The 72,089-nt window shown below is 32.4% G+C and overlaps 1 protein-coding gene and 2 non-coding genes across 3 annotated transcripts; 2 read left to right on the top strand and 1 right to left on the bottom strand.

The window, feature by feature from the left end:
• The first annotated feature begins 24,596 nt into the window (after positions 1 to 24,596).
• Positions 24,597 to 24,669, top strand: Trnar-ucu (transfer RNA arginine (anticodon UCU)). Its single transcript has one exon. It is a non-coding gene; the product is annotated as a tRNA-Arg (tRNA).
• Positions 24,670 to 25,207: 538 nt separating this feature from the next.
• Positions 25,208 to 25,280, top strand: Trnar-ucu (transfer RNA arginine (anticodon UCU)). The gene has a single exon. It is a non-coding gene; the product is annotated as a tRNA-Arg (tRNA).
• A 21,159-nt stretch (positions 25,281 to 46,439) lies between these two features.
• Positions 46,440 to 52,431, bottom strand: LOC133179149 (homeobox protein EMX2-like). The gene is made up of 3 exons (XM_061313909.1): positions 51,753 to 52,431; positions 48,809 to 48,975; positions 46,440 to 46,943 (listed from the first exon to the last, which is right to left on the bottom strand). Exons 1-3 carry the CDS (start codon positions 52,309 to 52,311, stop codon positions 46,704 to 46,706), a joined length of 966 nt encoding a protein of 321 aa, XP_061169893.1. The 5' UTR covers positions 52,312 to 52,431; the 3' UTR covers positions 46,440 to 46,703.
• Between the last annotated feature and the right edge of the window lie 19,658 nt (positions 52,432 to 72,089).

Raw genomic sequence — 72,089 nt, 5'->3', positions numbered from 1 at the left:
AAGCAGTCAAATAATTTGTTTTTTTAAAATAACAATTTGCAGAAAATTAAATACTAGTATGAACTAGAACTAGTGTTGAATACTCGTACAGATCACTTTGCTGCCCGTACTATTCTGATGGGTTTTCATACTCAAGCATTTTGTGATTCAATTGCATTGGTTCATGAAAATTTCAACTATTTTAGTTGCGCCTTATCAATGTTGTTTTTGAATATTATATTTAATGTAAGTAGGAGCGCATCTAGTGTATCAAAATTGGTACGGTAGAAGATTTAAATGTAAATAATGATTGTTTCCAAAACAAAAATGAACACATATGTATGAAAACATTGAGTACATATTTGAGGCAATTCTAAATGCCCTATCTCTTAAATACTAATTTGTGGCTAATCTAGATAAGGCTGCGACTCGTAGTCAATGCGGATAACATTATGAAGAAATATTACAGTATTTTTGGGCTAATTTTCAAGTATTTTCCCTTAATTGAGTCAGAGGTCTCCACATGGCCTATAACTTATCCTCATAATTTGATAATATACGAACTTGGCTGACTTCCTCAGTTCAGGTACAAATGCATTATAAATTAAATTCTTTTAGGATAATACAGATGAAGATGGTGGTATTTTCTCTGATAAAAAAGATATATCATTCATTACTCTGATACATATTTGTCGCCTACCGAATATAAAGAACTTTTCTTGTTAGCTAGGAAAATTTACCTTTTCATTTCATTTTTTGCGGCAACCTTTATGCAACGGTGTTGGAAATGTACTACACATACTCTACAATAAACATTGTTTAAGAAAAACGGAAATTAATTATGGAATAAGTAGGGTTGATTGGACTCATTCTATGTTTTGTCAATTGTCCTCAGTAATAAACGGTAGCATTATTTTTTAGATATCAACAAAGCTTGATGTTCGTTTAAGAGAAGCATATTCATTAAGCAAATAATGTTCTTTTGTTAGTTAAGAGCCATTTAGACCCGCTGTGTTTGCTCTAGTGTTTTTGAATCTGATGGTTTGGATTTATGCTCAATTAACAGTAAATAAAGATTGGGAATTTCAGATGAGGGAAGGTTCTCCTTTTGTCCTAACTGGTAAAAGGTATTGATATTATCGATTGTCACACGATAGCATCATGATTTATTTTATACTCGACGGAAGTATCAGCTAAAAGCATTTTTATCTCACCATTTGAACTGTATTCTAAATTTGCGTAATTATTTTGAATATTTCCAATTCTTGTCAATGTTTTTTTTTTATTGAAGAAAATTTAAATACTTAGATACACGTAATTCACTCGAATCATATTCATTTATCAAAATGTGACAATCCTAAATAGATAAATATTAAAATTCATTTATAAAACAATCTGGGACAATATCATAAGTTAGCTGTAAAGTAAACTGTCGAGGAAAATATGAACATATTGTAAGTTTTAACTAACGTACAAAAGATTTTGAAGAAAAATAGTCAATATCTATTTACATGAATTTTTCTGAGTAATGATTTAGCTTTCATTAAAATATTTTAGTTAAAATGCATAAACATAATCTTTAAGGATTCAGTTTGAAAACGTTTATGTTTAAATAAATTTGCTTACTGATGATTAAAGGTCGATTCAAATCAAGACAGGATTTGTAAACTGCTTAAAAAGTGATAATATTACATGTACAAACATTAGCATTTCGCAGACTTCTCAAACCGATACAAGTCATTTAATTACTTATCACTGTCATGTTATTTACCGATTCTTTGGCAAACTCAAAAGAGTTGGAAACATACTGCATGTATGTATTCTTTAGTCAAAATCAATTGTTTCTATTTTGTTTCTTTGTTGTTTAACGTCCCTCTCGAGAATTTTTCACTCATGTGGAGACGCCACCACTTGCCGATGGAGGGCTGCAAATTTAGACCTATACTCGGCACTCAGGGCCTTTGAGCAGTGAGGGATCTTTTTTCGTGCCAGCACCTACTGCGACATGGGACTTCAGTTTATACGGTATCCTCTGAAGGACCGGTATATGAAATAAATCAGCGTCGAAATTGGGAACATGCTGGTACATCAAACCTTAAGAAAATTAAAAATTAAAAAGAAAAATTGAAAGAATAAGAATTCTTTAAAACTTTCATATGTTAGATGGTGACGTAGTTTTGATGTTTTGTTATAACAATAATCGTTTAAATAATGTTATCTTTTGAAATATGAAACACTTTGAAAAATATAAAAATGCACTAATAATGCTTAAATACCATTGTTATTATTTGAACGAAGGCTCTAAAAATACTGCAAAATATTGACTACACAAATTCTTGTCAACTTTGTTCAGCAAACGCTTCCATCATGTGCAATTTTTGCAAGACAAACAGTTCTAGAATTACAAGTGAAAGGATGTCGAATTAGCCTTAAAAGAAATGTATGATTTACAATGATACCAAACTTCAAAGTTGACATAGTGATAGATAAGGATTCCAAATTAGGATTAAAACATTCACTTAACGTGTCAGTGTTAGAATTTTTTTTTATAATTCTACTTAAAAGCATATCGAATTGCCACATTCTATAGCCGTTCTCTCTAATGTGTTATAATTATCTTTTAGTTCTGCACAACCCTGCATAGAAAACGTTTTCAAGTTAGCTGTGTAAGCATGCATTGACAGATGACATTTTGTCATTCGAGACAAGAAGAGTTGGTGGAAAAGTTCCCCATATCGGCACTCTAATTAACAGAATCGTATCCTACTGTATCAAATTAAAATCGTTAATTTGTCTTCATTTTACACAATAAAAATCGGCAGCACTTGATCCCTCTATTCATTTATTACAGCAAAGTGCAATCAATCACGGTTGCATTAACTGCTTTGCATTGTTGTTGGAAACACAAAATATCTTTACAAAACTGCGCAGTGCATAATGAAATATCAGATACAAATTTGTGACTAAGTGAACAGCCTTAAATTGGTGTAACTGTTGCAATTTTTCATACATAAGTATCATTTGAGACCGAAATGGTCAACTTGTGCAGGGCTTTTTTTTTCTCAAAACAATGCATTCATAGAATGAAGACAAATAAAAATAAATAAACCACAATGGTATATAACATTGATTTATAACCTGTTTTTAACTTAATTTGTTTTAACAGCGTGATTCAAGATTCATTAGTTTAATTAACTTCATTAGATTTTTTTTCATCCCTCGACACGCAAATTTACAACTATCAAATAATACTATGTAGTCTCCATGATCCATTATAATGAAAGATAAGGTTTATGCATCTGTTTGGTACAGTAGATTTTATTCAGTAAGACGTAAATTAATAAATGATAATGGACTTAAGATAGGGCTTACGATGAATAAATTTTTAGAACAAAAAAGAATCATTTAATGAAATGAAGAAATTAAAATCTTTATTTTTTGTGGGAGGAAATGAAATATTGTTAAATAACAAAACGAATAAATTTGCATCAATTCATAAAGTGGACACATTTCAAAAAGCATCAAGCACATTTAAAAAAAGAAATAGAAAAGTTCAAGTGTAAGCTTTATTAATAATTTAAAATGTAATAGAATCCTTTCTCAATATTAATATTTTTATAATAGGAAATATATTTGCATTATAAGCTATATTTAAAATTATCTTGAGATATCACTATGAAAATAGGTACTGAACTTTAAAAACAAATTTCCCACAACGCGCTCCATAGATTCATCATCTAAATTTAAAGTGTACTTACAGTCTAATCATAAGAAATATTGTAATTACCAGAAAATTGAATTTTTTTTTATCCCCCTCAATAATATTTAGAATTGATTATCAAAAGTTATGAGCCCGCGTGGCGCAGTTGTTAGAGAGTCTGCTCTAGAGTCGCGAAGTAAGGAGTTGATCCTCACGTCGCGGGTTCGAATCCCACTGTGGAACGTGGAGACCGGTCCTTCAGATGAGACCGTATAAACCGAGGTCCCGTGTCGCAGTAGGTGCTGGCACGAAAAACATCCCTCACTGCTCAATGGCCGTAAGTGCCGAGTATACGACAAAATTTGCAGCTCTCCACCGGCAAGTGGTGGCGTCTCCATATGAGTGAAAAATTCTCGAGAGGGACGTTAAACAACATACAAACAAAACAAACAAACAAACAAAAGTTATGATCTATCAATTTAGTATGGCTATCTTAAAAGAAAATTTTTGTAGTACACTCTAAAGATGTTAGGATGTTTATAAGAAATATAACTCTTTAATATCCCTAAAATCAACCATTTTGAAAATGGAAGTCACACAATCTGATTACATATCTGACGATTTTTTTCAGAAAATGTTTGTAGAAGTTCTCCGGGCTGTAAATTTAAACAAAATTAAACATTTTTTATCACTTAATGAGTTAAAATATATTTATGAAATTATAAAATTTGAAGTTGTCATCGATTCTTTAGCATATGAAGTTGTGTTTTTGCGTGCATGTGTGTGTGTGTCAACTGGTAGACCTTAAGGTTAATTGCTAGATGAATTTCTGAGAAACACGTTGTTCTAGAATATGAAAATACGAATTTTCTCAAATTGTCATAAATTAACAAGGGTGTTGGTGTTGTTTAAGAGTACCCTATCACAGTTTTTATAACGAAATTTGGATGCAAATATAATTTGTAGATAAGCATAACTGCGCAGCAGTGACGGAAAAATTTCATTAGTACTGTGCATCAACATATCCGAGAATTGGTCTTAATCAATTGTGGAAACTAAATAACTCTAAAGAACTTTTAGAAAATTTGAAATCAATTTTTTTTCCCAAAATCAATAAGATTTAAAATGTATGACTTTTTCAACACTGTATATAACCATCCCTCACGATAAATTAAAGAGTAGTCATTTGACATAATAGACAACTGCTTCTTCAATAAAAATGGAACTCGTAAATTGGCATAACATGTCACTGGTCCTGTGCAGACTTATTTTGGTAAAAAAAATCTGATTCTACACACTACTCCGAGGTTGATATTAAAAAGATGCTTGAGTTACTCAGTGACATCTATGCAGTTTTTGGAGACCAGGTCTTCCATCAATCTGTTTGAATTTTCAAGAGTACTAACTGTGCCGCCCTGTTATGAACAGACTCCAAGGAACTTTTAGATAAATTTAAAATCACATTCTTTTTCTTCAAAAGTTAGAAACATCAGAGCGTGTGACTTCTCTACACTTTATACAACAATTCCTCGCGATAAAAAAAATGGCTTTTTGATATCGTATACAACTGATTCTTCAATTAAAAAAAAATCATATCTTGTGATCGGTCATCTACATTAAGTGTACTGTATGGGTTTAATTTGTTTATGATGTACACGTTACTTACTTCCTTTTTTTTTTTTTAATTTTCAGTGCTAGTCAACTTCGATTACTGTTAAATGCAACACCATTTTTCAATTAGTACTACAGGAATTCCAACAGATTGAGGTCTTCAAACAATCTGTTGGAATTCCTGTAGTACTAACCGTGCTTCTAATCAACCTTCATTTCGAATTCTTAACAATAATTTAAATGTTTTTTCCTGCAATATGAATGAGCTTTGAAAAATAGTGTTGCATTTAATAGTAATCGAAGTTGATTAGCACTGAAAATTAAAAAAATGAAGTCAGTTACATGTACATCATAAAGAAATTAAACCCATACAGTACACTTAATACATGTCACAGGCAAAGAGAATAAGTAAATTCGTCTTTTTGTGATTTTTTCCTCATTTTTCCTCATTTGTTCTCTCCAAATGCTGCTCTTCATACATTTTTTAAATAATTTGAACATTGTTCAGCTCGAAAAATCCAAAAATTGAGTTTGATGATTTGGACACCTGTCAAAACCTTATCAAGTGATTTACTCTCAGACTTGGAAGGGAATCTTAGAAACCATTATCTCTAAAAATGGTTGGTACCCTACCTATCCCCCTCGTGCCTGGTGGCACAGAAACATTGCTCAGAAACATTGTTTAATGTTAATAGTTCTTCAGGGCATTATAACTACGTGAAAACTATACATTAAGAAATGTTATACTTTTGGGAAAGTAAGATAAAGTATATTTTATATTATTAAATAGTAAGACCTCATAATTTTAACGTATAATTATAGACAAAATAGAAAGTACTTTGAGTAGAGATTACAGTAAAAATGTAAAATGTTATCACTGATCTGCAGGCATGTTCACAAAACTATCTTAAGACTACGATGTCTCCTAAGAACGTCTTAGGCATTGTCTTAGTCTTAAGTCAGTTTCTCGAAGTTTTTCTAAATTTAGGACCTCGCCATACGTTCTTCCTAACTTTAGGACAACAAATCTTCTAAGATCATCCCAAGTTTGTTGTGATGCTTATATTTTTGAACATTGCAAGCATAAGCGACGGCAACTTCTTGTTCCTTAGCAGTCCGTGTATGAGCTGAAGATTTACACAAATCATTTTTTTTCCACAAGCGTTACCTGAAGGCCTCTTCTTTGCAACATTATTACAATGTTCGATAATTTACAGAAGATGATATGTAATTTTCCACCTCATCAAGGAGCACCTGAATTTCGCACTTGAACATTTCGAGTTTCTTTTCTTATTCATAATGCAGGCGCGTAACACCCTTTTTCAAACTGGGGAAGGGGAAAACTAATTATTTTTAAGGGTAAGGGGACAGAAAATGTAATTGACTAGCCAGAAAACAAAACTTCCGGAAAAACTTTGACATAAAAATATAAAAGCGTCCACTTACAAAAACCTATAAAATGTGTGTATGGGGGGGGGGGTCTGTCCATACTTCAACAGAAAGTGAAGGTTAGGGTGGACCAGCCTTTCATTAAAGGGCCTTAGACACAGATTTTAAGTTAACATTTTCTAAAATTTTCAGAATAAGATCATGACTATATGTTGCTAGAGCATTTCAAACCGAAATATAATAAAAGCGTATTTAGAAACTTCTTTTATCTGGAAATTATTAAAACTACGAATTTCGGGAAGCGTTTGATTGATACAAAGACACATATCCTTGCACTTTCACGAAGTAAACTTTATCCATAATACTAAAGAAAGGTAGAAATTTTGTTGTGTATTAAGAAAAAATATTAAAACCATAATCCAGAAAATTCATAGTAGAAGTGTGAGAAAGCAAAACGCATTCACCAGTATTGTCAGTCCGAGCTCAGTGAAAATAAACACAATGTATTAAATGTAAACACTAACATTAACAGAGCTCATGCCCCGTTTACAAACACAAATGTCGACGTGGTGTTGACATAAGTAAATATGGACATATTCTTTTTATTTAAATCAAATAAATATTTAAATATTTAAACCATTGAGAATTCCAATACTCTGGGATAATATATTGCCTTTAAATATTGATTTCTCTGTTTGAATAGATGGTTTCGAGTCCTGCAAAATTCAAATTTTTTATCAGCTTATTTTTCAAAAAATGATACAGACTTTTATAATACATCATATCGTTATCTTCATCAAGGTAGATCACTGAATTTAAGATTAAAAAAAATTAAATCTTTTCACCTTGGTAGAAAAAATTCACTTGTTCCGATGCGATTTACATGCGGCATTAAATATTTTATAATTTAAAAGATGCAAACATTAAAATATACTGCACTCCCATATACATGTAAATGAATTTTTTTATGTTATTTAAAAGGTTTTTTGGCTACAAATGTCTCCAAAATTTTACATGTATAGATAAAAGTGTTCACTGTATGTTAGGATGTCTTAAGATGTTCCTAAGTTACCGTCGAGCTACATCTTATGACATATCCTAAGTTGTTCTTAGGATGTTCCTAACTTTATTCTTAAGTTATACCTTAGGAATAATCTTAGGACATTCTTAGGAAAGTTTCGTGAACATGCCTGCTGGCTTCCAAAAGCGAACAGTTTCATTAAAAGATAACTAAATTCTTTTCTTTTCTATTTAGAACCTTGAAATTTTTGCAACATGCAGTCAACATGCATGGTAAAACATCGCATCAATTACAGTTACCAACAGTGACATTACACATAACAAATGCCTTGTCAGCAGTTGTGACAATGTGTCTCCAGCAGAAACCTCTTCCTTTTGTAATTACGGCTTCATGTTAAAAAAAAAGCTTCCAATATAGTTCAATTTGTTCATTTAAAATCAAAATATCTGTCCATGAAAGTTCATGTGTCAATGTTCAGTTTTCTGCTAAAAAGTCTACAGATAAGCCTGTAGTATCATCAAAGATAAATCGAAACAAGATTCTCACAGTGTTTTTAATGATAAACGTAAACTTTCATTCTGAAGACAGTGCTAGGCCTTGAAGTTGTCAGAAATGTAGGTTTCGTTGCAAGGAACCTCTCACAAAGTTACATGTAATTGTTTATAAAGCAATATGTACTTCTCAATTTTCTTCCACACGAAGTGTATGTATTTTTTGCCTGAATCCGTGTAACAGGGAAAGATGCTTTTTCTATTCGGATGATCGGTGTGCAAGAGGAACGTCTACAATGTCTTTAAGGACTACTTTTACACACAACGATAAAGATGTTCGATACTCAGCTTTTGAACGGATGTTTCTTTGTACCTCTAGTATGAAAATTCTGCAATATGTTTTATGTTATTATGCCAATTAAATAATATTCAATTACAACTCCAATATTAAAATCCATAAAATAGAGAATTGAGTGATCACTATATTTTGTGGAGGAAGGAAGGTTTTCTAGAAGGAAATGGTAAATTTTCTGTTTCAAAATATTTATAGTACTGTTAAGGTTTCAAGATAAAGTACACTTAAAATAATTTTGTGCAGTGAGATATATTTTCTGAAAAATGGCATTTTATGAGTGCAGAAAGGTCACATGATTGATTATGCAAAAAAAGAGATTTTTTTCTTTGTCACAATTATCAGTGTTTTTTTTTTTTTTGTTCTTTTGTTTTTTTTAAACACAAAATAAGACTGTATTTAATTTGGTGCCATGGTTTATTTAGGTAAAAATTAGAAGAAAAGTTATGCGTAATTACAGTGCAATAAAGGCAATATTAAATGCACTTTGGTGCCGAAAGATGCCTATTGTTACCCTTTTTTCTTTTGATTTTTATTGAAGCTATGTGTGTAGTCATTTAAAATTATATTTACAAAAAAATGTTTAAGGCTTTCGATTGCAGGATCCAACCTCATTCAAATAATTTAACATTCACTATTTGAACCATGAACTTCTGAATTTTGAATTCATTGCATTATCTGCAGCACAACACCGATGCACATAGTATGACGAAAGATTCCACAATAGAGCGAGTGATCAGTTTCTTGGTTGAAATGATAATTACCAGATGACTACACAGCAGATAATGTTATAACATGCCAAGTCAAAGTTTATTGATATATATTTCTCACATTTGAGAAAGTAGTTTTTAAGATGTTTAAAAACAAACCCCATATATTTATAGATGTCCTGCATTAAAAACACGGAAAACAGAATAAAGCAAGGGGTAAACAAACAAACAAACAAACAAAAATGAATTGTTCACACATAAATTTTCCTCATCAGAGTAGCATCAGCTGTCTCTGATGGAGAGTTTTTCCACTGTACTTTGTTAATTGCAAGCTAATAAAGATTAGCAAATTAAGATAAATAGGCTTAATATATATGGCTTGGATTTATTTACTTCTCCTCATATAATTCGAATGACCAATGTTCAATGATGCAATGTTAGTGCGAGTTCGATTAGGGATATGACTCTTCAGAGTTAGTGATTATTATGATTACATAGGATGTTATACACATGCTCATACATATATCAGTTTTCTTTGTAAAAGGGAGATCCATTTGGAGAATGCTAATTACATCTCATTGTAAATAAGAGTACAAAAATTAGAGGACAAAATGGTGTAGAGTACAGTCTTTTTACCCCTGAAATTTATTTGTGAGTAATCGTAATAACATTTTCTCTTGTTTTAATCTTACGTATTTAAACACTTAATTTCACATTGATAAAATTTAAAAAAAATGTATAATCGTAAATATTTGTATTGACTGCATAGTTTGTTTTTATTGGTTTAATCAAAATGAGAAGAAAAAACATCGACGCTAACCACTAAAATGAAAAAATGCATCTCTCTTTGTGGAAACTTTTTCCCCATCAAAAGACAAAAATTAAGTTGTTAGTTATATTCAGTGGTTCTATTCACTTTGATATTAGCTGCAAATAGAAGTGAAGAGATCCAACTACTTACATGTATATCTCAAAAGTAGAAGTGGAAAGACTCAGAAATTCATATAGCAGACTTAGAAATGAAAAACCTCAGTTACTCACTTCTCAGATGCAGAAGTGAAAAACTCATATATTTATATCTCAGAGGTAGAAATGAAAAACTCGTAAGAAAATATCTCCAACGTAGAAATGAAAAACTCATATATCAATATTTCAGACGCAGAAATGAAAGGACTCAGATACTTACATCTCAGACGGTATATTTCATCGTCGGAGTGATATACTTTCTGGAAAAATTGTAACAATGAACTAAATACTATCATTCGTAAAATAATTCGTAAAAAACTATTTCCGACATTTTTGATGTTAAAATTATTTTTAAAAAAATAATTTGGTTTCTACTTTCTGCTAAATATATTTTTGACGACAATGATCACGAAAACAAATTAAAGTTGGCCTTTTTGTTTTAAAAGTTAAAAGTTTACACCATCAGATTTAAGCAGATAACTCAAAAGTTGCTTAAAATTTCCATAATTAAATGATACGTGAAATGTCATATTCTTCTACACTATTTATCATCGTTAACTAGGTGTATTTATGTAAGAGCTCGTAGTTATGGAAACCTTTTCGATTGTTACAATAGTTGTTGACTTAATGAATTAATATATTTTGTGCTGTATTTTTTTTTTCACACTCTCTTCAAGAAAACTAAAATTATTATAGATAAGGGACCAAATTTATTAGAAATACAAAGTATTTAATAACATGAACATATCCTGAACACAAAGATGTTTTGGAAAACATGATTTTCTGCATAATGATTTTGGATGCATATGTTTAAATTCCTTTATTATTTTTTTTAAAAGATATTTTTCAGTTTTTCAAGAACTTTAAATATATGATGTATCTTTCTGGCATCAGTATCAATAAAATATCTGCAAAATTTCCTTGGTTGAAGGATCTATAAAAATATCTTTCAAAACCAAAAACTTTACAAAAGATATTAACATTGAATTTAAATTAACTGACAATCAACATATATTCTCAGCTGTTTAACGTAAAACACCCTATGGCATCTAAAGAGCACATCGACCTATTATCTAACTAAATTTGTGGGTTATACCATAGCTTGCAAATACTCATTTTTGAGAAGACTATAAACAAAATAAAATAAATCGAGCAATTTAGAATTGCAGTCACATCACAGTTGTCCTTAAATAGAAGTTTTCGGGGTTATATAAGAAGTCTTCTAAATCATTTCATACATGTTAATTTATATGATTCTAAAGACATTAATGAATTTTACGATCAACTCAATTTCATAATTATATTTCAATGTTTAAAAAGAATCTATAGATGTATTAGGTACATAATTCATTAACTGAATAATTTTTTACTCTAATTGAAAAACATCATTTTATTTATATAATTGTTTCCAAAGTACAAGACCTTTGATTCAAGGGTTTAGTTTCAAAATACAGACTACATTCAAATAAGTTCAGTCAATAAACACTAAAATATTAATGCATTTAAAATCAAAGGTGATATATTATTGCTAAAAATTTGAATATAACGAATAGTAATCAAGCTCAAACATCCAATTTACCATTAAAATATTTAGAACAAGGCAAGGTAGCATGGACCCTTAAAAACAGAAGAGGTGGGGTCAGGTGCCATGTAGGAGTAAGAAAACCCTGTCGACGGTCACACACGCCATAAGTCCTTTGTCTTTATCGGGTATACGGAGTAATATGTAGACAAATTCGAACGAAAATAATGACCTAACAGTCGGTATTAGAAACGTCAGTCAACATTTGACCTGAATGTATTTGCAAACATGATCATTGTTACGAATTTTCAAAATGCTGACATTAGAAGAGATTTTTATAACCATGTAGCATCAACTTATTTGTCTGTAGTCTATCTCGGTTGGAAATTACACAGAACATATGTTATATTGCTACACAAATAAGTGAAAATGGCAGGTAGAAAAGTTGAAGCCATCACGTCTATGAAAAAGATTAGTTGTAATTTTGCCTTCAATGCTTTTCACTAGTAAAATATTCATATATGAAACAGATGTGTCCGACTCCAAGGTGTCCTCCATTTCGAGTTCCTGAGACATATCGAATTTTTTGTACAAATGAAATTGAGTTTTATTAGTTGTATTTGATTATTTTAATTGTATTGTAGAAGAGTTGGGATTCTGCAAATGGTAATTTGACTTATACCCATAGATCCCTTTCTAATGAGGAAATTCTTCAAAATCATATGTCAGTTTTAAATATTTTTAATATTCCCACCAATCAAATTGAATTTGAATTACCATACCTATACTGGATTCCTTAACTACATAAAAATCCTTACAAACAAAGATACATAGCGGGTTCCAGTAAATGTTCTACCAAGCCTCTTTCTTTTCTTCTCTCTAAAATATTAACAGCAGTGAAGGAGAAACTTCAGGAGTACTGTACAACAGTAAATCAGATGTGGGTACTTAAAAACTCCAAGGAAATTCTAGAAAATTTAAAATGACAAAAATTTTAACAAAATCAATAACATCAAACGTACGACTTTTCAACACTTTATACAACAATTCCCCACGATAAATTAAAGTCCAGGATTTTTGACATCACAGACAGCTGCTTTATCAATAAAAATGGAACTCGTAAATTTACTTACCTTGTCATTGGTCAATTGCAAAATATTTTAAGGAACATTCTGATTGTACACACAAGTACTACAAAATTGACATTAAAAAGATGCTTGAGTTTCTGATTGAAAACATTTATGTAGTTTTTGGAGAGAGATGAAGTCTTCCAACAATCTGATGGAATTTCTATGGGTACCAACTGCGCCCCTTTCTTAGCAGACCTATTTTATATTCATATGAAGCAGAATTTATTCAAAAATTTCTACATGAGAAGAAAAGACTTGCTGTGACATTCAACTCGACATTTATTTATATCGACGACATATTATCAATTATCATTAGTTACGTCCATTCATATGTCGACTCGATATATCTCAGTGAACGTGAAATAAAGGACACCACAGAGTATGACACATCTGTTTCATATTATGATATTTTACTAGGAAAAGACGTTAATAGTAACAAAACTGTATGATAAACGTGACGATTTCAACTTTTCCATCGTTAACTTCCCTTATTGATGTGTCAATATACCTTTATCACCTGCATATGGAGTTTATGTCTCCCAGTTGATTCGGTATGCAAGAACATGTTCTACGTACGAACAATTTCTAAAACGAGGCAAGCTATTGACAAACAAATTATCAAGTAAGTTGACAAACAAGGATATCAACAGTCTCATTGAAATCAACATTTCGAAAGTTCCATGGCACCTGATCCCACCTCTGATGTTTTAAGAGGTCCGTGTTTGCTCTGCTCCAGATCTGTATTGTTTCTATGGACTTTTAAGCTTGATTACTGTTCGTTATCTCCATATTTCATTAATAAAACATTGTCAATTTAAGTAAATGTCGAATTGAATTCCACAGCAAGAAACATCCTTCTTTTAATGTAGCAGTTATGTAATATCATTTTTTAAAATCCATGAAGCATCTCCCACAGACATATTTCATAAAGCGCGTTAATGTTTTTTTATGTCACAGAAAAGCTGCGATAGTTTGGCATACTGCAATTTGTTTACTTCTATTGTGCTTTTAAGATAGCAGTAGTCAATCAAGTAATTATGAAATGTTCTGTGGATTAATATTGACTCTGGACTTCCTATGATTATTTTTAATTTCGCTTTTAAGGTCAAGATCTAATAAATGACTTGAGACTGTCTTTTTGGTGCTAGATCCATTATGACGATATAAACTTACTTTTTCCCATACTTTACAAGATTAGCAGAATTATGTAGAAAATGAGGCATTTTCTTGGAATTCAATTTGAAATCATGTCAAAAGGAACCCCATACCTATATTCTATTTAATATAATTTTAAAAAAGAGGTCAAGAAAATATGAAAAGTTGTTTTCTGTGAGACTGTAGGCAATATTGAGAAATTTTCTTTGCCTGAGATGGAGAAAACTCCCATTTTTATACATGATTTTCTTCATTTTTCATTGAAAAGGGCAGTTTAAAATATGTTTTTAGTTGATTTCATCTAAAAATTATCCCTGATCACCATAATTTATTAAGCTACATGTATAATTGTAATTTAATATTACAGGAATTTGTTTCTCAAATTTGAAAAATCTGTAGGCACTCTTTGTTTACTAGATCTTAACCTTAAAGATTTACTATCTCCGCGTGTAAAAAACAAACTGTATTCAAAAGAAAATTAAGGTACTACATATTTAATAAATTAAATACAAATTATATAATTATATCATAAATAAAAAGATGCAATTAAGACCTTAAAAATCATGATAGGAAGGTAAACTAAAAAAAATAACCTTTATTTCTGATCTAGCATTCATTCAATCTTAATTTGTAACCAATTTTAAGGAGTTCTCTGTTATGGAATCGGTTCTACTATAATTTGGTACAACGAAGAATTTTATTGCATAACTTCAGCATTTCAAATAAAATATCAATCAGAATCCATTTCAGCGAAAAGATACATGGAAAGCGTCACAAGAATATCGTAATTTTGATTTTCAATCACCAGTATACATGTATGCTTATAATCTTAGTATATTTATACATTTAATTAAATTGGTCACCTATATTATATTCCTGTGCATTGATTTTAATCTTTTATTTTAAAGAAATAATGACTAGAGAGATAGTTGCAAGTACCAATAATCCAAATTTTTTTCTCATTGCTTATTAAGCCTTTCAGTTTTAAGAATTACCAGGATTTATATTTAAGAATCCTGTAAATGTACTTTTTCCATCGGGTCATAATTCCACGGAATCCAAATTTACGTTCAATCCGCGGGTAGAAAGTTAGGTGGATTTCTTGGAATGCATTATATGTCTTAAATGCACTTTAGGTACCCTGTGACAACTTTCTTCTGAAAATCTGTGACCATGTACATAGCGTAAATTAATCTTGTGTGGAAATAAGGACGTCTACAGTATTAATCTTTTATGGTGTAATATGATGTGAAATGAATAAGAAACATGAATCGGGTCTGTAAAAATACTTCTTAAAAAAATCCTAATTTCGACGTATACATTCAGATGTGTACATTCATAAGTACATGTATGTCCAGAAAGGTGTGTTATCCCAGACGTGTAATTCATGTATACAAAAATGTCGAGAAAGGTGAGTTACCCCACTTAGTTGCTGAAGAAAGATTTTGTAAATTCACACGTGACACAAATGCTGTAGGAACACACATTGTGACTTTTCATATCTGAGTGAATTTCTGTTTACAATGTTGTCCTTATACTCACACATTTTGCTTGACATATGGTTAGGGCTTACGAGGTCAGCAAAATTTATTATACCCGCATTCTTTCTAAAGAAAGTTCGGGTATATTGTTGTTACTCATGTCTGTCCGTCCGTCCGTCCGTCCGTCCGTCTGTCACACTCTTATTTCTCAAACTCCTCTTACATTTTACACAGTAGCCGAATCATCTTTTGGGAGATGTTTGGTGGTGTCATGTAGATGTGCAGTAAAGTTTCGGAATTTTCATTTTCACCCTGGGGGTCAAATGGGGGTCGAAAAATGACGTTTTTTATGCAAAAAGCCCCTGGTTCCCTGAACTCCTCTTACATTTTACACAGTAGCCTAATCATCTTTTGGGAGATGGTTGGTGGTGTCATGTAGATGTGCAGTAAGGTTTCGGAATTTTCATTTTCACCCTGGGGGTCAAATGGGGGTCAAAAAATGATGTTTTTTATGCAAAAAGCCCCTGGTCCCCTGAACTCCTCTTACATTTTACACAGTAGCCTAATCATCTTTTGGGAGATGTTTGGTGGTGTCATGTAGATGTGCAGTAAGGTTTCTGAATTTTCATTTTCACCCTGGGGGTCAAATGGGGGTCGAAAAATGACGTTTTTTATGCAAAAAGCCCCTGGTTCCCTGAACTCCTCTTACATTTTACACAGTAGCCTAATCATCTTTTGGGAGATGTTTGGTGGTGTCATGTAGATGTGCAGTAAGGTTTCGGAATTTTCATTTTCACCCTGGGGGTCAAATGGGGGTCGAAAAATGACGTTTTTTATGCAAAAAGCCCCTGGTTCCCTGAACTCCTCTTACATTTTACACAGTAGCCTAATCATCTTTTGGGAGATGGTTGGTGGTGTCATGTAGATGTGCAGTAAGGTTTCGGAATTTTCATTTTCACCCTGGGGGTCAAATGGGGGTCGAAAAATGACGTTTTTTATGCAAAAAGCCCCTGGTTCTCTGAACTCCTCTTACATTTTACACAGTAGCCTAATCATCTTTTGGGGGATGGTTAGTGGTGTCCTGCAGATGTGCAGTAAGGTTTTGCAATTTTCATTTTCACCCTGGGGGTCAAAGGGGGGTCGAAAAATGACGTTTTTTATGCAAAAAGCCCCTGGTTCCCTGAACTCCTCTTACATTTTACACAGTAGCCGAATCATCTTTTGGGGGATGGTTAGTGGTGTCCTGCAGATGTGCAGTAAGGTTTTGCAATTTTCATTTTCACCCTGAGGGTCAAAGGGGGGTCGAAAAATGACGTTTTTTATGCAAAAAGCCCCTGGTTCCCAGAACTCCTCTTACATTTTACACAGTAGCCTAATTGTCTTTTGGGAGATGGTTGGTGGTGTCATGTTGATGTGCAGTAAGGTTTCGGAATTTTCATTTTCACCCTGGGGGTCAAATGGGGGTCAAAAATGACGTTTTTTTTTGCAAAAAGCCCCTGGTTCCCAGAACTCCTCTTACATTTTACAAAGTAGCCTAATTGTCTTTTGGGAGATGGTTGGTGGTGTCATGTAGATGTGCAGTAAGGTTTCGGAATTTTCATTTTCACGATAGGGTCAAATGGGGGTCGAAAAATAACATTTTTTATGCAAAAAGCCCCTGGTTCCCTGAACTCCATTTTACATTTTACACAGTAGCCTAATCATCTTTTGGGAGATGGTTGGTGGTGTCCTATAGACGTGCAGTAAGGTTTCGGAATTCTTATTTTCCCCCTGGGGGTCAAATTTTTTAAAAAAAATATTTAACATGTTTAAACATCCTGGTTCCCAGAACTTCTCTTATATTTTATGCACTAGCCTTAAATCATGATCATTTGGAAGATGATTGATTTTGTCCTGTGGATGTGTAAAATGGTTTTAAAATTTGCATTTCCATGTGGATAGCAAATAGGGGCAGGAAAAAAATGGCCCCTCCCTAACCCATGGGGTCATGATTTGTACAAACTTGAATCTACACTTCTTGAGAATGTTTCCATATTAATCATGCTTTTGTTGTTCTTAAAAAGAAGAATTTTGAAGATATTTTTCCCTTTTAAATCTCTATAAAACTTTGATCCCTTATTGTGGCCTGACCCTATCCTCGGAGATCATGATTTGAAAACTAGAAATATGTCCATAGGACATAAATGCCCTGCCGAATGTATATTACTAATGCAACATGAAAATTTGTATGAGTGTATGAAGTTTGATGAGAATATCTTGAACAGTTTCTTTAAAATTGAAACTAAAATCTAAAAAAAAATGGATATAGATGATAAATTCTCACAAAATTTTGTATAAGTGCATGCTTACATAAAAATATCTTAGACTGTTTCTTTAAAACTAAGCAAAATACAAATTAAAGAGAAGGGAGGTCAAGGTCACAGAAAAGTGCAAGGTGAAAAGTTTTTGATGCAGTTGAATAGCTCTCACTAATACATATCAGCATATTAGGTCTGATAAAAATATCTTGAATGATTTATTTAAAACTGAGCTTAACACCTATTTGAAAAACGAGAGGTCAAGGTCAAAGGAAAGGTTGAGGTCAAAATGCTGATGCAGTTGAAAAGCTTATATCAGTATGTATTTACTATTGGCATAGAAGTTCAATAAAAATATCAGAAATGGTTTATTAAAATGTAGATAAACACTAATTTAAAAAAGTGAGGTCAAGGTCAAAGGAAAAGTCAATGCCAAAAAAGTTGATGCAATTGATATCTCTCAGCAGTATATATCAGCATATGAAGTTTGATAAATATATCTTGAATTGTTTATTCAAAACTGCTCTAGACACTAATTTAAGAAAAGTAAGGTCAAGGTCAAAGGAAAAGTCAAGGTCAAAAATTTTGATGCAGTTGAAAAGCTTACATCAGTATGTATCAGCATATGATGTTTTATTGAAGTCGGACATGACAAACACTATATGCCTCGGCCATATTCATGGCAGGGCATAAAAAACTTGAATCTACACTATATGAGGATGTTTCCATATCAAAATGACTAACAAGCAAATTCAAAGAATTGTGGTCCCCTCCTTTCCATGTTCTAGTGGGTGGAATGCCATTATTTATGACATATTGTTTCAAATATGCAGGCCTTATCATATGTCATTCAAAAGTAATCACCAAAGTTAAAATTTTTGAAAATTAGGTAAAACATCAAGGTCAAGTGGTAAAAAAATCATAGCATGCTTGGAAACATCTTGTTACAGGTAATGTACATGTCAAATATAAAAGTCCTATCTCTTCTCAATCAAAAGTTATAAGGAAATATAACATTTTTGAAAAGTAGGTTAAACTTCAAGGTCAATGTCACAGAGTCAAAAGTCATGATATATTTAGAAAGGTCTTGTCACAGGTAATATACATGTATAATATGATTGAACGCCCTATCTTTTCTCTTTCAAAATGATCATTTAAAATAATGTTAAATTTTTTTAAAAGTAGGTCAAACTTCAAGGTCAAGGTCATGGGTTCAAAAATCATGGTATGTTAAGAAAGTTCTTGTAGGTAATGTACATGTGAAATATGAAAGCCCTATCTCTTATTATTCAGAAGTTATGACCAAGGTTAAATTTATTGTGACAGACGGACAGACTGACAAACGGACAGACTGACAGACAAATGAGATTTAATGTCCCCTAGGTCCCTTTTGTGAAAATGGACGACAATAATGCCCTTGCTGTTCATGAGAAGAAGACTTATAATGGAAAAAATCCCCTGCATTTTTCTATGTAAATCATTGGATCCCCATATGTGGCCCCACCCTACCGCAGTGGGTCATAATTTTAACAAATTTGAAGCTACACTAAGTCTATGTAAAGAAAGTTTCAACTTTTTGGGCCCAGTCAGTGGTTCTTGATAAGACTTTTTTAAAATGATACCACCAAATTTTCACTAATTCTTGATTATCCCCCCTTGAAAGAGGGTGTGACCCTTCACTTGAACAAACTTGAATCCCCTTTACCCGAAGATGCTTTGTGGCAGGGTTGGTTGAAATTGGCCCAGCGGTTCTAGTGAAGAAGACAAAAATGTGAAAAGTTTACAGGCGGACACATGGATGACAAACAAAATGTGATCAGAAAACCAGGAAAACTCAAGTGAGCTAAAAACTGATGATCACAAGTACTTGGAAAGAGTTCCAGTATTTGAAAAGCAGGTTTTTTTTCATGCATTGTTTTCAGAAGCTGAAAAGGTATGACTTGTATCCATGTTGAAAAAACTTCACATTTCAGAAAACAGTATGATTAAAAATAGTTAATCAAGGTGCTTTGAGTAGCAAAATAAGCTAAACTGGTATAGCTAATTCAACCACAGAGCTTAGTGAATTTTAAAATGCACAACCTTTTCAACTCTTAATCATTCTTAAAATATTTATATCATCATTTCTGATTCAAGGGAGAACTAGAGATATGATCAGAAGTATATCCGTTGACTAATAAACATGTACATGTATATTGTGTTTTTTAAGTCATTAATGTTTGTTTGTTATTAAATGTCCCTCTTGGGAATTTTTCACTCATATGGAGACACCACCACTTAAAAATAATGAAGACGTACAATGAAGTCGGATTTGAGGTTAACATTCATTTTAGGAATTTTCAACAATTAAGACATAAAGAGATAACTCCTTCCCCTTGCCCCTTCCCAGACCCCTGTTTGTTCATGTATGCAAACTAGTCTAATACTTTGGTTTGAGATAAAAAAAAAAATGTGAATATAATATACAAATAGTTTAATGGTCCATCCCTTTGAATGATTTTCATTCCTAATTCTAGGAGGGTACATGGGTTGACCCAAATTCATGAATGAAATGTCAAGTAATCTTATCATTGATGCACTTTTATTTAATTTGATGTAGTCATATTATGAACATTTCCAGTTCATTAAGAGAGTGGGGATGACCTCCAGGGGTTCATAACCTTAAATCATTAGATGTACATAACATAATAACACAAGAAACAAAATTATGTATAGTCAAATGGAAAAGTTTTCTACTATTTAGGAGTCACATGATCATTTGTCATTACAGGGACAGGGAGCGGCTAGGGAGATTGGACCCCCCCCCCTCCCCCCCCCCCCTGGAATTTGCAGAGTTATTTAAATAGGATTATATACTGATTTACAGAAGCAAATAAAAAATGACTTTGGATGCCCTCCCCCTTTAAAAACATGGACCCCACCATCACTGTTTTTATTTTGTTTGTTTGTTTTTTTTTTTTTGCTCCTCAGGAAATTCTGGGCTGGAATTTTTTTGGACCGAGGTGTGGACCCCCCCTCCCCCCCCCCCCCCCCGAAAAAAATTCCCGGATCTGTGCCTGTAACTGAATGTAATGTCGACATTTTCTTTAAAAAATTGTTTTTAAATTAATATATTAAGCATTCTTCAATAGATTAAAAAGTCATAAATTTTAAATGAATTAGGCAATAATGGACATCTCTGACAAATGAACGCATTAAATGATTTGCTTTGTAATGTAATTCACTTTTATCAGACTATATGTGTCCGCGTATCGCAGCGGATAGCGCGCTGGACGTTAAACTATTTGTCTTGTTGATTCGATACTTCCAACTATACGTAATTAGAAATAAATTATACGTAATTAGAAATAAAATTTGTTTTACATTTGGATATTATACACTAAATAAAGGCATTACTGCCAAACTAAGAACTAAACTTTATGATAATGAAAACGGTGAAGATAACAAACAGTGATCGTTCTCAAAAAATCTAAAACAATACAAATCTGTGAACAGGGCATAGAACACGAATCCCCAGAAATTACAGAGGTGGGATCAGGTGCCAAGGAGGAGTAAGCGTTCCTTGTCACACCCGCCGTGAGCCCTATGTATTGATCAGGTAGACGGAATATTCAGTAGTTAATTCTAGTATAAAAAGCAAAGGCCTTACAATTGATAACAAACCATAGATAATTGTTTGCAGTATCAACAAAATTTTCCTAATGACGGATCTAAATTCATGGTAGAATGTCTTACTTTTAACAGGAAAGCGATTTCTTTCTCTCGTCAAATAGACTAGAATTATATTGTTTTTCATTATTTACACTTTTTGGCATGATTTGTGAAATGAAATAAGGAAAGAACGAATTTCTTAAATATAGTTGTGTATATTTTCCTTGATTTTCATCATTAGAAACCTTAAAAAATCAGAAGAAAAGATTTAAGCGGTCTGATTTCTGAAAAGAAAAGGTTTCATCACATGGGAATAAGAAAATGTTGCAATCATACTTTTTGTTTCTTCATTTGTTTCTTCAATAAAAATGGAACTCGTAAATTTAATATCATGCAATTGGTCATCTACAAAAAAAACCCTTCTAATTCTAGATACAGGTACTCTAAAAATGATATTAAAGATATCACAATGTGTATTGTCGAAAAGGATACCTTTTGAATTAAGCAATTGTAGAATCCACGCTGATTTAAATGATTTTAATTTGCATTCTATATCGACTTTAGATAATCCACTTCGTGATATGTCACCAATCAGTGTGTTTCATTTAAATTCTTTGTTTTTTCCCAAAGAAAATTAAAAATTAGGCTTTGTATTTTTAAACATAATTACTATCTGAAAGACATAAAATCGACGATGTATGTATTAGCTTAGAGATAGCAAACGTCTGAATAGTAAAAGATTAACCAAAAATAGTTAATCCTCTTTGTTTCCAAGATTTAAAAGTTTTTCTATCTCATGATAGATTTTATTGTAGCAGTCCTCTTTTTCGTGACCTAAATAAATGCCTAAACATTTAATTGCCTTATTGGTAACTTTAATCCCACAAAGCTCGTTAAACTCATTTTTTTATATTCCCAAGCAAAATACATTCTGTTTTATTAACACTTATTTTAGAACCAGAACATCACAAATCGCCTTTACTACATCTAATATATTCTTCATTGATATTTCGTGATTTAGAGCTACCGTTAAGTCACCTGCATGATGGATTTTTTAAATTTTATTTTTTATTTATTGAAATACTATTTATATTCCGATGAATTTTTATTGTAATTCTAGTATTTCGGCTACAAAAGGACATGGAGTGCAGATAAGGGATATCCTGTCCAATTCCTCTTGTCATTGAACACACTTTGGAAAGCCTTTCATTTTTTTCATTTTTGTATAAAAAAATGTTGGCCAATTTAATGAAATTATTACCCTTGTTGAAATTCTTTCGTACTTTGAAAAGAAAGTTCCACTCAACAGAATGAAAAGCTTTTTTTTGAAATCTTAAAATGATAAAATTCCTCCTAAATTCTCTGATTCACAATATTCAAAGATGTCCAGTATTAGCCCGACATTTTCCCAATGTATCGTCCTTTTATGTACGCAGTTTGGATTTCATTAATTAAGCTAGCCAGATAAATTTTTTGTAATATTTTGGTAAATATGCAAACGCTATAATTTTGTTATGAGGGTTTGTCCGACTTATTGGCCGATAATTTTTCAATACTTTTTCTCCTCTTTTTGAAAAAAATAATGATACTATTGATTGCTGTTGTGTCTTTCAGAGCATCATAGAAATAAGGATAATTTGCGTCCAAAAAAATTGGTAAAATTTACTTGGTAAGCCATCGAGACCAGGCCCCAGTGTATTGAAACAGTCTCAGACTTAAGTAAAAATTTCAGCTATTCATAAAATGAATATTTATTGTAACATGACACTTGAAAATTAAAATTTAGAACATATAATGAAAACAATTTTCTATAACATTTCAAATTTTATGTTTTTTTCCTATTATAAAAGTTAAAGACAATGTACAAATTCTGACTTAAGTTTAAGAATGCTACGTTGATTTATCGTTGATTAAATCAGTTTCATGCTGTAAACAACTCCTCTAAAGTCGGAAATCTTTCATTGATATTCTTATTTTCGTCACTCAGTATTGGTACGTCTATCTCATATCAATAGTAATCTATCAATTCATTATCAATGTTTTACTCGTATACAAGTTTTGATAAAGGTTAAACACTTCTGTTAAGATCTCAATTGTTTCATTGTTGGAAGTCAAAATTTCTGGTGTAGCATTTGAGGGTTGAAGCGGTTTTTAATTTAAAAAAAAAATACGCAGTGTTCTTCTCTTCCTTCTCAATCCCTCCTTTAGATTTTTTATCCTAGGTACTCTCTAATTCTGTCTCTAAAGACTTTAGCTTTCTGTGATTATATTTTTCGGTTTTACCTGTTTCTCTATCTTCATTTCCATTTTCAATTGCCATAATTCTTTTCTTAAGTGATTTTTGTTGAAATTGAGAAAAACTGAACGAGGAATCTTTTATATTACCAAATGTCTGACGGGTTTAAAGAATTATCTAAGTTATCAATAATATTTTGTATTCCCTCATTAAATTTTTCATTTTAATGTTAAGACACGTTTATTTTCACGTATCCTGTGCCCCTCAAAATGAAACTTTAAAAACTTATGGTCAGATATTCGAATCCCTTTCCAGGAAATGCCGGAAATTTTCCTGATTCTTAAGCCATCAAAACTAATTAAAACAAAATCTATCCGACTTTTTGGGTTATTTTCAGCATCACATCATGTTAGATCATTTAGGCCGGAGTATTTTCTTTTCCAAAAATTGATTAAATTAAAATTGTTCATAATATTTTTCATGATATATTTCAAAGTATGTATACTTTCATCACATTCATTGCTTAGTTGACAGTCTCCACAAAGAAAAATGTTGTCATTTAAACAATTTTTTTTGCAATAAAACTTGTTTGAAAAAATAATTGTTTGCTTAACATATTTAGAACATAAATATTTATGACTGAAAATATTTGGCCATTTATCTCAACATTTAATAGAAATTTACTCCCGTCATATTCAACAGAGTTTTATTTTAGAAGACTTTTAAAAATAGCTTTTCCGATGTATAACAAAGTATTTCTTTTTTTAAGATAAGAAAAAGGTAAGAAAGATATGAGAAAAGAAGGAAAAAATAAGACATTACTTCTGTTTTGTTGTTTGTTTTGTTTAAATAAAGTATATTCAGGCATATGTAATTTATGTAATCCTATATAATGCTTCATAAGCGTCCGCGTAGCGCAGCGGATAGCGCGCTGGACTTCTAATCCAGAGGTCGTGGGTTCGAATCCCACCGTGGATGCATTTTTGAAACCAATTGGATTATTTTCAGCATCACATCATGTAAGATCATTTAGGCCGGAGTATTTTTCTTTTCCAAAAATTGATTAAATTAAAATTGTTCATAATATTTTTCATGATATATTTCAAAGTATGTATACTTTCATCACATTCATTGCTTAGTTGACAGTCTCCACAAAGAAAAATGTTGTCATTTAAACAATTTTTTTGCAATAAAACTTGTTTGAAAAAATAATTGTTTGCTTAACATATTTAGAACATAAATATTTATGACTGAAAATATTTGGCCATTTATCTCAACATTTAATAGAAATTTACTCCCGTCATATTCAACAGAGTTTTATTTTAGAAGACTTTTAAAAATAGCTTTTCCGATGTATAACAAAGTATTTCTTTTTTTAAGATAAGAAAAAGGTAAGAAAGATATGAGAAAAGAAGGAAAAAATAAGACATTACTTCTGTTTTGTTGTTTGTTTTGTTTAAATAAAGTATATTCAGGCATATGTAATTTATGTAATCCTATATAATGCTTCATAAGCGTCCGCGTAGCGCAGCGGATAGCGCGCTGGACTTCTAATCCAGAGGTCGTGGGTTCGAATCCCACCGTGGATGCATTTTTGAAACCAATTGTCAACTGGACCTTCCTCACTCCTACCAATATCACCAAATCAACAGGTAAACAAGTGTCAGTAACAAATAAATTGAATTTTTAAAGAAAAAGGGGTAAGAGGCCGATGCAGAAGCTAAATATCGTTCTCATCTATTGAACCAAAAACGGTAAGAGCAGAACTCTAATCATTTCCGATTTTTGAAGAATATGATTAAGACAAAAAAATTCTGATAATGTAATGAAATATATGGTGATAACGAACAGTATTCAAGCTCAAAAGTCCATAAAACAATAAAAAATAGGAGCAGAGCAAACACGGACCTCCAAACATCAGAGGTGGGATCAGGTGCCATGGAGGAGTGAGCATCCCCTGCCGACCGGTCACACCCGCCGTGTGCTCCATGTCGTGATCGGGAAATAACGGAAAAATCCGTCGACAATTCAGTGTGTAAATAATGGCTTAACAATTAGTATGAAAAACGTCAGTCAGCATTTGACTCAATGATAAGTTGTATTTGCTGACAAGGTCATTGTATCGACCATAGAACTTACGAAATGATGACTTTAAACGAGACAGCTGATATTCTTGTCTCATCAACTTATTTGTCAATAATTTACCTCGTTTTAGAATTTGTACATACGTAGAGCATGCTCTTGCGTATCGAATCAGCTGAGAGATATATACCCCGTATGCAGGTGACGAAGGTATGTTGCTGCATAAGTAAGGGAAGTTGACGATTGAAAAGTTAAAGTCATCACGTTTATCATAAAGCTTGGTTGTTAGATTACCATTAACGTCTTTTTCAAGTAAAATATCCAAATATGAAACAGATGTGTCAGACTCTGTGGTATCTTTTATCTCAAGTTCACCAGGATATATCGTATCGACATAAGAATGGAAATAGCCATTGTTTATTGACAATACGTCATCGATATATCTAAATGTCGAGTTGAAGGCCACAGCAAGTGTTTTCTTCTTTTCACGTACAAGATTTACTAAATATTTACTAATTGGAGAATGCCTTATAATTATTCAAAGTTACATGTTTTTTAAAGAAACTTTAAAATATACCTTGCTCAATGTATTTTAAGTTTAGAAAAATAAATGATTGGTGGAAAAAGTGAGAAAGTACTATTTAAAAATATTTAAAAACTTTTCAAAAATAGTTTATTCATATATATGTATATGAAAACATTGTTCAATTAAATATATATATATATGTATATAAACACATTGTTTAATCAACAACATAAAAATTTACGACTTTTCAACTTCATATACAACCATTTCCCGCTATAAATTAAAGTCCAGGCTTTTTGATATCATTGACAGCTGCTTTTTCAATAAAAATGAAACTCGTACATTTACTTACCTTGTCATTGGTAATCTGCAAAATTATTTTGGTAAAAAGCGTTTTGATTGTATCCACAAGTACTCTGAAGTTGATATTAAAAAGATGCTCGAGTTTCTGATTGACAATATCTATGTGGTTTTTGGAGACCAGGTCTTCCAACAATCTATTGGAATCTATTGGAATATATTTCCATGGGAATCAATTGTGCCCCTTTATTAGCAGACCTATTTTTGTATTCATATGAAGCAGAATTTGTTCCAAGATGTTATAAGCGAAAAGAAGAAAACACTTGCTGTAGCCTTCAACTCAACATTTAGATATTACGACGACGTATTGTTAATTAACAATGGTTTTTCCATTTTTATGTCGATACGATATATCCCGGTGAGCTTGAAATAAAAGATACCACAGAGTCTGACACATCTGTTTCATATTTGGATTGATTGATTGATTGTATTTTCTTTAACGTCCCTCTCGAGAATTTTTCACTCATGTGGAGACGCCACCACTTGCCGGTGGAGAGCTGCAAATTTTGTCCTATACTCGGCACTTACGGCCATTGAGCAGTGAGGGATCTTTTTCGTGCCAGCACATACTGCGACACGGGACCTGGGTTTATACGGTCTCATCAAAAGGACCGGTCTCCACGTCCCACAGTGGGATTCGAACCCGCGACGTAAGGATCAACTCCTTACTTCGCGACTCTAGAGCAGACGCTCAACCACTGCGCCACGCGGGCGACTTATTTGGATGTTTTACTAGAAAAAGACGTTAATGGTAATTTAACAACCAAGCTTTATTATAAACGTGGTGACTTTAACTTTTCAATCATCAACTTCCCTTACTTATGCAGCAAAATACCTTCATCACCTGTATACGGGGTTTATATCTCTCAGTTGATTCAATAAGCAAGAGCATGCATGCTCTACGTATGAACAATTTCTAAATCGAGGTAAGTTATTGATAAACAAGTTGATTAAAAAGAATATGTTCTATGGTAGATATAATGACCTTCTCAGCAAATACAATTTATCATTAAATCAAATGCTGATTGACGTTTTTCATAGAAATTGTTAGGCCATTATTTACACACTGAATTGTCCACGAATTTTTCCATTACATGTATTTCCCGATCATGACAAGGAGCACACGGCGGGAGTGACCGGTCGGCAGGGGATGCTAACTCCTCCATGGCACCTGATCCCACCTCTGATATTTTAGAGGTCCGTGTTTGCTCTGCTTCAAAATTTGTATTGTTTAATGGACTTGAATTATGTTCCTTATCTTCATATATTTCATGTATATCTCCCTTTATATTATCCCATGTAATTTCGTGTAAGCGTCCGCGTAGCGCAGCGGACTTTTAATCCAGATGTCGTGGGTTCGAATGCCACTGTATTTTTTTAAAAACACAGGCAACGGAGCTTTCTCACTCTTCATATGTTATTTTAATTTATGCTATGTGATCAATCCCACCCATTCAAAGGAATGTGATCCAACAGGTAATTAAACAGTCTAATGCAATTTTTAAACCGTATCATTACAATTCTATTTTATAGGCCAAATTTCTTAAGTAATTGCCTTCAAAATTAATCTTTTGTTATGTTGGTATTTCGAAATTAACGTAACAATTTTTTTCCACCACGTGTCAGGCGTCTTCTAGGTATTTTAGCACAAACTATACTTTTCTCCTCGCCGCTTCTTGTAAATTTTTGACAGATACTTTACTACAGAAAGACATTAATGGCAAAGTAACAACAAAACTTTATGATAAACGTGATGACTTCAACTTTTCTAGCGTCAACTTCCCTTATCTATATATGTAGCAATATACCATTATTATTGCATATGGAGTTTATGTCTCCCAGTTGATTCAATATGTAAGAACATGATCTACATACCAATAATTTTTAAATTGAGGCAAGTTGTTGACAAATAAGTCGATGAGACAAGGATATCAATAGTCTCTTTTAAAGTCAACATTTCGCAAATTCTATGGCCGGTGCGTACAATGATCTTGTCAACAAATACAATCTATCGTTAAGTCGAACGTTTAATGACGTTTTTCATAAAAATTATGAGGCCTAGTTTTTACACTGGTTTTTACACTGAATTGTCTACATTTTTCCGTTTTCCTGATCATGACAAGGAGCACAAGGCGGGTGTGATCAGTCGACAGGGGATGCTTACTTCTCCATGGTACCTTGTGTAATGTCATTCGGAATTTTCTTATCAACTATAACCTATGAGTTCCGAACATATTGGAAACGGGTTATGGCAGTCTCATTTGAAAAAAAAAACCTTGAGTTTTTTTCCGATTTTTTGTAATAACAATAAAGACAAAATCCGAAGATTCCCCAATCCATTGTAATTTCTGAATGATTTTTCGTTAACTCTTTGAAATCCATAGACAACATTGTGACAATCTATTACAAAGACAGAAAAATAGACAATCAAACAAACAGGGTGAAAATTATCAATTTAATTACTCTTCCTTTGCTGTGGAAAAAAAAGTAACACACAGGTTTAATAATTTCAATGGTTCTTTATTCTGTTTTCATCGTTACTAAAAGAGTGGCAATATATTTCACCACATGCGCAAATGAACGGAAATAGGAAAATCAAAATTATTATCTTTTTAGATATTTTCCACCAAAAAATGTAGTGTTTTGGAGATGGAATATAGTATGAATTTCATCATATTTTAGTCCGAGTAAAATTTTATTGGCATAATTTAAAGATTTTTTTCTTATAGTTCCAAAATGTGATGCAAAATCAATTTTAAGGTTGTAACAATATATACATATATGTAATGGGATAATGTACTCAGAAAGCATTAAAGTATGCGCATTTTAAACAAATTAGAGAAACATTTCTCATATAGCTTCCCTATGGCGAATTTCCCTCCGACAAATTATAGCCATCAATGGACGTGGTATCTTGTTTTCCCTAATGAGATTGATTTTATTCAAATTCAGGCGAACAATTACTGTAATAGATTAAAACGGTACACTCCTCTACATCTCGAACCGTAAGTAGCGTATAGATTTCAATTTAGGAGATATAAATTAACCATGATTTAGTCGAACCTGGTGTGATGTGAATTGATACTTAGGAGTTTGAACAAATTAAATTACCGTGCAATTGTCCATCGAATACATTCTCATGCTAATCAGGAAGGTTTAACTAGGGCCCAGGTGCAGTGTACATTACCCCGAAAGACATACTTCAACCTGGGTCATGATCAGGTGGCCTCCAAGAGTTGTCCTCCATTGTACTGTACAGGGTCGATGTGATACTAAAATAAGCTGCTTCAAAGCCACAAACTCTTTGACTGAAAAGATCATTGCATAATTATGAATAAAATTTTTAGAAATTTCCCACGACCTATCAACAGTGAACAAATTCACTTATTCCTCTTTTGCTTTCATGCTTGATGGCGATTTTTTTTAAATGGAAAATGGAATATTAGTATATTGATTTTGGATTGGAAAAGATCATTATAGCCGATTAAACGTCACCACAAGTTAGACACCATAAAAGGCGACAGCTGTGATATGTTCATAGTGATGTTAACCAATATTATAGTGGCTGTACAATAGATATTTCTTAATCCCCTGTTTTGAACTATAATAGTTGACAAAATAGGGATTAAGAAACATCTTTTCTTCATCAACAATTTCGAAAGACATTTCTCTGTTCACAAATCTGATTTATAAAAAAAAATATTTGGAATCAACATTGTTGGACAGACAGAAAGTCAAGAAGGGTTATTTTTTAGGATAAGGTATTAGCTTCCGTAATTTACCTGACAACCTCGAGCTCATACAATCTTTAAGATGTAGTGATAACTACACATATAACTGAATATCAGTAGTCATAATGACATAGTAATCCCCATTTACCCAAATATAGAACGAAAGTATTGCCGGCTTTTTCATGCTGTCTTTCTATAACAATAGAATCTAATCTATGTCTAAATTACAGAAAAGAAAGGAAAACATTTTACAGAATATCTTTTTATATAAATCTATATACATACATCTATGATTTTATAAATGTTTGTTTTGGATTATTTTTTTAACTTTGCTGGGGAACACAAATCAAATATGCTAGCGAAAGATAAAAAACGAAAGAGAAATGGAAAAGGCCCAGGAGTTTATATCAGGATAAGGGGAGGGACTTTGTTGTCCTCAAACAACTATGTCAGTGGCTCTCTAGAAGGAGATTCTGAAACGTAATTATTGAGAAGTCAGAAGAATAATGAACTCCAAACTAAAACAATAGTTTTATGTAGAATGAAAAAGGTCAAGATAATGAACAATGATTTCAAAAGAAATCTACAAACAATACAAATCTGTAAACAGGGCATAAAACACGGACCCTCGGAAATTCCAGAAGTGGGATCAGGTGCATAGGAGGAGTAAGCATCCCCTGTCAACCGGTCACACCCGCCGTGAACCCTATATAATATATAAGTCAATATCTTGATGCAAAAAGTTCTTCAGAGAAAATGGAAGTTTTGAAACTTTCTGATAAGAGATTTATAAAATCTCTTCATAAATGCTAACAATTTACTGACAGGTATTTGAAGTATCAAAATGCTCTGTAGAATTCCTTTTTATGAGTGTTTTAGGTGTTTATTCTGGATAAATCCAATTAAAAGCAGATAAATTACACAATGGAACAAATATCCTTGGTGTATAAGGGATATGAAAATAAAACAGAGATTTAGTAACTGAAATACATGATTTCTATGTATGTGTTACTTGAGAATTAAAATATATACCTGTGATAACTCCAACAATGTTTTATTTCCAGATTGTTATCTAAAATCCTAATTGATTTTTTGTCGTTCTTCAATCTTTTCAAAGCAATTCTCTTTATCTTAAATTGATTTAAAGAGCTAGGTTCACTTTAAGCATAAAATGGCCCTGTAGATATACTAACACTTTATGTTCCATTTTAAACATCAAGATAAAGTAGAGACTTAGTGCTTTCATTTCCTATTTAAAAATTTCTTCTTAAAGCCAAGGTCTTGGAAAACAGGCTTCATGGAATTGCAATGTTCTTGAATTTTAAGGAAAACAAGTATATTTGAGTACTTTCACAGAAGAGAAATAATATGAGCGCATCCTCTGATCTAAAAAATAAAACATGTTTTGTAATCCTCAGAAATAGTTCTATCATTTAATAGTTGCATATTTTAGATCAGAGGTTGCGCTCTATATTGAATATAGAAAAAAAGCTTTAAAAATTAACTGTTCTTGTAGAATTTTCAGGATATGAGGAAAATGATGCATTTCATGACGTCATAATGCATTGACTAGCCAGAAAATTACGTCATTTTTGATAGATACGCAGTCACCAAAGGTCTAAATGATATTTAATGCATTGTTTACTAAAACCAAGCAGTTTCAGTTTTTCTGAAATTCACAGGGCCAAAAAAGGCCCTAAGTGAACCCTGTTCTTTTAGATTCTTAAAACAAAATGGATCTGAAAGATGTAAAAACGTTGTCTAATGTCGAACTCTAAGTCATATGAAACGGTAGAATGGAAAATAAAAAGATCTTTTCTCAACACATTTCTTTTAATACGTTTCTGAAAAAGATTTCGCTTTTGAAAAGATGCATCGCTGTAGGTATCTTCAGAAACTGAATTAATTTTCGTTTAATTACTATATATATATATTACTAGATACTATAGCGATTACTTCAAAAGATATCTCTTTCGATTAAAAAAAAAGTTTAAAAAATCATTTCTGTTGTAAAATAGGGGATTTTATCTATGTTGTGTTAAAAAGATATCTCATTAGAACTCCTTTGAATATTTTTTTAAACATGTTTTCCTTCATGAGAGACGAATGTTATGTTTCAATTTCTTTTAAAACAAATATAATTATTATCAATAACTTAACTAATTACAGTGAAAAAGACCCCATCTATATTTCCTCACATAATATATGTATCTCTTAAGCGAAAAAAAAAGTGTCCGCATATTAAAATAATTGTTTTCAATGGGAGACTTTCGTCAGGAAAAGAGATAAAAAGTGAATCTTTACATTGAAAATATGCCTAATCTTTCATAAAATAACTTGTTTTAATCTAGAAAGTTAGCGACATATTTTTTAAAGTTTCATATCGTACATGTATTCTGAAATTTATTCCCATTTTAATATTTACTGCCTATAATCATAATTTGCACTTTTGGGATTGGAATTTCCTTTTCAGATCTGTTTCTTCTTCTTCTTCTTTTTTTTTTTCTTAGAGCAGAAGCTCTGAAAGAAATGAGGATTTTAAGCTTGGATTAGTACATTTACAGTGACTGTCCTCTAACGTTTATGTGAACCACAACATGAATTAAGTAGTGGTTAACACAAATTAACCTATTTTCTTATCATAACATTATTTTACTCAGATCTGTACCATATGTTTTACGTACTGTCTAATTACTATGGTATTTTGTTTTACGTACTGTCTAATTACTATGGTATTCTAGTGTCTTCTTGGCGATTTTGCAGGCACAGTAATGAGTGTCCTTTCTTTTATCACCAATCTTACTTAAAGTAAACTTCAAGATGCCAACAATTTTGGTTGAACTTTAGTCCTAAACTTTGTGCTCACATCATTACAGTGATGATTCAACATCGTGTCAGCTACCATAGAAGTACGAGGTCTCAGTTATTCAGGTTTTTAAGATCTGTGATTTTTACCCTTGGCCAAAAAAGTCACCTCTGTTCTAATGATCAAACTTATCCAAAAATCGAAAACATAACCAGTTGCTTCTCCTACACAGTGATATGAATTTAAGTGCGCTTTATATACACCTCAACAACTGAGAAGTTACCATGAGAAAATATTACAGTAAAAACAAGTTACTTTAGTAAGCAAAGTTTGCTTTAATAAATAAGAATATTGTTTGCAAGTATATGTATATAAAAGTTATTGCCATAGTACTGTAAAACACTTTTTATTTGCGAGAACTTTATTTTCGCCTTATAACGCGAGACAGTGTGCTCGCGAAAATTTCATTCTCGCGTATATTAGTATTCCTTAAGATTATATAGAGCAATAACCACAATTCGTTAAAATATTGTCTCGCTAATAAAGTGTCAATGACTATCTCGCGAAAATAAGGTGTCGCGAAAATCAAGTCATCTACAGTATACGAAAGGATCAAAGTTCCAAAAGATCAAACTTCATGCTGCTGTTTATCAGTGTTTCACGCTATTAAACATAACGAATCAAAATCTTTCAATTATTCTAATTGTTTAAACGAGAATTTTTTATTATAAATGGCAATATCATTGATATTTTTCAATAGTACTTCTCGCATTATCATTATGAATATGCATTTTGAGTGTTCTCTTGCTGTTAATCTTCAATAGAGTTCCAAAGAAAAGTTTCATATTACATAAAAGTGTCAATAAAGTACCAACGTATCATAGTAGATAAAAGCTTTATAATAATTCAAAGCATTAATGTATGCACAATGGTAAACTTAAGTTAGTTATAGTAAACTTTAATTAGGTACAGCAAATTTTTATTGTTTACAAGGCTTTTAATTTCGAGGAGTGGTGTGACGTGGAGGAAGCTGAAATACCATGCTTTTTGTTCCACTACATGCAATTAAAAATGATTTACATATATTGATAAGATTTCAAAACACATTTGACAATCTCTTCCTGTAATTATATCTAACAAACTCTTTTCACAAAATCTATAAACAATTACTGTAGATTCCTGAATATACGCAAGGAATAAATTATGTGTAATTTCGCGAAAAGCACCACTCGCTAAATAAAATTGCTCGCTTTTATTTTTATGGTGCTGAAATCAGTGTAAAAACTCTTGATCAACCGTCCACCGCGAATTGTTGTTCTCGCGATTTGACGTTAAAGAGCCATTTCGCGATTATAAGTACTCGCAAAAAAAAAAGGAATATGCGGTATTAATTAAAACATCATCTTATTATATGTTAAATATTGAAAAAGGTAGACAACAAAACTAAAGAAAAATAGTTTACATATGTGCTGTAACCGTTACTCCTCACGCAACTATTTTAAACAGCATCGAGAAATTTTTACGGCACTGTGCAACAATATATTCGAGAAGTGATAGTAATCAAATGTAAAATTCCAAAGGACTTTTAGAAAATATGAAAACAAAACCTTTTACCAAAATCATCATTATCAAACGTGATATTTCAATGCTTTATGCAACCATTCTTCACGCTAGATCAAGAATCAGGGTTTTTGACATCATAGACACTAATTCTTCAATAGAAATGGAACTCGGAAATTTTCATATCTTGTGTATGGTCTTCATCAAACTTTCTTTGTTCAATTTCATTTTGATTCTACACACAAGTTGTCTAAAATTGATATTAAAAAGATGCTCTAGTTTCTCATTTTCAATATTTATATAGTCTTCCTTCTCAGACCAGGCCTTTCAGCAATCTGCCACTTTATTAGCAAACCAGTTTTTGTGCTCCTGTGACGCAGAATTTGTATAAAAACTTCTACATGAAGAGAAAAATGTCTTGCCGTAACCTTAAATTCGACTTTTATAAACTAGTATATCGACGACCTTTTATCAATCAAAAAATATTGATTGTCTTTCATACGTCAAATAATTATTTCCCATAGAACTACTGAATTAGAAGACACCACAAAGTCTGACACATCTGTTTCATATTTGGAACTTTTACTAGAGAAAGCAATTAATGGTAGACTAACCAAAGTTTATGATGAACGCGATGAATTCAACTTTTCTAATGTCTAATTCTCTAATTTATGCAGAAACATACCATTATCACCAGAATATGGTATTTATGTCTCCTAGTTGATTCGATAAGGAATAGCATGTTTTGCATACATGTATGAAGATTTCGAAACCAAGACAGGCTACTGACAAATTAGTTGATTATGAAAGAGTATCAACAATCTCGTTTAAAGTCAACATTTCGCAAATTCTATAGTCGATACAATGACTTTGTTTGCAATTACAACCTGTAGTTAGATTAAATGTTGCCTGACTGTCATATTTAATACAAATTGTAAGGCCTTTATTTTCATACTGAAATGTCTACCAAACACTTCTACCCGAGCAAGACAAAAGGCTCATGGTGGTCCCTATCGTGCCAGCGCTGTGGTATGGGATCTCAGTTTCCTGGACTTGCCTGGAGATCTGTCTTTTGAAAACTTTTTAAATCCAGCGTTCATGGAGAAAACAATCCTTATCCGGCTTACTTCCTCCGACTGGACCAGACTGCAGTCGAACTTTTTACACAGGTCTATTGATTGTGCCTGTTTTTACTGCTTATTTGTGTTTGTTTTGATCTCTTTTTCTTCTCATCTGACAAGATATTTTTACAATTTTTACATTCGCTGATGGTATGTTGTCACGTATTTTTCCTGTACGTGTTGAGGTACGTTATGATTTGATTCAAGAAGGGCTAATTTATTAGTGTTATTTTCTTTCCCTTACAAATAAATGTTACTAACGTTTGTTTTCTAATACGTTGTGTAAATAGCATGAGTATTTGATAAATTACAATGTGATATCTCTATGAAGTCACCTCAGTCACTCATGTGACACTCAAATTGTCGTCTTTTTTTCTGTCCGTCGTTTTTTATATATTCTTTTGATATTTCGAAATTATCTATACAGAACTTCAAAACAAATTATTTACCAAACTTATTCAAAAGCAACCATACGTGATTGAGCATAATATTTTCATAAAGGGTCACTCTCTTTCCCAAATGGAAATTATGGTGAAAGGGGGATAAAGTGTCTGGTTCTCATTAGGTAAAATTCCTGAGATGAAATATAACGAACAGTAATCAAGCTCAGAAGTCCATTGGAACAATACAAATCGGAAGCAGAGCAAACAGGGACCTCTAAAAACATCAGAGGTTGGATTAGGTGCCATGAAGGAGTAATCATCCCCTAGCCACCAATCACACTAGCAATGTACTCATTGTCATGATCGAGCAAACGGAAAAATTCGTAAACAATTCAGTGTTTAAATAATGGCCTCACAATTAGTATGAAAAACTTCAGTCAGTATTCGACTTAATGATAGATTGTATACGCTGAGAATGTCATTATATCAACTATAGAACTAGCGAAATGTTGACTTTAAACGAGACTGTTGATAGCCTTGTTTCATCAGCTTGTTTGTCAATAGCTTGCCTCGGTTTAGAAATTGTTCGTACGTGGAGCATGTTCTTGAGTATGGAATCAACTGGGAGAAATAAACTCCATATGCAGGTGACAAGGGTTTATCGTTACATGCGTAAGGTAAGATGACGATAGAAAAGTCGAAGTCATCACGTTTATCATAAAGTTTTGGTTACTATTAACGCTTTTTCTAGTAAAAAATCCAAATATGAAACAGATATGTCAGACTCTGTGATATCTTGTGTCGCGAATAATTGTTGATTTACAGTACCTTGTTGTGTGGATTCAGAATTTTTTTTTAATTAGGAACCCTTGGATTTGGATGGGGCTAAAATTGGGAGGGAGGGGGGGGGGGGTTACCAAATGCATGTATTTGGGAAAAAATACGAAATTTACAGAACAAAAGGGCATGTCAATCATATTGATATTGAAGCATGATGTGTCGATTCAAATTTGGTTATGTCCTGATCCCTTGGGGTTGGGATTTAGCCACAATTTGGGGTCAACATTTTTCATGTGAGTAAAGAGGGAAATAATCGTTAAATATTCTTCTGAAGAACAGCAGGGCCAAGGTAACTCAGATGAGTTTGCTTTTTAATTCAAGAATTCAAACTTAATTTACATTTTTTAAAAAGACTTTTGAATAAGGATCCAACCTTCTTAGGAATGCAAGAAGGCTCGTGCGCCACATCTTGGGTGCAGGTGCAAAATTCTCATAAACTGAGATTTATTAAATCATAAATATCCCATCACCTTTTATCATTTTGCTAGGTGAAAGCAGTTTTCCTCGAATGTATCAAATGCTATTGATTTAAGTATAACGTTCCTGTCAGACATGTCTTCTTTTTTCTTTTTTTTTAAATTATCCAAAATGAACCATTTAGGTAAATACGCACATAGAAGCAATGTTGGTCAAAGTTATTTGAACTTTTTTAGGTCACCTGAGTCACTCAGGTGACCTTTTGCTATCCGTTTTTGTCCGTCGGCGTGCGTCGTCCGTCGTGCGTTAACATTTAAACATTTTCAGCTTCTTCTCCGAAACCGCTCAACCAATTTCAACCAATTTTTGCATATAACATCTATGGGTGAAGGGGGACAAAAATTGTAAATTTTATGGTCCCTGCCCCCTGGGGCCTGAGGGGTGGGGCTAAAACCACCAAAATTAATGCAATCTTAAAAATCTTATTCTTTACTCCTGGACATCAAGCAGTCAAATTGTTGGCATGATTGTAATACGCATTGAGCCCTCTACCAAAATTGTGAAATTCATAGCCCCAGGGTCAGGGGTTCTGGTGCTAGGGTGGGGCTATATAGATCATATAGTGAAGGTGCATTATTTCTTTGAAAATCTTCTCTGCTCCTGGGCATTAGATAAACTAACTGTACAAAGTTATGTTGAGCAAGACTGCCTCTTCCAAAATGTGAATTACATGGCCCCTGGGTCAGGTGTTCTGGTGTTAGGGCGGGGCTCTATTGATTATATAGTGAAAATACATTATTTCTTTGAAAAGCTTTTTCTCTGCTCCTGGGTATTAGATAAACTAATTAAGTACATAGTTATGTTGAAAAAAACTGCCTCTTCCAAAATTGTGAATTTCATGGCCCCTGGGTCAGGGGTTCTGGTGTTAGGGCGGGGCTCTATTGATAATATAGTGAAAATGCATTGATTCTTTGAAAATCTTCTTCTCTGATCCTGGGTATTGAATAAACTAAGTACACATAGTTATGATGAGCATGGCTGCCTCTTCCAAAATTGTGAATTTCATGGCCCCTGGGTCAGGTGTTCTGGTGTTAGGGCGAGGCTCTATTGATTATATAGTGAAAATGCATTAAATCTTTGAAAATCTTCTCTGATCCTGGGTATTAAATAAACTAACTAAGTACGTATACATAGTTATGTTGAGCAAGACTGCCTCTTCCAAAATTGTGAATTTCATGGCCCCTGGGTCAGGGGTTCTGGTGTTAGGGCGGGGCTCTATTGATTATATAGTGAAAATGCATCAATTCTTTGAAAATCTTCTTCTCTGCTCCTGGGTATTAAATAAACTAACTAAGTACATAGTTATGATGAGAATGGCTGCCTCTCCCAAAATTGTGAATTCATGGCCCCAGGGTCAGGTGTTCTGGTGTTAGGGCGGGGCTCTGTTGATTATACAGTGAAAATGCATTAAATCTTTGAAAATCTTCTATGCTCCTGGGTATAATTTAAACAATGGAAGTGCATGGTTATGATAAGCAAGAATACCTCTTCCAAAGTTGTGAAATCATTTCCCCAAGGTCAGGGGTTCTGGTGAAAGGGGGGGGGACTCTATTGATTATATAGTGAAAATTCATAATTTCTTTCAAAATATTTTTTCTACTCCTGGTTATAAAGCAAAGAAGCAAGTGTATAGTTATGATGAGCATGGATGCTTTTACAAAATTTTTAAAACTTTTTGTCCCAGGGGTTCTGTTGTGTCTGTGAGGGGGGGGGGGGGCTCTATTGATAATATAGTGAAAATGGGTGAATTCTTTGAAAATCTTCAACTACCTGTAATTGCATAGTTATGATGATGAGGGTACCTCTTCCAAATTTGTAAATTTCATGACCCTGGGTCATGGGTTCTGGTGTTAGGGTAGGGCTGTGTTAAATAGTGAAATTGCATTATTTCTTTGAAGATCATCTCTGCTCCTGGGCATACTGGAGGCTAACAGGGTAAAAAGTTTTAATAAGCAAGGGTATTTTTACCAGAATTTTGAACATCTGGACCATTTTGTCAAGTGTTCTGGTCCTGGCCAGGGGCTCTATTAATTTGTATTCTACTGAATGAAGTTATTCCCCTTTGCCATTCACCTTTGATAATTAATCACTGTAGATAATGTATTTGAAAGGTTAATAGAATAAGAGAATTATGCAAGAACATTTATTGTATAATACAAAAAGTACTTTCTTAGTCTAAATGATCAGGTAGACTTGGAAATAATATATACATGAATAAAAATTAAACAAAAATAACTTATCTTTTTAAATGTTCTTCAAAGGCCAAATGAGGTCAATGTGAGAGGTTATAGACATTTTGTTAAAAGTCTGCATGGTAATAGTGATAAAGGGAGGACAGATAGATATATACTAGAACAATTATTTTGTTGATCTTAATCGTACTATTTTTCTTGCTTTTTGCAACAAAGCTTCATTTATCAGTTTATGGATCCTCTAAATTGTTGTACTCAGGTGACCGTTAAGGCCCTTGGGCCTCTTGTTTTTCTTTCGCAGCAAATATTACCATATTTTGACTTACTTTATCTTTTATACAGTCAATTGAAGCAACTCTCCGATTGGTTTTAATTAATTAATATCTAGTGATATTACGTCTCACTTGCAGATAAAGACTCTACATGTTACCCACAAAAGACACTCTGTAATAAAGAGGGTTGCAAATTACAGATACATTAGAAATACATGTACATACGTTGATAATTGTTTGGAAACATTAAATTTCCTAAGATAACATTTTGATAAGGCTAGACAAATTTTCTGAAGTTTTCTTCTATTATTCCGAATTCGACAACCTTGTAAAATGACGAATGTCGCATGTGTTGTTTGCTGTTAATTCACACCTCAAACTTGGATTTAAAAATAATGTAATGTAGACATTAGATATTGAATGTAAAAATATAAACATAAGCCTCCGTAACATTGTTGATATTTACCACTTAGCAGCTCTAATCGTCTCAGTGCAGGGACGTTTACATGCGCGGCCCTGAACATTTCACACGATTCCACTTTGTTGGAAAAAAAAAGATTTGTTAAGTCTAAGGTGAAAGTTTCTTGAAGGCTTAAATTTCAGTTTGTCTCTTTGTTCTGAGTAATTGCCATCTTATGTCAAATTAAGTATATTCCTGTAATATTTCGGAGAATAATGAAACCATTAATTAAGGTCGTGAGCAGTCATGACACAATGTAGAGTTAAAAAATGAGCTTTTCTTTCCATTTGTAAAACAAAGTGCAAACGGTCACTATTTTGTTTTATCAATATAAATTCTTTTAAAATGCTTCCTTATCTTGAACGGAAATAGGTGTTTTATAACAGTTTAGAACACTGGCATATAATAATTGTGTGTTTTAAGTGCGTTGTTTAGTATGTTAACAACTAGAAATATAATGCCGTGGTCAGTGCATGATGAAAAAAAATATTTAATTTCATCAAGTTTATATATACATCTGTGAAAAATCATAATGATTAAGATTTCTGTATCACGCTGTAAACTTTGACAAGCTTTTCTTTTTTATACCCCCGTATCGAAGATTCGGGGGTATATAGTTTTGGCCCTGTCCGTCCGTCTGTCTGTTTGTCCGCAAAAACTTCAACCTTACCCATAACTTTTGATTGGTTGGAGCTATGGCTTTCATATTTCACATGTGTATCCTTTCTTTGGATACCACCATATTTGACCTTTTGACCTTGACCTTGGAGTTTGACCGTTTTGCAAAATTTTACCAAACTTTAACCTTGGCCATAACTTTTGAACAATTGATGCTAGGGCTTTCATACTTCACATATGTAATCCTTGTGACAAGACCTTCCTTTAGATACCAACAATTTTAACCTTGACCTAGGAGTTTGACCTACTTTTGAAAAACTTTAACCTTGGCCATAACTTTTGAACGGTTGGTGCTAGGGTTTTCATACTTCACCTGTGTAATCCTTGTGACAAGTTTTTCCTTTGAATATCACGAACTTTGACTCTTTGACCTTGACCTTGGAGTTTGACCTACTTTTGAAAAACTTTAACCTTGGCCATAACATTTGAACGGTTGGTGCTAGGAACTTCATACCTCAGATATGTAATCCTTGTGACAAGACCTTTCTTTGGATACAGCAACTTTGACCCTTTGACCTTGGCCTTTCCTTGGGCACCATTAATTTTGACCATTTGACCTTGACCTTGATGTTTGACATACTTTTGGAAAAAAAACTTTAACCTTTTCCATATCTATTCAATGGTTGCTGCTAGGGCTTTCATACCCGGTATTTCACAGGTTTATTCCTCGAGACAAGATCTTACTTTGGGTATATGTACCCACATATTTCATTTGCAATTGAGAAAGTTTAACCTTTGCTATAAGTTGCCATACTGGGGCATCAGTGTTTCACAAACACATCTTGTTTCTTTCTGAAAAAGTTGTCCAAATTTCGGCAAATCACACACTATTCTCCCAACCATTGTTTTCGTCCAGTTTTCCGAGCATATATGTATATGTTCGTCATTACAGACGAGAAAACCTCAGTTGTTTGTGCAAATTGGAGTGTGTTTCTTCTAGTTCTCAAAATATTTTACAGAAAGCTGAGTTAATATGTACACATTTGTTTTTGAATTCTTAGCTGTGGGAAGACATTATTATATAAATCAAAGATGGGATAAAGATAGAGAATTTAACAGACAAATACCCGCGTGGCGCAGTGGTTAGAGCGTTCGCTCTAGAATCGCGGAGTAAGGAGTCGATCCTTACGTCGCTGGTTCGAATCCCACTGTGGGACGTGGAGACCGGTCCTTCGGATGAGACCGTATAAACCAACGTCCCGTGTCACAGTAGGTGCTGGCACGAAAAAGATCCCTCACTGCTCAATGGCCCTAAGTGCGGAGTATAGGTCAAAATGTGTAGCTCTCCACCGGCAAGTGGTGGCGTCTCCATATGAGTGAAAAATTATCGAGAGGGACGTTAAACAATAAACAAACAAACAAACAGACAAATACATTTTATGGTCCCAGCTGATAAAAGTTGAATAGTTCAGAATCAAAATTTATCTTTTATCACAATTTTTGTTCAAAATTAAAGAATATTTGATGCCTATGACAGTAGGTTTAGTTTTAGTGATATAGTCTGCAACTTGTGTATGTCCAAAGAAGAAAACACATCGCATAAATGTGTCTCTCACTAATTAACAATTTTCAATTGCCAAATGACTATAGTCATGTACTCATTAGCAATGGAGAAGTGATGGTTGATGAACAACAGATTTGTTCTTTCTTTACGTTTTTTTTTTATCCTTAGATAAAAAATATTGATGTTTTTAATCTTAATCAACAAGCTCGATGACATCTCAAACTACATGTCAACATTAATGAGAATTAAATTCAGAGTGTCTTTTATGAACATACATAAACCATACATTTAATTGCAGAAATACACAGAATTACACTTTAAACCCTACATTTATTTATTTTCCAAATGGGAAAGAATAGGATCCACGCTAAATGTTTGGTCCTTATGATCCAATTATGTGTATCAGTAAAAACCTTTAATGATTTAAATGACTAAATATGTGAAGTTAAGATAGTCATCCAGTAATTTAGCTTATTTAGGAGAGGAACAAGGGAAATGACACGGGCATTTGACATTTTTAAGAGCCATTCTCTAGTGACTTCAACTTTTATATATAGGATGTATAGTCTCAGAATTTCTCCAAACTCTCTATGATGAAAGTCTTTGATACTGTAAACTCAAATCAGGCAAAACTGGCTTGCTGTATGTTATGGTTTCTATGGCAGCATGCCTTAAAGTTTCAAAAATGGCATTTTTGAACACGTTCAGACTCCCAGAGTTAACACTTGCAGAAATGCAAACAATTTACAATGACTGTTTCCAATAGTTGAAGGCCTGATGTCTTCAATGGATGATAAAAATATCTTGGAAATCAACTATTACATACGTTACTATGGAATCAAAGTATTCAAAAACAACTTTATTCGTCCATTTTTATAGTCATACTCTCAAAAATTAAAGCAATGATAGGTTGAAATGCAACCAAATAATAAAGATCCTTGTAACGTACAACTATTTACCAGTTTTGAGTTTCCATGTTTTTTCTCAAGAAAGCAGCATACACCAAAACTTACCAACCACTTTTTTACGAGACCGAAGGCTCAAGAGAACTTTCTGATCAAAATTTGACTGTCGTCGTCGTTGTCGAAAACTTCATAAAATTTCATCTTCTCCAGAACCACCTTGCCAGTTTCAATCAAAATTGGCACAGAGTATTCTTGGGTAAAGGGGTTCAAAGGGGTCACATTTATATAGAAGCACCCTCAGGTAGTGTAGTTCAAGTTTATTCAAGTCATGACCCCCAGGGATAGGGAGGGACCACACTGGGGGATCAAAGTTTACAAGGGAATACATACTAGGAAAAATCTTTAACAATCTTCTTCAAAGGAACAGCAAGCCACGATTGGTCACATTTATATGGAAGCATCCTCAGGTAGTGTAGATTCAAAGGATGACTGCACTTAAGGACATGCGAAATTTGCGACAAAATAAACTTTCAAAACAAGCATTTTTCTTTTCATTGCAAGAATGGTCAAAATCCAATCTACAACTTTATGTAATTACGTTTAATAAAAGTGTGTATTTACGAAGTTTGAATCTGTTTTCAAAGGCAGGGGTCATCCCAATTTCTTGAATCTCCGTTCGATAATGAAGACGCCCACTTTTTTACTGACTTTATACATAGTCAGCGCATGTTTGTCTATTGTTCTACGTTTAACAGTAGTTGTATATTTGCATAAATAACAATGTGCCAAAAGGAGATCAATAGACAAATATGCGCTCATGGTTAAAAAGAGAAAAAACTGCTTCTTCTTACATTCGTTCTCTGTGTTGTAACCAAGGATTGTGACTTGTTGAATATTATAATTCACCACGTGATTTCTTACCTCAGGTAACTTTGTGAATACTAGATTCCGTCACGTGACTTGTAAGGTAGCATGTTATGTGCTAACTAGGACATTGTGTTCGAACACGTTAAGTCATCTGGCATTGATATAAAATCTGCTTTAATCACATTAACGTGTTCATATTGTTAATTTCGTTTTGAAACCTTTGTCAGAAGTGTATTTGTGCCACACAGAATAGAGAGGGAGATTGGAAAGAGTGGTCACGTTCTTTTTTCCAAACATGTCATTGTTATTTATCAAGTCTAATTTTAGACCCATTCTTACAATGTTAGCCCCACCTCTCTTGCATATCTAATGTTCAATCAAGGGCAGGTAAGTGTAAATTCACTATATTTGAAAAGCAGTAAGGACAAAAAACATTGAATCATTTTATTGTATCACAGTCTAAAATCATTTTAAGATTTAAATTTGGTTCCAAATTGACAGGATTCTTTCATAAACATACAAAAGTGAAATAAGATTTAGATATAAAAGCAACAGAAGCAATCGAAAAGGACCCAAAAACAGGCGTTAAGTGCAGTCATCCTTTGTTCAAATCATGACCTCTGAGGGTAGGGTGGGCCACAATGGGCAATCAAATTTTACATAGGAATATACAGGAAATATTTTAAAAAATTTTCTCAAGAACAACAACGCCATAATTAGTCATATTAATACAGACACATCCTCAGGTAGTGTAGATTCAAATTTATTCAGATCATATCCCCTGGGGGTAGGGTGGGGCCACAACAAGGAATCAAAGATATATATGGAGATATATAGGAATTGGCAGGGTAGATTTCAAATTTGTTCAAATAATGACCCCCGGGGGGTAGATTGGGACCACAATGGGTGATCAAAGTTTTACATGTATGGCAATGTATAGGAAAAACCAATGAAAATCTTTCCTCAAGGACAACAAAGCCAAGATTAGTCATGTTCAAATCATGATGCATCAGGAGTAGAGAGGGGCCATAACAGGGAATCAAAGTTATTCAAAGAAATATATATGAAAATTCATTAGAAATCTTCTTCTCGAAAACAGCAAAAGCTTGATTAATCATATTAATGCAAAGGCATCCTCATTTAGTGTAAATTCAAGTTTGTTCAAATTATTTTCCCCGGGTAATAATAGAAGATCAATAGTATAGAAATAAATCTTTAAAATTTTCTAAAGCCATGATTAGTCAAAGAAATATATTGAAGCATCCTCAGTTTAAGTTGATTCTAATGCATAAGACATTTTGGCTACATAATGTTGCCAACATTTTTTTTTAAAAAGAAATCGACATTCTTTTTGCTCAATGAATTGTCCATTCTTAAATTTAAAAAATGGAAAATCCGACAATTGTGTTTTTTAATGTGAGGTCTTTTTTGTAAGTATATATATGTATGTATTTAAAGTATTTTGCCTATTTTTAGAATTATGAATGAAAGACCTTTGTTAGAAACGAAAAATGATTGAAAGTGAAACAAGGCTTACCAGTAAGCCAGTTGCATAAGATACTGAGCTGACATATATGGTAATAAAATATTAAGATTTATGCACAACTGACTTAAATCATCGTTTGTTTTACCGACGAACATAGCAGGCTAGATATTTAATTTGCCTCTCTCCTCAGACGTGTCATCTAAAGAAGAACAAATTTAGAAACTAGTGATTTTTGTTTTGGCGCTAAGTATAATTAGGACTAATTAGAATTTACGACACAATGTGACTTTGCCATATGGTATTTGTCTTCAATTTTGTCACTGTGTAAAATATGTGCTTGCCGTACCTATGCTTACACAATAGTACTTTTAATAATTTGAAACTCTGTTCTAGTCCAGATCATCCTTTTTTTTTTTATTTTTTTATTTTTTTAAAAAGAGGTTTCAGAACAAAAAACACAAGAAATACATGTATGAATTCAACTTTTATTGTCCACATATTCTTTGAATAAATAATTATGAGCAATTGTACAATTTTATGTGGGATTTTCAGACATCTGTATTACATGTATAGTACGACTCCACGGATCACAACACGGTGTGGCACAATGGAAACAGAGCAGACACAAAATAACAATAGGAATTCATTCTACAATAATATATAGTCTTAAAGAACCGATTCGTGGCCTATGGTTGTCGGCATTTTAAAATAACAACCCGTTTTCACATTTCTATAATATCGCACTTAGAGAAATTTGAACACCTACTGTAACAGTAAGTGCGCAGACGCGGGAACTGGCGGGTGGTGAATTTCGTTGCCACGAAGATGACTCATACCGTCATCGCCAATATCATCAATGTCACTAATGTCACTGTCATCTTTATTGTCATCGTCGCTGTCCATGTCTCTTGAAGAAGTTTTGCCAGGACTGTTTGGTTCTTCTCCATCTTCCGTTTTTATCCGCTTATGTTTCGTACGTCTGTTTTGAAACCATACTTTCACCTAAAATGTTCAATTAAATCTTTAATTTCTGTGGTATAAGTATTCAACTCCCCCCTCTTTTGAAAAGAAAATAATAAGAAGCTTTTGATTACTGTATTCTTATGATTTTCTTATCAAATATTGAAACATTGGAAGAGAGATTTAGCGGAAACTGCTAAACTTCAATGACCAGTAGAGATCACAGCATTTTGAATACACAAGGGTAACGCACAATCATTATCACTCCTTATTCTTAATCTGTCCTTCAGCTAAAGGGGAATCAAAATGATTCCCACAGGACAACTCCTGTCAGTAAAGCGCAGAATTCAGACAACTTATTTCTCGTGTTGGTCTTTAATTAGGTGTGATATTTGCTGTGAAAGGGTTATCAAAGCCCCGTCGTCCGTAGGGAAGGATAAGGCAACACCCCCTAGACAACCTCTGTAACCATCGTTAGCGTAGCGTCGGAATACCTTATCAGAAAATGTCTATATCAACTAAGCGTGCACAACTCTAATTATCCTCTTATTTGCAGCTTCAGCCTTTTCGTTTTCAGTTATTTTTGTAATGAAAAGATACTCTCAAATAAATGGCGGGAATTCTTGTTAATTAGATTTTGATTGCAAAAGTAATCCTTTTGATAGCAGGAACAAAGTGGGGTTCTTTATCTTGCGGTGGCTGGCCACAAGTGCGCAGTCGACGGTAATTTAATCTCCCGTTCGGCCCATCAAATAGATAATCAATCGTAATAGTTTCATTCAGAACATGGGGGATTAGCTGTGGAATCGTCCCATTAAAACTATCGGCATATATTGTAATATTGTACAAAAACCGACAACGGCTTAGAATTCAATTCATTCGAAACTAAATTAAATATGGCGATTGCAGTAATTTAGTCTATTAAATACTTCTGATAGGTTTTTTACTCGGTGGCAATTTATCTCTTTCTATTTATTAGATGGAGGATGATCTTTCAGCAGGGAATGGCTAAATAACAGATAGAAAGCATTAATGCAAAGAGCAATGTAGCAATTTCTATATATATTTCCGAGTTAATTTCCCTTAAAACGTGGGGTCGAGCTATTAACGCTAAACCCAGACAGACGACACTGTGATGCAACCATTGATAGAAGACCAAAGGGGAAAAATATATAATTCTTCGACTGTTAATTGAAGTACAAAGTATATTGTATTAAAGGCAATAAAATTCAGATTAACTTTAAAGCATTATCAGTCGCGCGAATATTTTAAAGTAATTACGCCTGTTTTTGTTCATTCTATAGTCGGATATCAGGGACGTTATTTCATGAAACCAGAGTTTAGAGAGAGGGTAACGAGATCTCCATTTAGCAATATTGTCACCCATTGCCAACTTTCCTCGCCATAATTTAATCAAGGCTTTTATTTGTCGTGGAAATGAATTTCATCTCTTCTCATCTTTCTGTCAATATCATGAATTTTGTACCAGTGCACGTCTAGATCACAATATATATCGGGGTTCTAGTTTCCAAAGCAATATTAGTTAAAAAAAAATTGCAATGTAAATGTGATTGTCCCGAAGTTTTCCATTTTATTTTCATCAAAGGTTTGAGAAGTATACTAGTATGTGCTACTTTGCGAGACAGATCTCATGTTTATGTCAAAATATTAAATATGAAAACATATCACAAAACTATTTATTTATCAAATATGCATGTAAATATACATGTTTTTGATCATGAATTATAGCATATGCATTCCTATTCCGTAAATAATTTTTTGTGGCTGTATATAAGTTATTGCATTGCATTGTTGTACGTCAGAAATGAATTATGCATGTATAGATTGTTTATTTGTGCATATTCTGTGTAGTTTGTAGTTTTTTTTCTATACATAATATACAGTACCTGTGTCTCTGTCAGTTGCAGTTCTGCAGCCAAATCTTTTCTTTCTTGTCCGACGACATAATGACTTTTTTCGAACGCCTTCTCGAGTTGAAGAAGCTGTGAAGGGGAAAATGCGGTACGTATTCGCTTGGGTTTTCTGTAAGGCTGGAAAAGAAAACCTGGAGCCGCTGCAATGAAAAACAAACCCAGTATAATATACATGTATCATTATAGAATAGCATTCTGAAAGTTTTAATTACATTTAAAATCTACGGTCTATTTTGCGCTGGCATGCGTGGTATAAATCGGTGAAATATGCATGAAGGTCATTTTGATCATGTACTTTCTTTGACATCTACAAATTTTGCATAATCCCCCTTATAACATTCAATGAAAATTAACCTTGGTGCAATTTGAAACAAATTATAAATTTGCATATCAGCTTTTTCATTCATGGAAACATACTTTATCAAAGGTCTCATAAAAGACAGAAAGGTCTTGGATAATTATTACTCCTATAAAACAGCTGTATTTTACCAGGGAGATTTAATATTAAACGAAAACAAGTCATGGGAAATTATTTAGCCTCGCTGTCATTCTCAGGAGGATGACCTTCTCTTCAGAGGTCAAAGTGCAAGGCAACACTCGTCTTTATGATGAAAAATCCACTACTGCGATTAAAATTAATTTACGTTAAATGATAATTATCATAATAATGGTACAAACATGTAAATATCGCAATTAATTGTGTCTTTATAAATTAGTCTCCGTGAGTCAGTGTGTTTTAAGTTATCCTGGGACAACGTCGTATCAAGGAGGCAGTTTTGCAGTATTTTTTAAACACAAAAGCTGTTATATTTTATAGTTGTCATAGAATTATTAATGAGCTTTCGTGTTTATGAATGGTCCTACGACACATTTCGGCAACTAATGCGCGCAAAAACAGAAAATAGATTGGTTTTTAGTGTCAAGCTGGAAAATTAAGAGCTGCACGGCGTTTTCATCTCGTTTCATTTTAATTCTATTCAAGACGTAAATAACAAGTCTTGTTTTCTGCTCTCATACACTTCTATGATACATATTAATTAAGTAATATTTTTGTCTTTTTTCTAATTACCATACATCGTATTTCATCCCATTTTGTTGTCCATATAAACAAAAAACGATGTATATCTGTACAAATGAAATTTACATGAAACAGCAATAATTGAAATAAAGTGGTATCAAACAGATAAATTATAGGTTAAGAATGATTTTCCATAGACAGAAAACATCAAAGCTTTGGAAATTTATCATTACAACGAATTTTTCAAGAAGTACTTTTCACTCAATGTGATACAGGCACTAAAATCAGCAGTTTTATACTCTGTATTTTTGAATATTTTTAAATCCTTTGAAGAAAAATATCTTACGTGAAATAAAAGCACTGTAGATAAAATCTTTTGTCATCACTTTCAATTCGAGCCAATAGTTCTAAATCTCTGCTTTTGATAAATAATCTTAAAAAAATTATAAACTTGATAATAATTGTAACTGGTGCTTAATATTTTTTTTCTTCAAAGTTATTTCCATAAACATTATTATTTAAAAAATATATCCTTTGATATGATATGATATAATTATATCTTATGACCTGTATTTTAGTGCATTTCTATCGATGTGGACATTATTTTTTTTTTCAATTATATTCATTTTTGATATTTAGAAAATATTATTAAATGAAAATAGAAAAAGGATGCTTCATTGCTATTTTTTTTAATTTGTTAACATAATTAATTCCATTGAATTATATCAAAGTATGACTCTTTTTTAAACAAAGGTTCATCATAAATTTCTATGCACATATATATTTATAATTTTTTTAAATCCCAAAATGCCATTGTTAAAAAAATAATAAAAAAATATCTTTGTTAATGACTAAAAACCTTTATGAGAGATCTGGGGTAGCAATAAAAATTATTTTCTAGTAAATATGAATAATAAATCAAAAAAGATAAAGCTTCATCTTCTTGTGAAATTAAAAAAAATGAAGATTGTTCTTTTCATGAATTTAAACATAGGTAAATGTACATATATTGTGTCTTTGTTATGAAAACATAAAAACACTGCAACTTTCTTACTTCTAAATCTTTTCCTTTTTCATAATATAATCTTTCCGTTATGTAGAATATCGAGAGAATAATAATCCCTCGTTTCTTTAAAGTCACACTCGTGCACGAGAATTAAATGTCATTTTCTCATGAAGAAAGGGCATTTAAAAGAAAGTCTGTTTATTCTTTATTCTCATATTATAATCCCCAACTGATGTGGGAGAAGTAGAAAATTAAGCGATTGGCAAACGATAAACATCCAATTATAAAACGCGATTGTTAATTCAATAAAGAAAGAAAGAAATTTATAAACTTTTTTCCTTTATATTTAGGAAATCGATAAACAGCTGACTATACATTTAAAGCAAGGGAAGTTTAAATAAACCAAGTGATATGTTTTATACAAGATATTCTGGGTGGTTGGGTGATATATAAACCTATAAGATAATAAATTTAGAGGAATATTTGCCCAACTAACGATTAATATGAGGAGGTCATAAAAGGAGTCAATTAGAATTTTAGAAAATCATATCCTTATTCAATTTAATTGTGAAACGTATTTTAAAATCAAGTAAAACAGACTTTCATTTAGAAAATTATGATAACATGTAATATGGTACATGATATTTTCTACTTATATACGTACACAAAGCGTGCTAGTTTAAATATAATTGATCTTAAAGATATGATTTATTCATATTCAATTTATCTATCATTTGTTGACTCGACCAAATTACCTTAAAAAATAAATGAAAATAAGAAGAAAAGCATTTAAACTCAAAATAATTTATCTTTTTTTAAATTAAAAATAAAAGAAGACATTGAAATTTTAGTCATCTATTGACAATTAGCTGGTACCTGTTAAATATGTTTACCTGGGTATCTGGGATAGTAATATCCAGAGTAACGCTCTGATATCCAGGGGTGCAGATGTCTGATATCTCTAGAGGTGGAGGGGTTCAGCATCAGGGGATGAAGAGGGGTAGAGGCTGGTAACTGACCAGGATACATAGAATGTAAATTAAAAGGTGACATGGGGTGACGACACATTCGGGGGGAAAAATATGTTCCCGTGGCCCCCGCAGTTTGAGATAAAACGTCATGTAAATGTTTTAATGATTCTGAAGCACTGTGTGGGTTTGATGCAAGGAACAAATCCCTGTCCCTCCGTGCTGTGGCCAAATCTGGAAAATGTCTCATTGAATCATGTACAACAGGTTCCCTACGCGTTCGTTCCAGATTTTCTGGTCGATCCTGTATCCGCGGCCTTGGACTGTCACTTTTATTGGTCTCTGAATTTAAATGCACATACTCTTCATAATTTCTACCACTCGAAGAACTCTCTGTTTTATCAGAGTCTTTTCCTATTAAAGAATCAATAGTAAAACCAGATGATTTTCTCAAACTGTGTTCCACCATTTTTGTTATCACCATCGGTCCCTTAGAAAAATGTCTAGTCTCCTCATCAACTTGTATTTATCCAGATTTATCTTAATGTATGCGACAAAACATTGGAAAAGTTCGAGCTGAAATCTATTTAGACACTTATCCGATTTCCTTCAGTGACAAAGTGCAGTCACACTATTATCTCTATCAAATGGTAGGCTGTCCTTGCGAAACATAGCCCCGCCTTCCTCCTGTGTAATCAAATGAAAATTGTGAGGAGGGCGTTACTAAATCCCAAATTATTCTTTTTAGTACATGCAACATCGCTGCTGCATTTTTGAAGATTTAAAAAAAAAAGATTTACAGCCCACGAATGAATTTATTCTGTATTCTGTGTCACTGTATAAACCTTGAATATATATATATATATATATATATATATATATATATATATATATATATATATATATATATATATATATATATATATATATATATATATATATATATATATATATATATATAATATTTTTATATTTAATCAAGAAATCATTTAGAATGTGACATCTAAAAAAAAGTTTGTATCGTCAAGGATGAATCTAGGAATTTTCCATAAGGGAGAGTCCGTACCCACTTCGGCCAAATAAAAAAAAATCCGACTCAGAAATATTTGAAAAGCAAAAAGAAAAAAAGGATCCCCTGAACCCAACTCATCGCCCGCTGGATCCGCTACTGATTCAATATTTTTACAAAAATAATTGGAACAATATCAAAAACTTAAAATTAAATTATTTTCCTTGTGCTTATTATTGTAAGAAAAATTATATCAGTGTCCGATTTGAATCACACATTCATTCCCAACTGACCTATGTCTCTTTTTCTTTTGTGAAACACCAATTTAATCAGTTTTATCATTTTTAATGTTTGTTTCGAAATGATAAAATTGATCATTTCCATTTCAATAATGATTTTTCAATTTCTGTTAATTTTTTTTAAGAAATGAAAAAGAAGAAAAAGGAAAAAATGAAAACGATTTGATAAGGATAACGTTTATCTACTGTGCACATTTGATTTTTTTTTCTTTTAAGTTCAATACAAATATGTGATCTACAAAAAAATAGTATATTTACTTTGAATGGGGGAAAGGGGGTAAATAATGAAATTCAGATGGCACAAGTGTGTAAATTGGTTCAATTGTTTATATTTTATCAGAGACTAGAATAAAGCGGAAAATTATCTAGCAAAATACTTTTTGCGTTGTAGTCAACAACTCTATCTCTCTCTGGAAATAAAATATAATACAGCGACATGTTATTTTGTGTAAATTAATTTAGTATTATCTAGCTATTAACGAATAGAAAAAAAATGACCACGCTTCAAAGAAACAGCTACCCATAAAAATTGTGAAAATGGATTCAATTTCCCTTTTTAATATTTTCGCCGCTGGTGCTGGATTTAAATGTTTAGTCATTTAATCAGGTTATACTCTTACAATACAAAATTTCCACAAGTACAAAACCATAACTAACACGATAATAGACCGAAGTACAAAATATATTTTGTTTTTATTAATAATTTTTCCACGTTATATCATCTGAATAAAACATTGTGTCCTTAAAATCTCCATTGTTTTAACCTGTCGGCCTCCCGAAGATGAAACAATTCATGCTTGTATCAATGTTCCTTACTTTGGTTGTTTACGATGAAAATAAATCTAAAATACTTGGGAGTAATATTAATGGACTCAGAATGTCATACGGCGTCCATCCTGTGAAAAATATGCTGCTTTCATTTCTATTTACAAACCATGCATTTTTAATCCACCGCATGAGATGAAATTTCAGAGATTTCACTCCGTTATATTTCCAGTCGATACTTTTGTTGCTGAGATTAATTTCAGAGATACAGGAAATGCTATGCAGAACTCAGAGAATAAAGAAATATACATAAGATAACTTAAGGACACATACCCTAAATCCTACGTTTGAATGAGTAGATTTCCGCTCACCTCGACAGATATGGGACACATGACACATTCAGCTCTCAAAGTCTAAGTTGCCAATAATGCCTGGCAATTGACCTTTAATTGTTTTTATTATATACAACTATCTTGAATATTTGTAAATTATCAAATAAACTAGCAAACTGGGGATTACGTTAAATTTATGCTTTGGTGCAGTGAGTGAGGGTTTTTTTTAGAGCAGGTCAGTGTACTTTGAAATACTTTGAAACTCTACCTACATCACGAGGAGGAAGTCTGCACACCAATGCCATAAATGCTCAGGAATTAACTCCATATCTCAGCTCCAACTGGACCAAAGCTCAATATCTGATAAATCAGAATCTGGGTAAAGTTTATCATAATGCTGCACATGTCTATATTTTTGTGATTAGGTGTTTTTGAAGCAAGTTCATACCAAAATGTCCTTTGTAAAATCTTTAAAAAACCTGGATATAGTATGCAAAATGTTACAAGTGACTAATTCATCCAAAAGATGAATATTGAAATACAAAAGCTGTTAACTGTTATTTACATGTAGTACTCTACGATTTAGTTAACGTTCATTGTTTGTGTGTGACAAAGAAGCATTTTATTGAGAAGAAACTGTATATTCTATTCCAGGGCATTTGGCAAGGGAATAGAAAACAGCCGACTTTGATATAAATCATATTTAATCATTTTTTAATTTTTTTAATGGGATTTTTTTTTTTCAATGACATGTATATATATATTACATGATCTTTATATATTTTACCTCTTTTTCTCGTCGGCTGTCCTACGCCGCAAAACGTCAAAAAGATTACGCCGCTAAAGAAATAAAGAAAAAGTAACATCTATTGTTCAATTATTTCATAATTTATTTGGAATTCTTCCATGTTTACAAATTTGTACATAGGATATCACAAGGCGTCGGAATACAAAGTGTGATATGGGGGAAAATTATTCAGTGAGTGACATCCACTGGATGAAGGGTTAACGTGATAAATGACCAAAGAGAAAAGACACAAAGGATGGATTTACTTTGCACATTGCATGTGCAATGTTTAATTCTTCCCAAAAGTCTGAGTTTTGGGGTAAGTCTGAATAATATTTTACCGATTGATATGTCCTAATGGGGAACCCTTTATTGTAATCGCAAGATATCCCATACGTTTCCACAAATTTGTCATCTATCGAAAGTAAGCCTTTCATTTCTCACATCTTAAGTTTGAAGACAATACCTGACAAAGATGGATTTCTAGAACATTCTATTCAAAATCAAAGTCGGTCTGAAATTCACACCTGCGAAGCATCATACATCTTGTCAAATCCCCTGAATATTGTTTAAAAAAAAGACAAGTTAATAAGAAAATGATGAGGGGAAAACGTATCTGTATGATACAGAGAATGAATTTACACCTCCCACAATATACACCTACAGATTTTAAAATGACGCAAAAAGAACTTTAAGGGGGCTCTCTACAACGTCACAACATGGCGTACTTCCGTTCGAAACACCATTTGGGTCCGAAATGATCTGATATTCACTGAACATCGATGAATCACCGGGTATAACACAACTTCCGATATGTATACTAGCTCTATTGTGAATGGAATCTATCCCCTCGAGGCGACGAAAGTGACCAATGTACCCTTTCATTAAACATGATTTGTTGGTCAATATATTCAATTTAGACTTATTTATTCACAAACAATATAATTTATTAAAATATGATAATAAGTTATAAAAAGTTAATATAATAAACCAAAGCCTTTGTCACCATATTTGATCATTTGCGTGTCAAACCCACTCATGTTTCCATAAAATCCTAAATTGATGTTTCCCTCCAAAAGCATATGCTTTCCAGCGAAATTTATCCAAAAATGCAAATTTAAACAGATAAGGCATATGTATCACCTTCCCATCGCCTAGAGGATACACCCTGTTTCCAACAAGTGTACACCCTGCATATGTGGTTATACCCGGTGAAATTGAATCTCCATGAAATCACCAAAACGCTTCGATAATAAGTGGAATTATATTAACTCAAACGTTTGATCAACGTTGATTATCAGCTGTTTTGTATGGAAAACGTGCAGAAGTAGGAATTTTGTTATACGAATTTCTTTATTTCTTTAACTCGCTTTTGACCGTTTACGTGTCATGTCATCCGAAGCACAGGATAATGCATGTACATACAAGTTGGATGAAAACGGTAAGTAAATCTACCTTTCTCAATACTATGAATTCATTTTACATGTCTTTGACTAGAAACGTTTGGGTCTTCGATTAAATTCTTTTTAATTTAAAAACAATACAATACGAACTTCTTTTGGTGTCCTTGTTTGGCATGTACTTATTTATTCTTTTTTTTTTTCATAACCTGTGCAAGTTTTAGACGAATTAGATTCAATATATAAAAAAACAATACCAAGATATTTGAGCCCGCTCTTTAAACGGATCTTTGACACCTAATTTTTTGTGATGTTTAAATTTTTTGTCAATTTCATTCAATTTCTTTTTTATATCATTTTAACCCTTTGATATTATATTTATTTGCAGATTTTGGAAGAAATCCATCCAGTTCTTCTCATGAAAATGCTGTTTTAGTTTTTCTTTTGTCTATTATTGTAGATTCAAATAGATTTCATTTATAACTTTATTGGTTTTCATTTCAAGATTTTACAACAATAAACTTTGAATATAAAATTAAAGCATAAGGCTTTTAAAAATAAAGAACTAAGGGGTTTCTACAAAATAAATTAAATATTTTAAATATTTCCAAAAAATAAAGTTAAATACTTTGGAGCTTTATTTTATTGGATATTGAGTCTTTTATTAGAAACAAATGCATGAAACAAAAATAATTTATACTTCATAGGTGTAGAGATCCTCCTTAAAAGTTTAAAGTACCGTGAAAGATTTTTCAAAGAAATAAACAGGTATATTTTGACAGTGGTAAATATCTGCAACACCGTACACGCAATCAACATGTCATGTTCAGTTTTGACTAGTTAGCATGAAGAACTGAAACAAGAACAGACAAATAATTTTTCAAATCCTTTGGCATCACGTGTGCTGTCATGTGACACAATGCATTAACAAAATAAATGCCAGAGTCAGTATATGCTCGCCTGTGTAACCTTAAACCAGCGGTAAAATAACAATTGCTGTAATCTTGCTGTAAACAAAATTTGTACATAACATACATGTAGCATCGAACACACAAAATAAAAACAGAAAGAAAAAGAAATGAGGACATATAAATTAAATTTTAGATATAAAAATACTGAGATTTTCTAAAGATTTACAATTTGTGATTGACATAATTTCAATAAACTTAAGTATATTTGGCGTTTTAGAAAATTTGGGATGTGAAAGGTTCTTCCTAATACTACTCAATGTTTTACAATGTAAAATGAAATGGAATTCGAATGCTATTTGACCTGAGTTACATAATTTACACAATATTTCATTAAAATCATATATTTGACCATCTTCCAGTCTCAATTGGAAGGTAGTGTTTTGAAGTTCTGAATATTATTAGTATTTTTTCGTAGTTTACTTGGTAAAATACAGATTTTTTTCAAGTCCAAAATAACTCTTAAAAATTTTGTAGGTTTGGCCTTTTGATGATTTATGTATATCACCGTGTTATTTTTTGATAAATTGGTCGCTTAATCTTTGCATCACAGCAGCTAGGACCCAATTCCTCCCACTGGAACTTTGTTCATACCAAATGTTGGAAAATCCATAAGAGGTTAAAATTTTGTGAATAAAATCTGCCAATGGATTTTTTTAGCTTCCTTTAAAATATTGAGAACATAAATATATTTATACAATACAGAAACAATTTTGTTTTCTGAAGAATTCGAAGCAAGTAATTTTTACCAGAAAGACACCATTCTTGTAAATATATTTATCTTATATAAATTTATACGTATATAATACATATATAACATTTCTATACAAGGGGAATCGCCCACTCTCTCTATACACTATATAAGAAGTTGAACTAGTCTTTAAATGGAAAATATGTTTAAAAAAATTTAAAAGTATACGTTCATTGATGTCAAGGTTTCCATTGCCCTAAATTCCACAGCCATAAGTCAAAATTAGTACAACTTTATCAAAAAGATCTAACTAACATTCAACTGGTAAGTTAAACTGTCTTGTCTTCCATATAACACCATACATTTCTTTCTGTGCTTGTTCGCATGAATGATTTGTGGTCTTACAAAATGAGCCTGAGCGTGAAAATATTATCGCAAGAAGTATCTGTTATGCTTAGAAAGCCAATGATATTTTTATCTAAGAGAAACTTCTCCAGATACGGAAGCCGGTTGGTACCAGGTAGAAAAAATATTTTATCTGGCGGCCGCCAAATAATTATCTGGCGGCCGCCAGATGAAATATTTTTCTACCTGGTACCTACCGGCTTCCGTATTCAGATCATTGATATATAAGGAAATATGAAAGGGGATAAATTTTCACCTTGCCGAACTCCAACACAAACATTACAGTTCGTCAAGTTATAATTTGTCTTTACAACATTATTTTGTAACTTACGCTCTTGTTACTCTGCTACAATGAGTCAAAGCTTCCTTTATAATTTTACAATGTTATTATATACTAGGTACTCAATCTAGAATTTTATCTTTAGAACAATTTCAATAATTTCAACTTCCAGGACAACTTCAATTTTGATTTACGCACTTGTTATAATTACTCTGCGCCATGAGGTCCCACTCAAAGATCAAATAATTCTTTGTAATTTTACTTCGGTCAATTCACTTTAATATGGACATAAATCTTATACATATGTACATGAAAATTGATACAAATATAACAGACTTTATCATCTTCTTATATACTGAATCCTAAAAAAAAAATACTCGTAACACCACATACAAAGGATGGAGATTGGTATCAGAGAGCGTAAAAAGGAAAATATGTAAAAACTCCCAGTAATTATACCAAATCCTGAAAAAAAACCTATTAAGCACTTAAGTTCAATGATGTTTACTTTGATGTTATTTCACTGCACCCAACCCAAGAGTTCAAACTGAACGGGGAAATAATACTGATAAGTAGCAGAGGATTATTGAACCAGTTTTAAATTAAAACAAGTATAACCTACTATGATGAAATTGCAAATCTTCACACTCCCCTCAAATTCGTGATATATACTGAAAACTCCTATCATGTCATCATATCATAGGGAGAACAATTTACATGGATTGTTAAATGTATTTAATTAATGCATGTTTTTTCTCTTACATTAATGGCTGTTAAATAACTCAAAAAGTAACCGAACACTCAAAACATAGTTGCGTTTCCTGTATTCTTTCGTGCAGAAGGCGCTCTCACTACGTGATCGGAAGGTCATGTGTTCGAATCACGGCCGCGACTGACCTAAGTCGATAAAAAATAGGTAGCAACTGTTCCTTCGCCAAGCGCTCGGCACTTTGAAGTGAAAGTTGCGGGTCTTCGGGTGAGACCTTAAAAACCGAAGTCATGGTAAGCATTGGCACGATAAAGAACTCTCACTGCTCAATGGACCTGAGTGCCGAGTAAAGGTCTAAATTTAAAGCCTTTCACCAGTATATGGTGTATATCGTGTTATATCAAGATAAATTTCCTAGTAACAAGAATAAAATTTTTGCTTCCAATTGGCATTTCTGATAAATAATTAATAATATATTACTTTATTCACAATAAAATCTTTATAAAAACTACCCTTCAAGTTACATTTATCTTCAAATTTAGAGAAAACAAATATTTTTTCGCTAAAGGGAATATTTAAAAAAAAAAATCATTATTTTGGAAAAGAGGCATAACTCTTAGACTTGCTTATTAAGATCGTGTTAACGTCAAAGAACTACATGTACCATCAGTCCCGCCCGCGTGGCGCAGTGGTTAGAGCGTTTGCTCTAGAGTCGCGGAGTAAGGAGTTGATCCTTAGGTCGCGGGTTCGAATCCCACTGTGGGACGTGGAGACCGGTCCTTCGGATGAGACCGTATAAACCCAGGTCCCGTGTCGCAGTAGGTGCTGGCACGAAAAAGATTCCTCACTGCTCAATGGCCCTGAGTGCCGAGTATAGGTAAACATTTGCAGCTCTCCACCGACAAGTGGTGGCCTCTCCATATAAGTGAAAAATTCTCGAGAGGGACGTTAAACAACAAACAAACAAAGAAAACCACCAGTCCCTAAATCTTCTTTCTTTATTCAGTCGTGTACTAGTATTGTTTTGGAGAAAATGTGGTGTGATACTTCCAGGAAATTCTGACAACTGTAAACTATCACCATTCATTTTAAATAAAAATGGATGAAAAAAGATATCTAAATTTCAACACAAATAGCTACAAATTACGCAATCATTACTGGATATCAAATTTGAAAGAAAAGGACAATTACGTATTTCTTCAATACTTATATCTGTTAAATCTGTTTTTTGTGCACAAATCATCATACTTTCTTTTCAAATGAGAGATCATAAATCGGAATTTTTTTTTTCAGTTCTTGTGAGTCATTCTTACAGTGCACTTCTAATTTACAAACAATGCACGGTATATTTCCAAATATAAAATTCCGCCTTGACATTTGTAAATTCTAATTCATGAAGAGTATTTACTCTGAATAGTAAAACACATTACATTACGGCGTATTTATGACTTCAAAGTCTATATTCCCGAAAGAAGTATTTTGTATTGCAAAAGTGGAGCAGCGAACTAACTCGAGAAATATTCTACATGGGTGAAGGGAACAAAAAGTTTTCAGATTCGATCTTTTACCCAAATCCAATTTTCCTTGTTTAACTAACTTGGTCATTTTTCTGGAAAATATAGGGATACAGCATCAGAGGTGAATATATCCGAAGATGCAACCTCTTTGCAAGTTTGGTCTATGAGAGACCTGTAAATATATGTATTTCGGACTTTACTTCCTCTAGGTATTTTGACCTGATCAATCATAAGGAAAATAAAGGCCGCCTGAAAACATGCAAGCATTTAGATGCATTTTCAAATGCAAAATTTACGTGAGATTGGTCAAAGGTAGGACTTCTTTTTAACTTAAGGAACATTGACCCACTGATAAGAGAGATAACTCCCACTGGGTTAAATAACTAGTATTCCTTTATAAAACTTTTAAAAAAGTTCATTTCTATCAGATTTTACCCCGCAAGGTATGCTGAAATTGTCTGTATTTTAATTATTAACTAGATTTCTTTCAAAAAATCATTAGTACATGTATAAAAGCTAAACATGAGTATGTTGCAGCATCACAGCTAGTGTAATTTAGATACCAATATACCTTTAGTTGAAGTAAAATGTATATAATCGTCAAAGAACTGCTTCAATAATTTTAATCTCATAAGTCTTGAAGGTAATACACTGTACACACTACTTGAAGTGTCCAAAGCAAGCTCGACAGTGTGTGTCCCTAAAGATGCAACTACATGGATTTATTAAGATAGGCAATACAGAATTTGTAAATAAATGAAAACGGACCTGCTATAAAATCTTTCAAAATTATACTCTGTAGTATTCTAAGTGGTAATATCCTTGCAAGCTTTTGAATAACTCCAAAATCCCGTTTCCCGATCTTTCAAGCACAAAATATCAAAAGTTCGTGCATCAGGTGTAATTTTTTACCTTCAGATGGCATATCCATGCAGCAATGGTTTTTGTAGAAATGCTTGATGTTCCTACTCTTATTTTAAATAAAACAAGGCAAAATCTTACCTGACCATATACATATTACGTTTTAGGTCAAAAGAAACATTTCATGAATCAAACAAATAATGGGGTTACAGCTTTATACCAATCACGCACTTTATTATTTCACTACTATATCTTAACCAAAACTCTCCTCTTCAAAAAACAGGTACAAAAAAATTGACAGAGGGGGATTCACAAGTTTGCAATTAGAAACAAATCATTCTGGGTTCACTTGGACCAAAGAAAAGAGACATCAAAATCCAAATCCCCAAACCTTGCTTCTCATCTTCTTGGCAATGATAATTCTATTATTACGTGTACATGTTTTTGCAGTCTACATAAAGGGATATAAGAGAAGTTGGGACAAACAGACGGACGGACTGTCCAAGATATATGTAGCTGCTGCAATAATGCACCTGTTTTTTTCTTCAGTTTATCGTTATGATTAATTTGCTGTTTTAATAAACAAAATAAATCCCCATGCAGCTTTTGTTCATGTCAGAATTATTTGTATCAGAGAAGTTTGCTTAATAACAAGATGGTAGGACGTGAGTTTGCTGAGTACTAGGATAAAATTTCTAAATTTGTCTTCTGGATGAGGAAAAAATCCTGCAATTCAACCTAAAAGAAAATGACAACTAGGAAGGAATTTAAATTAAAAACATTCACTTTGATTTTAGCTGTAGCATTATTTATTTTTCTTTAGTATTTGGAATAAAAGGATTACCAGTACTGCTCTTGTCAGTTGTCGCCAGTGAATTTCTATTTTTCTTGACCTTATAATTAGGAATAACTTAATTTTTATCAAAGGCTTGTACGTGATATAAACCACTTACTTTCTCTAGTTTGTTGTATGATGAACAAATGAGGTTTAAATCCATTGGCGATGAAATTCCAATTAAAAATAAATTTTCTCAGGAAAAATTGTAAGATTTAAACATAAATTCTGACATATTTTAGGGTCATTTATCCCAACACCGTACCAGGGTTTAAGAGACGCGAACCGGGTTAATTAGGGGGATGAGAAACGTGATACTAAATCTGAAACAAATTAAGATAATTAAGGAGAAGAATGGATATACAGATAGAGAAAAGATCATGGAAAAGAAACGAAACCTTTACCAGTATAGTAAATGTCAGATTCAGTAGATGTCATGATTTTTCAAAACACGTGTTTTTCTCCAGACATTTTATACGTGCTAGAATCAACACGTATTTATTTGACAACTAATTAAAAGTGTAATGATTCATAAAATAACGACTTTTAAAAAGAAAGCTTATGTTAAACAAGGGAAAATTGTGCTTACTTAAATTGCAAGCAAAATAACACTGAGAGAAACAAAAAAATTGGGATTTTGAAATTCTGATATGTCTCATGTTGTAAATTTTAAATTTAGTAGGTGGAGGTAAATGCAAAAGATACAACATGATGTTGTCATGTTGTAAGTTTTGCAATTACCTTCACCTAGTAAATTCAAAATTTACAACAAGATATATGGATACTGACAAGAAATATTTCAGATTAATGTATTGTAGACACTTCTATTTAAGAGAAACTTTAAGAAGCTGATATATAATTACATTTCTATTTAATTAGCGGAATGTATTCATCTTCTCGATTTTGAGAATAAAATCATCATACACATGTACATTTAAACGGGGAAAATTAAAAAAGTCTATTACCGCAAAAAAAACATGCTACAACTGAAAATTTAAAAAGAAGGGAAAACAGCGACAATTTTTCATTTTTTTCACAATTTTTAATAGCTTTTCTGAAAATAAAAATACCTGTCTCTCGACAGTCTCTACGATTAGACTATCGCAGTTGCAATTTTCGACCTAAAGCTGAAATTCCTCAACGTCAAGCAGCCTTGTTAGTAAAGAAAGGGGGTATCAGGCTTCCCCTTAAATGGTAGTTTACCATCTATTTTCCGACAATATGGCTTAATAACATTTAATTAATATATCAGGTCGGTATAATTACAAATGGGCGGACTTTTAATATGCATGTTTACGAATCGTAAGCTATTTGTCATCTCGTAATGATCACCTTCGTTGTGATGCGGTTTTTGTTCTCGCGGATGAGCGTTTTGGCCAGTCACAAATAAGCCATTTGTCAACTGGGGTAAGAAATGCAGAGAAGAAGCTGGGTTGGACAGGTATTTAGGGGTATTTAGGGGTGATTTATGACTTTGATCTTTAAAATTATGGGGAAAACGATCACGAAATGGTTTGCACTTAAGTATTAGTGGGTCGAAGGTAAAAGTTATTTGGAGAAGCTTTTTTAAAGTGATATATTAAATTCATGAATAATAAACAATGCGTGGAAATCACCAAAATAAAATTCTTAGGAAATTTCCAACTGATATTTTCTTTTTCTTTGGCATTGCTTCATGTCATAATCTAATAAGTAGATATATAAACAATTGGAATCGCGCATTAATATAAAACATTGTACATGTATGTACAGTCCATTTCGTGTGATTTTTGACACGGTCGAAAGCGAAATAATTTAAAGCGAATATTTTCGTTGGTTATACATATTGATGTGTTGTTAACCATTCTATGTATACACATAAAAACTATTTCAGCTGGTTAAAACACTATCATGGTGACGAAAACACTATCATGGTGACGTTCTGTATTGCACTGCATTTACACCTAAAATGGAACTGAGTTTTTTCTAGGACTTTTATTATTTGATAAGCAGTTATATAGGTAAAGTATCAATGGATTGTAAGTATTAGATAATATTGACGATGCCATTTATATTTCATTACTTATTATCGACTAAACATTAAAACACTACAAAATCTTTTTTTTTTCTTTCTTGAATATTTTTTAAAAACACCGAAGTACTTGGAGTAAGCGGTCCAGACACTCGCAACATCTTGGGTCTTCCCGACAAGCAGAAAAACAACCTCATGTTGTAGTAGGCATCCACGACAACCCCCTTTTCATGAACAATGAAATAAATGCAGGGAGTTCTCTTATTTGTAGAGTATGGAGCTTATTTTATTGAATTTAAAGATATAACCCAAAATAGACTGCGGAGATGACAATCACCTCTGTCTTTCCAATACTTTAATAAATAGGAAGCGATTCAGTAAGTCAATTTTTTTTTCTCCAAAATTTTAACACCTGGTGATATGTTAATACATGCGAGGTGTCTTTCCGAGCTTGACGGAAAGGCCCGAGGAGATGCGATTGGGTCCAGTGACTGTGCCATTTTCAGACATGTCTGTCTACTGTACCAAGTACTAGACACGGTTCAGTGACTGCACGATTTTCAGACCCGTCTGTCTACCGTACCAAGTACCAGACACGGTCCCGTGACTGTGCCTTTTTAAATCTGTCAGGCTACTGTACCTAATAGCGAACACGGTCCAGTGGGGATGGATGATTAGGACCATGACAAGGCCAAATTCAGTGGCTATAAGAATTAAGTTTTTACAGGTATTCTATTCTATTCTAAAATAACGTAATGCGATAGTTGATGTAGACCCAGTTGTTTTGCAAGCCATAAATCTCTGTATTACGGATCCGGTTGAGCAATAGAAAAAAAGGGGAATGATATATCCACATTTCCTAGTCGTCATTAACAATGCATTTTTTTCTGAATTAAAATTTTGGAATTCATTTCTAAGAATTTATTTATCAGGAAATTTTATCAAATCGTTATAATTAAATATTAATTAGTTTTTTTTTTTTTTTTTTTTTTTTTTTTTTTTTTTTTTGGAAATGGTGGTTAGTTTATTGCTTGCATAAGAACTCGGTATGAATACTTGTTAGATGAATTAAAAGTGCAATATTACTTTAAATGAATACATATAACATTACTCATTATACTGTGTATTGCACATATTGTGATATTGTGTATCCATTGGTTTAAGGTGGGATTCTTCTCATAAGAACACTTATTTCGTATATTTACAAATCAATGAAATTTTCACAGAATCAAGAAGACAATATCACTAAGTGATGGTATCAGTTAGATTAAATTTGACCGTTTAATATTAGAGGCAAGGTCAGGTCAAGGTCAGTACCTTTTCACTGGACACTAAGAATAGAAAATTACTGTTGCCAATCATGCGATGCCTACTTCTATTTCAATGAATTAAATGTTTTTCTTTTTGCATAAAGAGATATTACCATATAGGGTCTATAAGATGATATTATCAAATTGACATAAATAATTTAACTAAAATAGATATTGGCTGATCCGAATTTTCTCTATTTTTCTTAAAATTTTAAGATATTTTAGTTATTTTTATATGCTTCCTATATTAAATTTTTTCTTATTTTCACATATGGTAAAGTTGTCAAATAAAGATACAAAATGATATAAAAACAAAAAGTTTTGACCGTTTACTAAGAGAGAAAAAACACTTTTTACGGATTTTTGGCTAAAATCTGAACTTAGATTGGAAGCTTTTAAATGCTAACATAATTGTAGTTTGTTTGGAAAATCATATTTATTTGATATATTTTTAAACTTTAGTCCCTAATTATTAATTTAACTTACATTTAAAAATTTTGTCAAGTCTTTGATTGTGTAAAAATTGTAACTAAATTCATTGTTCTATAATTATTTTGAGAGGCAGAAAAGAAGATATTTTCATACGCCGCCATTCCACCAAAAATATAGTCCCTGCTAGATTTCAAACTCAGTTTACCATTTCTATTTAAAGTTGTACAATTGTGATGAGGAAAGAAAAATATGATCTTTTAAATCTCTTACATAAAACATACAGGGTGTTTCAACAAACATGTCCCGACTTTTGATGTCTATATTTTTGCACAATAATAAAATATTTATAAAATTATATCTGTATTTTATAGCACATTTTCCGGCAATATAATTGTGATACAAACAATATAAAATAACGTCATTTTATTTTTTCCATTGAAGTTTTGATTACATCTTCAAAAATCAGGTAGTCAGGTTTTTTCCTCCAAAAATGGATCTATGTTTGTTTTTGAACTAAACAATACGAACAAAAAATCTCCAAAATCACCAATTCTTGTGCATAAGATTTTGAAAAAAGAAGTACTCATATGTAAACCATCTTGCTAAAGAGCAGACTTTTCAAATGGTGTCAAAATATATGTCATACAGGACTTCAAAGACAAAATGAGGATGCTGACTTTAATACATTGCGGCTTTTTCGAACACATAAAAAATGACGATAAATTGAAAACTGCTGCTGGTGTTTAAACTTTATAAATACCTGTCTTAAAAATTAATTGATTCAGAATTACTTCAAATTTCATATTGATAAAACTGTTTAGTTTATGTGGTTTTCATTTTTGCAAAAAAATTCTTACATTAATACTGTGTAACATTAAATTGAATCCGCAAAGTTGGGACATGTTTGCTGAAACACCCTGTATAAGCAAATATACCTTGAATATTTCATCTAGTCAGAAACCAGACAAGAATCCCTCCTTAAGAATTAGATAAACTATGCAGATTTTAAGGGTGATGCCACTTTTTCTACAGGCAAAAGGGTCATTTTTCGACGTCGAATAATGACCAAGGGTCATTTTTCGACGTTGAATAATGACCGGGTCGCAAAATGACTCCCGGTCATTATTCTGCGGGGGTCATTATTCGTCTTTACGGAGGAGTACAAAAATTCTTATTAACAGCTTTAAAATTCGGGTTCGAATATAAGTAAACTCTTTAATTGCCGAATAAATACTTCGCAAATAAAATCGTTCGAATTATTATTTAAAAGACTTAATACAATGTATCATCTCTTTGATATATTTAAAAAAAAAATCATCTAAATTTTTCTTTAAAAAATGGATATTTGCACAACCCTGGTAAAAACCTTGCATTTGTATCAATTTATCGCTTATATTGTGAGAAAGGGGATTAATACATGGTTTGGTCTAGAATGAGTACAGACTGTGTCAAACAGTTGAGAGCGGGTTTATAAAAGCAGATTTAGTGATTTTATATGGCGTTATGAATCAGCCTAAATTCTGACAAAAGGAACTAACGATGAATGAACTCAAAATATGTGGCGGATATAGAAGCTATCAATAATAACTACCATAACAATTTATATCCATAAATTTGGTATTTCAGCACACGAATAGACCTTATATGCTGTTGTGTTTGTTCCTGCAACATTTGTTAAACATGGAAAATAACGCTCAAATCTATTACAGATCTGTTGAAAGTAAACATAACAAAACCATGAGTAGGGATGTGACACATGGCATTGACAATTATCACAATTGGCCAATATCTCTCCTTCTCTAAATAAAAGAATTTCTTTTCCTCAAAACTTTTATTGGGTGTTAAGCTGTTGTTATTGTTTATTCGTCATTGTTCCCAGCATGTAGACATTGTTCGAAGATGGAGTCTTTGGCAATTGTGTGCTTGTAATTCTGATAAATTGTTATTAATAAAATAGCATCAGGTAACATCTTGATGCAAGGATTTAAGAGGTATTGATCATGCACGTGAAATAGTAAAGTTCTGGTCAAAAGGTATCCTCCTTCAACCAAGAGCAAAGTTAAGCTCCGGCATTGGCTTTGAAAAAACATTTATACCTTAACGAAGTTTGCATTCCAGATAAGATTTATAAAAGTGCCTGTTTTTTAGATATATACCGCGGAATATCAAAATATATTTGTTTGCATAGGGCAATCATTTAACATGTAAATGTGTATCAATAAATACCAACTGTCTTTTTAATACTTAACGTTAATATTCCATACGTTCTTTGCACCAACACGATGGTTATATTTTAGGTAGTATAAGCTAGTGAATGCTGGCCCTTTCGAAAAGTAATTTGTGCCTGAAATTCTCACTTCTGACCAAGAATGTCTTTTTGCTTATATTTTATAAGTTTGAAAAGGCTTTTGTTGTTACGGTATTCTTTTAAAAAGACGAACTAATCTTCAAGAATATTTTTGAAAGGTCTTAGAATTTGTACAAAAATTAAGTTAACAAGGGAAAAAATCCTTATTATTGCACCTGGTAAATTATATATATATATATATATATATATATATATATATATATATATATATATATATATATATATATATATATATATATATATATAACAGTATATATATACAGCTTACTCCACTTATATTGAACTCGCTTATTTTGAAATTCCGCTTATTTTGAATTAGGAATAAATCCCCAGATTTTGCCTCTCATATTCTTTGCATTAAAATAACGGTTATATTGAAATCGGTTATATTGAAATTTCGCTTATATTGAAGCCACTGATCGGTCCCCACAGGTGATAGTGAGTTATTTTAATAACGGTTATATTGAAGTACTCCCTGGCGGCTGTCGTTACGGTTGGTGACAGTAATTATGCCTGATTGAGCAGTTGATATACAAAGGTGTGAATAATTTAGTTTTCAACATTTGTGTTTTAATACTGCATGTTCTTGCGAAATAAAATTCTTCACTGTTCCATTTTTTGCGTCCGCGTATATAATACGGACATATTGAGGCTAAACAGCTAAACGTAATATATTAATCCCCACAGATCTAGGTAAAAAGCATAACTTTGAAATTAAATACGTACTGTTAATTAATTCATATGCCTAAATTCGAAATAACTAAGGGATTAACCCTAGTACACTTACGATGAAATACAAGCAGCATTCAGCAGTACTTACATATAACTGTTCAAGTCTGTGAATTTTCTCCAAAACGTAAATAAATACGATCGGGTAATAATAATGAGGGGTGAATCGAAGATTGTCTTTATATATATTTACTTCAAAAGGAATTCAAATGTATTTTCCACTACTTAAAGTTATTTGTAGCAATTTCATAACCACCATTTTCATCGAATCCTTTAGTATCTGACATAAGTGTCAACAGAAAGAAATGTGGATATAGCAAATCCTCGTTTAAAGTACTTTAACGAGTTAGCTGAAAGGAAATCAATAGAGTACATAAACTCTCAATGTTAATAATTGAATACATAGAATGCACTTAGGTCATCCAAACTCTTACCGGAAGTGCCTGTTTTGATAAATGTTAACGCTCTCTCCACGGAATCAAAAGATCCGGACTTCACAACAAGGGTCAAATTAATGAAAAATAAAGTTTCAAATTAGAGCTCAATAAAACTCTGATAGAGTATTTGATCTGAAAGGTTGCTCTAAGTGAGAAAGCATTAATGATAAATAGATGGGTTCTAGACATTTTGATAACTATGGTTTCTTTTCGCAGATAAGGCGAAGTTTCCGAAACTATTTAGCGGGTCGGTGTAGATGACAAAATGCATTGATTTATTAAATTTTCTTTCCTTTCTTTTTTATTAACTGATCTTTAGTGATCAATTAAAGAAAATGCAATTCCATTACCAATTTGGCATTTCTCAATTTGTCTTTGTTTATTGAGAACAATCAATGTGAAAAAGTAAAGTCGGTGATAATTGCATGATCTATTCTTTTTTCAAATATTGCAACCATAATTAAGAATTCACGGTTATTTAATTCGAACGCACTTTTTTTCATATCAAAAGGGGTCCATCACTTAGTCCATTTCAAAATCTTTTTAAAGATATATTGTAGTTTGTAACATTTTGATTCAAATAGACCTCATATTAAAAATTAATTCAAAAATAGCTTACATCCTAAGAATCGGAGGATAAAATCGCCTACACATCTCTTGATGTGTAATCTTTTGAATTTTACATATTTTTGCAGTCCCACCCTTATGTCTCAAAACATAAATCACAAAGAAATCATGTACTCTCGATAATTTGTAAATTTGTTAATTTAAACATAATCATTTTAACTGTACCCGTTGCCCTCTCGTCGAGCAATACAGTTACGTCTGATGTGGTTGTTCCCAAATTCGCGTCACGCAACTAACAGCAAATGTCTCACCTACCTCCTTAAACAGGGATCTGTCTATCCTCCAATTTGTATCAGTCTGATGAACCTAAAGTACTGTAAATCTTTAAATTAAAGAAACTAAGTTATTTCAATAATATTGCAAAATTTACAGTAGAATTTCATACGCATTATAACAGTAGACTTTCGATATGATGCTTAATCAGTTATGTATCATACCAATATATAAACCAAGTGTCTAATGAACTAGAAAATATAATGTGGAAATAGAATTTAAATGTGGGATTCTGCCAGTAAATTTACTGAAGCATATCGAGATAGAACTTGGGTGCAGTTATGATGATATTCTTTTTCAGTTACTTTGCCTCACATTTTTTCTGATTATTCTAATATTTTCAAATTGATCACCTCCTTAAACGACACAGATGTATCTGCCTCTCACTACATATTACGGTAGCCTAGTGGTATGGTGTTCGCTTAGTGACTGAAAGGCCAGGGTTCGATTCTCGTTCTCCGCGTCAAATCTAAGAATGTAAACACATAGATAGTGACTGTTCCTTCGCCAAGCGCCTGGCATTAGAAGTAAAAGTCACGGATCTTTCGGAAGAGACATCAAAAAATGAAGTCCCGTGTCACGGTATGCGTTGGCATGATAAAAACCCTCACAGAATATGCCACAACTTAAGCTTGCAATATAATTTACATTTTAGGCGTCTTCTTTTTGAAGGAAAAGGAAAGGGTGGAACTAGGGCCTTCGGGCAGCCTTTGGAATTTTCTGTTGATATGGCATTTGATAAAATATTTTGCCTTATTTAATATTCTCTGTCTATTGTTAGATTTTTTAATTATTCTTCTATGCTTCGAACAAATATAGAAATGTAAAGCCAAAGTAATTAATAAGTTTATTATGTTTTTGAAAATAAAGTGTAACGTTTGTATTATCGTAGGGGAAAAATTGAAATTCCTTGGTCATTTCCTGTTGTCTGGCAACAACATTTATGAGAATTAAGATCATCCTTCATTGCAGGTCAAAGCAGAGATAGCAAAACATTAAGAATCTTAATAAAAGATTCTAAAAGCGTTTATTTGTAAAACAGCACTAAATTACAATGGTTGAAGTGACTACAAGATCACTTAATTAAAGGTCGATTACAGTCATAGAGATTTTTGCCATTTGATGTAAAGCATCTCTCGCATACTGCCATCGTTGAGTCAAAACAAATTATTTAATGGCGTCCCAGATTCGCGCAATTGGTTTCATCACATGACTAT

The sequence above is a fragment of the Saccostrea echinata genome, unplaced genomic scaffold (genome assembly GCF_033153115.1).
Source record: "Saccostrea echinata isolate AGI-Se365-2 ecotype Australia unplaced genomic scaffold, CSIRO_AGI_Sech_v1 ptg000001l, whole genome shotgun sequence".
NCBI lineage: Eukaryota > Metazoa > Mollusca > Bivalvia > Ostreida > Ostreidae > Saccostrea > Saccostrea echinata.
Note: the sequence above shows the minus strand (reverse complement) of the source record. Positions and strands in the feature narration are given on the sequence as shown.

What these genes read in the sequence shown, in the direction of transcription:
- LOC133179149 (XM_061313909.1), bottom strand. Translation starts at nt 52,311, where the DNA reads ATGGTGATAACAAAAATGGTGGAACACAGTTTGAGAAAATCATCTGGT. An exon ending in TTACTATCCCAGATACCCAG is followed by an intron (nt 48,976 to 51,752) that starts GTAAACATATTT and finishes TTTTCATTGCAG; the next exon opens with CGGCTCCAGGTTTTCTTTTC. An exon ending in TGCAACTGACAGAGACACAG is followed by an intron (nt 46,944 to 48,808) that starts GTACTGTATATT and finishes TGAACATTTTAG; the next exon opens with GTGAAAGTATGGTTTCAAAA.